The sequence below is a fragment of the Glycine max genome, chromosome 11, assembly GCF_000004515.6.
Source record: "Glycine max cultivar Williams 82 chromosome 11, Glycine_max_v4.0, whole genome shotgun sequence".
NCBI lineage: Eukaryota > Viridiplantae > Streptophyta > Magnoliopsida > Fabales > Fabaceae > Glycine > Glycine max.
The window spans coordinates 6,099,828-6,159,267 of NC_038247.2; the positions used below are offsets into that span (position 1 = coordinate 6,099,828).

Here is a 59,440-nt window from a genome sequence, read left to right on the forward strand (position 1 = left end):
AAGTTGTACCAGAATACAAAACTGAGACATGATATGTCAATAAGCCTAAAAAAACAGATACAAAACCAAACATGTAACAGCCTATAAATGCTTCCTGATATGCAGAAACCGTAGCAGCATATTCCTACTTGCCATCCTTCTGCATTTTATAGTTTTTAACTAATTCCAATAAATATTTTTTTTTATTAAAATACATATTACTGATACTCCTTAAATGTCATATGAAGAAGTTAAAGAAATATAATTTCAAAGAATAAACCATCAATTTAGTCCTTAAAATATCACCTTTTTTTCCCCTTCTAAATACTCCTTAAACCAATGAAATTAAATAATTAATCCCTAAAGTATTGAATATTCATCAATTTAGTCCTTAAAGTATCACCTTTTCTCCTAAATAATCCTTTAAACTAATGAAATAATTAGTCCCTAAAATATTGAATATTCATCAATTTAGTCCCCAGGTTGATATATTTTTACTAACATTAAGGGACTAATTTGAAGAGTTTTTCACTACTTGAGAGACAATATAGTATGATTTCAAATACATTAGAACTATTTATATAATTTCATTAGTTTAAAGACTTTAGGAGAGAGAGTAATACTTCATAGACTAAATTGATTGTTTATTCCGATTCAAATAAATATAGATGAGCTAAGTCAAGTTGAACTCGACTCAATTTAATAAGAATTTATTCAATTTATTTAAATCCTCACTTATGCATGTTGCTGATCCACCATTCCACCATAACTTTCATAATATTTAAAGAAGGAAAATTATCAAACAATACATTAGGAATTCAATTTACATTTTCAATGTAATTCTAAAGCTGTGAAGGTGTGAGTAGGTTGAGGGTAATTCCAATCATAATATGTCAAAAGCTGATTTCATGTCAGATGTGTTACACTTATCCCTCATATGTGCAGCTAAAGTATTCAATATAATCTGAATATTTTTAGGTCTGAGCTTTGCCGGATCATGCGACAGAAAATGTTGTATCTGATTTTGCACTTCAATCCAGCTGCAACCAGGTTGCTTTCCAGCTCTTTTGCCTCTCATTAGCATCCTTACTCTTTCAACCTCTTCCCATCTGCCAGCCTCAGCATGCATGTTTGACAAGGTAATGTAATTGGAGGCATTATGTGGTTCAAGTTCAAAAAGCCTCTCGGCAGCAAATCTTCCAAGTTCAAGGTTTTTGTGTACACGACAGGCCCCAAGCAGTGAACCCCATAATCCAGCATTTGCTTTCACCTTCATCCCCCTCACTGTATTGAAGGCTTCCTCTAGCCTACCGACGCGGCCAAGCAAATCAACAAGGCAGCTGTAGTGTTCTGCCAAGGGTTCAATAGCAAAATCTTCAATCATACATTTAAATATATCCAAACCCTGATTTGCTAAACCAGCATGACTGCATGCTGACAACATCCCAATGAAGGTAACCTCATCAGGAACCACTCTCTCTGATGACATCTGTTCAAAGGCCTTAAATGCCTTATTTGCATATCCATTCAAAGCATAACCCGAAATCAAGGAATTCCAGGAAATGAGATCAACGCATTCAATATCTCTGAACACTTGTTCAGCACTTTGTACCCTTCCACATTTTGCATACATGGCAATCAGGGCATTGCCAACAAATAAATCATTCATATAACCACTCTTCAGAATATATTCATGGAGTTGATTGCCTACTTGCAAAGCAGCAAGATTAGCACATGCACTTAAGGTACATGCAAAAGTTGATTGATCGGGTTTCTTTCCTTCCTTCCCCATCATAACCAAACTCTTAAGAGCATCCAAGTATAGATTATTTTGTAGGAAACCTGCAATAAGAGAATTCCAGGAAACTATATTCTTCTCCCTCATGGCCTGAAAGATCTCTGTTGCTCTATCCATTTGTCCAGCCTGAGCATATCCAGAAATCATAGTATTCCAAGAAACTGAGTTCTTAATGGGCATTTGTCTGAATAAATTGAGAGCTTCATCCATTCTTCCACTCCGTGAATAGCCTGCAATCATGCTGTTCCAACAAACAACATCGTGTGCACCAATTCGACTAAACATTTGATCAGCCTCATCTATCCTTCCATTCTGTATTAATCCAGACATCAATGCTGTTTGCGCTGTGATGTCTTTGCAAGGCATCTGATTGTAAACTTGCCGTGCTTCATCAAGCTTACCAACTCGAATGTACCCATTAATTATTGTAGTCCATGATACACTATCTTTATGTGGCATTTTCTTGAACAGCTTAACGGCTTCATCAACTTGTAAGTCTTGAACATAGGTTGCAATCATTGCATTCCAAGAAACCACATTCTTACTGGGCATCCTGTCAAAAAGTTCCCTGGCCTCTGCCATCTTTCCATATTTTGCCAACCCACACAACATTGTAACCCAAGAAACAGCATTAGGATTTGGAATCTTTTCAAACAATTGCCAAGCAGAACTCAGGTCACCACTCTTAACATATCCAGCCACCATCAAATTCCATGAAACCACATTCCTCTCAGTCATGCTCTCAAAAAACTGCAATGCTAAATGCATTTTCCCATTTTGTGTGTATCCAGCTAACATTGAGTTGTAAGAAACCAAATCCTTTGCCGGCATCTGCTCGAACACTTTCTTAGCATCATTGAACTGGCCCTTCTTTGCATAGCCGGCTATCATTGCATTCCAACATGCAGTGTCCAACTTATCAGGAACCAACTCAAGCAATTCTCTAGCCTTTTCAAGCTTCCCTTTACGCGTATAGCAAGTTATCATCAAAGCCCATGAAAAATTGTCTCTTTCTGGCATTACGTCGAACAGCTCACTGGCTTCTTCAACCATATTGTTGTGAAGATATCCGGCAATCATGGTGTTCCAAGAAACAAGGTTTCTAAGGGACATTTGATCAAACAGTTGTCGAGCATCTCTGATTCTAGCATTTTTGGCCAACACAGATATCATGGAATTGTATGTTACAAGGTTTTTGTGGGTCATGTTAAAGAAGATTCTGATGGCCTCTTCAACTTTTCCCAGTTTCCCAAGTTGAATAATCTGCCGATTATGGTTGAAGGCATGCTTTCCTGCTTCACCTATTGATCTAATCCCAAGCTTAAGTTTCATTGAAGCAGAGGTGCCTCACGACTCACGTGCGTATAAGAATATCAAAATAAACCATTTATTTTCATCAATGGTTACCAAACCCGCACTTCACGCTCCATGTCAGAGGATCTCTCTGAAGTTTAGTGTTTCAAAAGATCATAGAGGATTAGACGAAGCAGAAAAATATAAGCTTCCTTCATTTGTCAATTGCAATATACAACATTTTGGTATAAAGCCTTGACCATTTTTTTAGTGAGCTTAACACTATAATTTAATATTCTAGTTCACCCCTTCACTTGATCTTTGGGCTCTAAATGAAAATAGCAGGAGATGAGCATTTATGTGAATGTTCACCCAGCCTCCATCTGCAGTTCTGCCACTTAAATTACTTAAAAAGTCGTTAGCTTTTGCTTTCACTATGCTTATGATATGATAGCCTTGGCAATTGGCATATGAATTATTAATTAATACATATAATATGCCAATCTTTTAATGGGCTTGGCTGCTATACTTATATTCTGTGATCAAATAGTAAAAGAAAAATTGTTGCTGGAATCCCTCTTTTCCCAATTATACACTGTTCTAATTACAGTAAGGAAGAGACTTTTTATTAGATAATATCTTTTCATTCAATTTTGATAGTTGAGACTTTAGACTGAGGTCAGAGGATGGATTTTACCTAGTAGAATTTAGATTGTAGAAGATACTTTTCACATTTCATCGAATTGTAATTAACGGAATTATAACTATTATGATGTGAAGTGTGGACTTATTTCATATCTGCATTAATTATCTACACTCAGCTTCAAGATCTTTGTTCAAAAAAAAAAGTTCAAGATCTCATACTTCTTAATTCACCCAAAATAAAAATCTCATACCAGTTGCTTCCATTAAATTTCAAATTTCCTTCGTTACCAACTTAGCAAGATTGTCAAACTCCCTTGACTTTTCAAAATTGCCTTTAAATTAAGTAAAGAAATAAAAAAACGGTTTATATTTTTAGTTCTTAAACTTTTTAAACTTTTTTGTTTTTAGTACTTTAACTTTTTATAACTTTTTTGACTTTTTATATTATGTTGTATGTTATAGTTTAATGTTTTTGGGTCATGAAGAGTAATGAAATAATATAATGTTTATTTATACATGTAATTTTATTATTGTTATTAACACTATAATAACCAAACAAGAAAGGAAATTTTCCATTTTGCCGCTGAATCACGTGAAACATGATATAACGAACCCTTCCTAATATATATATATATATATATATATATATATATATATATATATATATATATATATTATTTAAGGAACTGTGATATTTATTTTCACAGGGTGATTCACTTTGACCTGGCAACTTTTTTTTTTAATTATTGTCTTATAAAAAAAAACAAAGGGAGGCTTATGGCCGTGGGGTAGGGATGCGGAATCTGGTTTTCGTATCTTTGCATCATCGCATGATGAAAGTTTCCTAGCTAGTTCCAACTCACCAAGATTCCATTGAATTATTTCCTAAGTTATTAAACATACTTTTCCCTTCCTTTATAATTACGTATAACCGCAATCTTAATTTACCAAATACTAAAACTTTGGTCATTACCAAATACTCTCTGTTTGGCTTCCTTTATTTCCATACACACCCAAAGAAAAAAAAAATGACAGTAGCGTATAAAAAATCAAAGGTTATAAATTGCAGAAACCAAACTAAGTCATAATTTATAGTTCATTGGTTGTATTTACCAGCGTAGATTTGTATTTAGTGAGTCCCACACTGAATGTTTCACAAATTCTATGAATTTAGTTGATGAATCAAATTTATGATTTTATCTGCATGGAGTAAGCCATGAAAAGGACCACCCATTTGCAACGGGTCACATCTTTTTATTGGCAAAATTATACAAATATTAAATTTATAATGCAACAAAATCATCTTAAAGGTCTCCTTAAAAACCGGTTTGTAAAGGGATGACCTACTAAATTATATAAGCACTCATTGTTAAACATCTAATGTAGGACTATTCTCAATAACAAAACAAAACGTGATCTTATTTGTTTATGTTTTTTTTTAGAATATGTGGTCTTGTTGCTAATTCTCTGTTTTTGACTCTATAAAAATTTAAGTAATATATATATATATATATATAATTTATCAGGATAATTTAAGTAGTAAACAATTTTAAGATCAAAATATTGAGAAAATTCTATTATATTAAAAAAATAAAGTTCATGAAAAAACACTAAAGAAAAGAACATATTTTTTTCTCTTTAATCCCATCTGAAAAATAAAGTTCATGAACAACTTTTTTACTCTTTAATCCCATCCAAAAAAAATACAAAAACTTTGTAAAAAGACAAACGGACGAAAGTAAGTATAGGTAAATGAATCATTACGATTTCCGCGAGGGACTTGATTAGCTCGAAATGGAATCCAAGCAATACCAAGCCCAAGATGGGGCCCACTTGGTAGTTGAATGTCGTCGATAAGGCCCACTGACACGCCACCACTACCTACACCCAAGCCCACAACACAACGAGGATGAGAACGATTTGATATACTTTCATGATCCCACGATCCATCAACAAAACATCGTGCAAAGATCTGATCAAGAATCAATAGTTGATTACATTAATTAATTACAATAATTACAATAACAACTGCGAGGAAAAAACATAGCAACAAACCAATAATTTAACAGCCATCACGTGGCGTTGGCGATTCCGTTCCGTGCAGGCCTGTACTCTCCAGTCCCAACGCCGTACTCCGTGCATTAATGTTATTGCATCAGTTCCTTTTTATATTAGTTTTGTAGAAATAAAAAAATATAATCCATTCTAATAAAATAATTGTATTATTTTTTATTTGATTCATTCCTTTTTTCACCTCACCGTAAATACATATTCTAAAAGAATAATTAATATGATCAAATTTTGCAAATATAAATAAATACGAACAAAGTTTCTAAAAAAAATATGTCAATTAAAAACAAACGGATGAAGTATTTTTTTTTTAGTAGAGTCCGTTACTGTTGTTGTTGCTACAGTACCAAATTGAAACCAATTTTTATTGACGTGAAAATGATATGGCATGTGGAATTCTTTGAAACCCGCCAGCACAGAAACACACTCTGTCCCCTCCGCGACACAACACAAATCCAAAACCAGAAGCTAACAAAAACCGCACTCTAATTCAAACCACCACATCCACGTGACTTCACTGCCTTCGTTTTACGCTATACCAAACCCTTCTACACTACAAAGCCCCCGTTTCGCTCCCGGGCGTAAATTCAAAACTATACACTCACTCCCTCCCATGGCGGATACTGGCGACGACAATGGCGTTACCTATCTTCACGGCGACCTCGATTTGAAAATCATCGAGGCGCGCCACTTGCCCAATATGGACATCTTCTCCGAGCGCCTCCGCCGCTGCGTCACCGCCTGCGACACTATCAAATTCCACTCCGACGCTCCCGCCGCCGCCGACGGCGACGGCGGCAGCCAGCGTACACGGACGCACCATCATCGGAGGATCATCACGAGCGACCCGTACGTCACCGTTTCGGTGCCGCAAGCCACGGTGGCGCGCACGCGCGTGCTGAAGAACGCGCAGAATCCTGTCTGGAAGGAACAGTTCCACATCCCGCTCGCGCATCCCGTGGTGGATTTGGAGTTTCGCGTCAAGGACGACGACGTTTTCGGCGCGCAGAGCATGGGAACGGTCAAAGTCCCGGCGCGGCGGATTGCCACCGGAGCGAAGATTTCCGAGTGGTTTCCGGTTCTGTTGCCGTCCGGGAAGCCGCCGAAGCCGGACACGGCGCTGCACGTGGAGATGCAATTCACTCCGGTGTCGGAAAATTTACTGTACCAGCGAGGCATTGCGGCGGATCCCGAGCACAACGGCGTGAGGCACACGTATTTTCCGGTGAGGAAGGGGAGTTCGGTGAGGCTGTACCAGGACGCACATTGTACGGAATCTGGTGAAGGGAAGATACCGGAGATTAAGCTTGAGAATGGAAATGTTTATAGGCACGGGAAGTGTTGGGAGGATATTTGTTATGCTATTTCTGAGGCTCATCACATGGTGTATTTGGTTGGTTGGTCTATTTATCACAAGGTGAGGCTCGTTAGAGAGCCTACTAGGCCGTTACCGCGAGGTGGCGATTTGACGCTTGGTGAGTTGCTTAAGTATAAGTCTGAAGAAGGGGTGAGAGTGTTGTTGCTGGTTTGGGATGATAAAACTTCGCACGATAAGGTTTTCCTCAAGACGGTGAGGGTTTTGCTCTAGTTGGCATTTTGCATTGTTTTGTTTTTGTTATCAATAGTTGGTTATCTTTTATTTGTTGCTGATTGATGATGTTTTAAGTGCAGGCTGGTGTGATGGGGACTCATGATGAGGAAACCAGGAAGTTTTTTAAGCATTCTTCTGTTATGTGTGTTCTGTCGCCTCGGTATGCCAGCAGCAAGATGAGCTTCTTGAAGCAACAGGCAAGTGTTGGGGTCATTCGGGGTTTGGTTCCCTTTTCACTTAAAAGCAATCCCACACTACTTGGTGATCAATTTCTCATCTAAAATCTATTAAGTTTTGAAAATTGTTTCCAAAATATGTTTTTTAAAAACTGAAAACAGAAACAGATGAGATATTTTTTTCATGCTCTTCTGTTTTCTTCAAGTGCTTAGGAGACGAACTTTTAGAAAATGGAATGTACTAGTAACAAACACGCCCGAATGTACTAAGGGACAAATGTTAGAAGCTGTTTTTGAAAACTGGAAATGAACTAGGCCTAAGTTTTGAGTTTGGCTACCCGTGGATGTTCACTTGATGGTGGCTGCGTGTTAGATTTAGATAATAATAACAACGTAGCCAATTCTTATTGCCTTGTGTTTTTTCTTTTACTCTCGTTATTTGTATTATGTTGTTCCATAGACTTGATATGTCCCTCCTGTATGTTGTCAGGAGATAGGATTCTTTGTGAGCTAGTTTTCAGTGGAGTCAAATGTGAAATGCCCTGTATTTTGTGGCCTAAGCTCTAAACAGTGGGTATGTATTTTGTAGAAGCAAAATTTAGTATGGGAATTATACCTTCTGTTAATTTATCTGTTTGAAGTTAACAAATACGTTTCTGTTTATTCATTTTTTCCTTTCCTTTATACTTGTAAAACTATTGATTGTTAAATTGTTTCCTGTCTTTTGAGACAAACAGTGTCATGGAGTTGTTTTTGGTACAGGTTGTTGGAACAGTCTTCACACACCACCAAAAATGTGTGATTGTGGACACACAGGCTGCCGGCAATAACCGGAAGATAACTGCTTTTATAGGAGGTCTTGATCTTTGTGATGGTCGCTATGACACACCCGAGCATCGTCTGTTTCGTAATCTTGACGATGTATTTGATGGCGATTTCCACAATCCTACATTTCCTGTAAGTTTCAGCCCAATTGGGAATAATTTGTTAAGCGTTTCACTTATTCTTTCATTTTGTTAGAAAACAGGAAAGTCTTATTTTAACTATTTTCAATAGAATCTTCGTTGGTTATATCCTTAATGCCATCATTGAACCCTTGGTCGGAATAAAAACTAAAGTGTACACCCTCTAATCTATTATCCATGATTTGTCTGCCAATTACATAGTAGCTTCTGAATGAAATTTATATTATGTAATATCATTGATAATGTCTTGGTGAAACCCCAAAGTGGTTTGGAGAGATACACCAGTAGATTGTATGAAAAGCTCCCTTGAGAGACACTGATGTTGTTTGTTAGGTCACCCAGTATATTTATGTTTCTCCATAGAATTTGTATTTTGTAATTTGCGCATAAGCACCAAGAGTGTGGGATTGGAAGAGCTACACCATTCCTATAGTTGGGGTTTGTTACCGCAATGGCGCAACTTAAGATCCCTTTCCAAATCCCCACCCGCCACAACCATTGATTGAAAATTTCCACTATCCAGGAATGGAAAAAATATTTTGGGACAAAGATAGTCTCTGTCATGTGGGATGTTGAGGGGTGCCTCATGTTAGTCCACCAGAGCTGAGTCTTGGTTCTTGAGTCAGCTTATAGGTTGTCTTTATGCCATTATTACAAGTATTTGCTCTCCTTTCTTAAGTGACCAATTCTCAGTTGGAACCTCGTTTAGACTTGAGAGTAACCCAATTGTGTTATTTGCTTCCAAATAACGTTCTAGAACTATCTTAGATATCAAATTTATTGGATTCAGTTTGATAAATGAATGCTAAGGAACTAATTGTAATTGTCAGCTCTAAACATCTTGTTATGTTGTCCCTTGTAACCTTGTTAGTATGACCTAGTTAAGGACCTAGTTAAAGATAGGTAATAAGTAATAACTATAAGATTTTTATTGTCTTGCATCATTATTGTAGGTTGCAGATCTAAGGATTATTTATTGTGAAAGCCAATTATGTTTTGCTATTTTTATGTTGTAGGAAGTATTGTTTTATTGCAATGTTGTAACACTTTTTCTTTTTCTCTCTTCTGTTTTTTCCAACAAAAAAATTGACACATCATCTGATTTATGTTACTTCTCAGTTCTCAACACTCTACATATTTTGTTTGTGGTAGGCTGGAACAAGAGTTCCCAGACAACCTTGGCATGATTTGCACTGTAGAATAGATGGACCTGCTGCATATGATGTTCTTATTAATTTTGAGCAGCGATGGAGAAAAGCAACTAAGTGGAAAGAGTTTGCAATCCTTTTCAAAAAAACCTCTCAATGGCATGATGATGCTTTAATAAGAATAGAACGCATCTCATGGATATTAAGTCCTTCTGGTGCTGCTACCTTAAAGGATAAATCGGATTATTATACTGTTCCAGAGGATGACCCTTTAGTGTGGGTTTCTAGTGAAGACGATCCTGAAAACTGGCATGTTCAGGTTGGACAATGCAAGCTTAGTTTTGAGTAAATGTTACTTGCCTGCTATTTTTTCTTGATTTTGGATATAATTCCTTTCATTACATTGTTTCCCTACTCTTACAGATCTTCCGATCCATTGACTCAGGATCCCTGAAAGGATTTCCCAAACGTGTTGATATTGCTCTGTCCCAGGTTCATTAACTAGCGTTTTACTTGTTTGTTCATCCTATTTCATCAGTACAGAAACTCAAAATATGTTGAGTGGACTCTGTACTAGTTTGCAAACCCAACCTATATATATTGAGTTTAGAATCTTATATATTGAATTGATTAGAATCTTATCCTGCACCCTCTAATTAACATAATTTTGGATGCAGAATCTTATCTGTGCTAAAAATTTGGTTATAGACAAAAGCATTCAAACAGCATACATTCAAGCGATCAGATCTGCTCAACATTTTATTTATATTGAAAACCAATACTTCATTGGATCATCGTATGCATGGCCAGCTTATAAAGATGCAGGTTAGGCTTAAATTCATGGTTTTGAAAACCAAGACAGTTGTCTATAATTTGGCGAGGTTTTTCTCTGTTCTGCAGAAAAAGGACATTCTATAAAAATTGATTACATTGATCTTACTGAAAAGAAAAAAAAGTTGAATGTGTATATTTTGGAAATATATATTCAGGTAGAGGAAACAATTGTTGATATGGTGTGAATTAGGTTCAAATCTGATTAAATGATGATAATTATGTTATTATATTTAGTTTAATTTAGTCCGGAAGAACTCGTATCCTCCCAACTCTTTCTAATCTTCTTCTCTTTGTCCTTAAAACTTCTTTTATGAAAAAATAAATAATTAATGGTATTATTTTATTTGCTTTTGTTGCTTCCTTTTTCATAAGATATACTTTCAAATTCCTTTGTTTGTACATCTTTTCTCTATAAAAGAAAAAGAAAAAGAAATAAAAGAGAATTAGATGTCTCATTTGTCTTCTGTGGTCAGGGGCTGATAATCTCATCCCAATGGAATTGGCACTGAAAATTGCTAGTAAAATCAGAGCTAAGGAGAGATTTGCTGTCTATATTATTTTACCAATGTGGCCAGAAGGTGATCCTAAAACTGGGGCCATGCAAGAAATCCTCTTTTGGCAGGTATCTGATTGTCTATTGTTTTGACTGTCCAATGATGGAAATTTACAATTATGAATGTGAAGTCTAAGGTTATGCCTCTAAAGTGCACTTTATTAGAGTACGGTGTAAGTAATTGTTGAAGAGCAAATCAAGGGTTTGAGTTCTCATAAATATGATAGAAACTTAGGAATATGATAAAACTAAAGTATATTAATATTGAATTAAAACTATATCAGGTATAAACCTCTGTTACAATGCTGCAATCCCAGAAAATATAAAAATAAAACTAGGATAATGGCTAGAGACTAGCTCCTTACAAGATGAACAATTGAAAACAAACTTTAACAGAAATTAGAGAACCCCTTTCCTGAGTAAGGACTAGCTTCTTCACTCAGCCTAGTCAATATTGATACCAATTTCCTCACCTCCTATTCGGTTATGACACCCCTATATAATCCTTCTCTCTCTCCCTCTTCACCATGTGTCAATTCTGTTATCTCTTTCTCTCCTCACTCCCACCAATTCCCCTTGTGGAATATGTTCCCTCCTCTCATACACTTGTGAGCCTACATCCTTTGTCTCATTTTCTATTCCCTGCACCTACTTTCTTTTCCTACTATAAACCTCATTAACGGGCCTATAGCCTATTGAATACCGGTCTGTTTGTCCATTGGCTGTATCTTATCAAAATCAACCATTTATTTTCATTTTCATCTATGGTTACCAAACTTGCACTTAATTATTCTCGAAAGTGCACCCTCCATGTTAGTGGATATTTGTAATGTTATGTGCTTCAAAAGATCATAAGTGTAACAGAAAAGATAATATTTGTTCTCAATTATATGTTTTCTGTATACAGGGCCAGACGATGCAAATGATGTATGATGTTGTTGCTAGAGAATTGAAATCAATGCAACTTACTGATGTGCACCCGCAAGAGTACCTCAATTTCTATTGCCTTGGTAATCGAGAACACTTTAATGAAGATAGTTCAAGCACAAATGGTGCACAGGTGATTTTCTAAACTAATATTATAGCCATCTTGTTTATACCTTAAGTATAATTCTTTTTTTTTAAGCTTCTTTAAAGTGAAGTTTATCAGTATATCAGACAATATGTGGTTGCTTTATATCATAGTTATCTTCTACTGTAGATGATGAAATTTTCTTCATATTGACAACAATAATAGTAATCTCTTGCCTGTAATATTACTCACTCACTCACAAACAAAATGATGTATTCTAAAATGTTTTTTTGTTTGCCCTAAGCTTTGTAATATATATACTGTCCAAAACATTGATTGCTTTATTTCATACATGAGGATTGAGGATAGATTTTACCTTGTTAGCATTCAAATTGTAGAAGATATTTTCACATTTCATTTTTTTTTTTGGGGGGGGGGGGGGGTACATCTCAGAAAAAGGTTTTATATATATCCAAATTTTATCCCAACTTTTGAGCTTTAAAATACTTCTGTAATCAAGAATGGGTTATGAATATATGAGTATATTTTCCTTGTCAGGTCTCAACGGCATATAAATATCGCCGTTTTATGATTTATGTGCATGCTAAAGGGATGATCGTTGATGATGAGTATGTTATAATTGGATCTGCTAATATAAACCAAAGATCTATGGCTGGTACTAAAGATACTGAGATAGCTATGGGTGCATATCAACCCCATTACACGTGGTCAGCAAAGAAAAGACATCCACATGGCCAGGTTTGCATTTCTACCTAAGATTCTGATTCTTATAGCGAATTTTCGAATGAGTTGCAAATGACATGTGACACCCTGAGAGCACTCTAATGAGTTGGAAATCACATGTCTTGTAATAGATTACATAGTGATTCTAGGCATAAGTAGACCTGGAAATCACCCTTATCGTCTACTGAATGTGAATGACTTCCTCCCAAATTATTGAATTACTTAATGGTCTCGTGGATAAGTAACGAAATAAAAATCATTGCTAGTTTAACTTTCCACCTATACGTATCACTTGTATGGTTGTACCTAAATGTACTATGTCTCGGGAGAAAATTGATTGATGCCTTAATGGTGTGATGAACCTCTTAGCTCTTGTGTGCCAATATACCATGTGATATTATATATTTATCACATTCGATGGTTTTTGTTCCTGCAGATTTATGGTTACAGAATGTCACTTTGGGGAGAGCATCTTGGCATGTTAGATGAAACTTTTGAAGAACCAGGGAGATTGGAGTGTGTGGAAAAAGTGAATGAGATTGCCGAAAACAATTGGAAATTATTCGCTTCTGAAGATTTTTCACTTTTGCAGGGACATCTTCTCAAGTATCCTGTACAGGTAGATTCCGATGGGAAGATTAGATCCCTACCAGACTGTGAAAATTTCCCGGATGCTGGGGGTAAGATATTGGGAGCTCACTCGACAACAATTCCCGATATCCTAACAACTTAAACTCCTGAATTCATGTTGTTGAAGATTTATAAAGATTGTGTGATGTGTTGCCTGCCCCTTCCTGAGAAAGAGGACAAAAAGAAGTTGGGGTGAAGTTATGTAGCTTTCTGTACTTAAAAATGATTGTTCGGATCACTTGTAAATCTTTCACACGGTATTGATTCATATTTTGAAAGGATCACCAGTTTATAGATTGTATCCATTACCCTATCCTTTATTTGGTTAGTTTTTTCGCAATCTAATATGCTTTCATAGATTGCACGTTTTTTTTCCATACACTTTTTTAAGTAGCAAAATCTCCTTATGGGTATTAGGGAGTACATAGATACGCGCATATATCAGTATACTAGGTAGTAGGTAAGAACACGATTATTATAAAAATGAACACTTCTGGATAAAAATTAATGAATTAGATTAGTTTTTAATTAAAATAATCTCGAAACTCTCTCATATACTAAAATTACCCCCAACACCTGATTGCTTTCGTTCTGGTTATGGCATCATCTTCCCTTATTTTTGTGAGACCATTGTACTTTCACTAGAGTGAACCTTGAACAGTTACAATATATCATTACTATGCAATATAATTATAACCTAGTAAAATCATTTTATGCCAATCAGCAACAAAGACAAATAAAAAGAACACTGTCTATATATCTTGCATATCACCACAAAAAATGAGTACCAAAACAACGTAGTTTGCAGAGCTTGTACTAGTTAATCTTTATGAAATCTAAGAAGTAATTTTATTCTTAGTAGTACGAGATTTGAACTTACAACCTTCACCGGAACTCCTTGGTGTGCCACAGTTACTCATTCGAGTTTCATTTTCATCCTTATCATGGTCTTGTAACGAGATTGCTGGTCTAAGGTGGGGATGAGTTTTAGGGGTAGCTTGGTCTTTTCAAAAAAACAAAAAGATAAGTTTAGGTGTGAATATAGTTAAAAGGGTTGTGAGAATAAAAATCCCTTTAATTGGTCCATTGTCGACCCAAAAAAAAGTTAACAGGCATAGTCCAGCTTAATGACCCGACCCTCATGACACGTCGCTAGGGGTGGGTAAGTGGGCCGGCTCGTCCCGCGTATGGCCCGTCCGCATAAGTCCGCATTGGCAGCAGACCGGGCCAGTTCGCCCCGCTTCTTACACGGACCAAATAAATTGGTCCGTCCCCGCCCCGCGGATCCCGCGGGTCAAACGGGCCGGTCCGCGAGCCTAGTTTTAAAAGAATTTTAATTTTAATAAAAAATACAATATAATCAAATTAAGTTCAATATAGATGTAAATAAAATCTCAATAATTAGTCAATTACATCAATAAAATAAATAATGTCTTAACAAAAGAAAATCAAGCAATAAATCTAAAATATGAAATTTAAACATCTCCAACAACAAATGATTCCATATTTGAAGTAACTTGAGCCTTCTCCATGTGAGTTGCATTATGTTTTTCTTGTAAGGAAAAAAGTCGTATGACTTATGCATGTGCGTGCGTGACTACGTGGTGGAGAAAAACCGTGAGGAAAAAAATATTCTTAGTCTACTACAATGATAACTGCTAAATATGATGTGAGCTATTTTTTATAATAAAAATATATTGAAATATCTTTAAAAATATTTATTTAATAATTATTTTTAGCTTAAATGATAAGAATTGATATTTTTATTATTTACAGCTTACAGATATGAAAATGAAGATTTTTAGCATGTTATCACTTATCTTTTTTTATCTTAAAATCTTATCTTTTTTATGTTTATCATTTTTTACTTTTATCTTTAAATCTTTATTTTATTTAATATATTTCTTTATCTGTTATTTTAAAAGAAAAGTTTAAAGTGAAAAAGAGAAAATCAAACCTAATATAATTAGGTCAGGGTCACACAAATCAAATCTAATGCGGGCAACCCGCGGACCCCACGAGTCAAACCCGCAAAGTCCGTGGGTTAAGCGGGGCGGACCCAAAAATATGACATAATCATGGATCATTTAAAAAAATTGGTCCGTAACCCGCGTGGACCGCGGGCCCCGCGGGCCAGTCTATGATCCTGGGTCCTTTTACCCACCCCTACACGTCGCTGTATGAATCGAAGGTATTTCGTTGCTGCATTTCGACAAAACCCTTACCCTTCGTCGTCTTGTACCTAATTCTTCTTCTTCGTTCGAAGGTCAACACTTGAAGATCTTAGCTCGTGGCAATGGCAAGTTCTCTATCTCAATTCATTCCCCTCACTCAGATTATTCTCTTCGACTTGACCTTCTCTGTTTTCTAATGTTTTTTCTTCTTCTTCTCTGTTTTAATATTTTTCCCAATTATTTTGCAGGCCGATTCTCAACCGAGAAGGTAAACCCCATAATTCTCTTAGATTATGGAAATCATGATAATAAACTATTTCTGATGCACGATCATTTTGTCGCATTTGACATGATCCTCATCTGTGTTTATGTTTTATTACGCACAATGAAATGAAACATGAAAAATGATTTGGTAATGAATTTGTTTTGGTCAAATTTTAGCCTCGTAGGTAGGTCCCGAAGATAGGCCATGGCTGAAGCATTTAGTTGTGTTGTGCTCGGTGTTTACCCTAGCCCCCTCGGTTTTTAACCTTGTGGTAGTATTGCCCTAGGACGCTGATTTGGGATTTGATCTCCTCAATTTTGGCAAGAACCCCAAGATGATCATCGGAGGGCGGAGATCTACTGAGGATCCCAGAATTCCGGCTGAGTTATGGGTGTTATCGGACCGAGATTAAACGTCCACGGCCCTCCCAGTCTCGAGCCATTGGCGAAAGGACCGTGGAGAAATCCTTGTTGTTACATTAAGTTGACTACAAGTTTCGCCTTTGTCCGGAAGGGTCTACAAGTTTCGTGCAATAATTTATTTGTAAATGAGATGAGTTTGGTGTTTTAATATATATGTGAGATTCTCAATCCAAACTTACGATTAAAGGAATGTGGAGGAGACTCTAAGATTATTTGATTAATGAAGCCATTTGTCCCTTTGGTGATGGTTGAATATTTCAAGAATGCAAGGTCCCCTTCCCCATGGAGGGCTCGGTCAAGGTCTAGATCTAGGCCTAGGTCCCGATCAAGATCTTTTGAAAAACAAAGGCCAAGATCCCAGTCGAGAAGTCGTGGAAGGTTAGTGCCAAACATGATATCATTCAAGAGTTATGGCTGTTGACGGTGCCACCCTTTTTTCCATTATATCCTTTCTAATATGTGTAATACTTCCTCCTTTTGTGCACTCTGTCCTACATTGTGGATTGAACGATGTTGTCTTGTTCAGATCAAGATCAAGATGTAACGAAAGGTTAGTCCCTTTTCATTTTACTTGTATCCTATGAAGCACATACTTTGACACTGACACCGCGACACAGCTAAATTCTAAAACATAAGACACGGGGACACGGTATATGTATATGTGTGTGTGTGTATAATAAGAACTGTCTCTTTAAAAATAATCTAAAAATAAACTTGCTAATATATTTAATAAAGAGTCTCACCTAAAAAAGTACCAAGATAAATCATCATAATTGAAAAGATAAATAAAAAACTGTTAATCCTAATCTATCTAAGTTCTTCCTCTTCCTTTTTGATTATCATCATTGAAACATACAACTTCAAGAATTTCATTCTCATCAATTGATCCAAACTCATCTCTTGCAATGTCCCACATTTTAGTTTTTTCTTGATGATATTGTGGGAAATTTCTTGAAAGAAGACAAAAATTACTACGAACAAATACTAGATCCTCTGCCCGATAAGGTGCCATCTTATTTCCTTTGATTGAATGAATGAAAGAGTAAGTACTCCAATTTCTTTACAGCATGATGATGAACAAGGTAGCCCTAGTAACTTAAGAGTAATCTTTTGAAGTGTTGGTGCATGAGCTCTATGAACTAGCCATCAAGACTTTGCTTCCATTATATCTCTATCCCTTAAAGAGTCAATATCATCAAAGTCTTCTCTTCCACCAGAAAAGTTTGCAAATTCTACATTCACTTGCCTTCTTTCATTATGATCATCAAAATACCTTTTGAAGCATTTCAATCTTTCACGAGTAAGTTCTCCATCTTGGTGTGGAGGAATTTTATTTGAATCTCACTTCATGACTATAATATCTATAATAAAAAAATTATTATAAATTAATATAGCATATAGAAACGTATGGAAAAAATATACTTTATAAATGAAAGAATATAATGTATCACCTTGCGTTTAAAGAATAAGCTAAACAATGAAAGATGTACTCTTAGTCCAACAGTCAATTAATATTTCATGTACTACCTTATAAAAGGTAGATTCTTCACCTTCACCCTTTCTTTCATGTCAATATATGACCTTCTTCACATTTTCAATCATTGAGTCCCACATTTCATACACCAAATGAAGACAAGCTGCATCTGTATCTGTTTTTGTAAGAACATCATAGATAGGAGTAGTGAAAGAAAGTATATAATCTACCTTGTCCCATCAAATGTCATCCAACAATGTCTCTTTCACAGATTTTGTCTTGTTAATATCATTTGCCTTATAAGAAGGCCATTGCTCACTAGTAACCATCCCTTGAAGTCATTTTTTCAAATGTTTAAACCTCTTTAGCATCACTATGGTGGAAGCAAATCTTGTGGGAGCAAGAGCTAGCAACTTCAATGTGTTGAATGAATTGAACATTGTGGTTGTGGTGGTGGCAATTAGTTATGACTATGACAACGATGGTGATGCTGGTGGTGGTGTCAATGACAGAGGTGGTATTAGTGTTGGTGTCGGAGACAATGGTGGTGATAGTGATGGTGTTAGTGATAGTGACAACGAAAAGTGTCATAGTTAAATATAAAAATGTGTTTTTTTAACTAGAAATCAAATTCACAAGATTTCTTTTCTTGGTTTTGAAAATGGGTGTAAAAGTGTTTAAAATATGAGTTAAACACCATTTCAGCTCTATTTTTTTTGCCAAATATGTTTTATTTTGAAAATTGCATTTGAAATCCAAAAACTCAAAACATTTGAAAATTGCATTTGATGGATAATTTCTACTAAAAAGTCATTCAAAATCTATGGAAATCCATTATAAATCAAAATTTATATGCTTTTGAATAGTAAAAAACTTTTTATGAGTGGTAAAAGATCTTAATTGAATACTAACAAATTTTATTATATTCTTAAAAAAATTGTGATAATCTTGATTGAATACACAAGACTTATTTTTACAATTTAAAAGTCTTGATTGAATAATATGAAATCGTAATTGAATACACCTCCCTTAATTATTTGATTATTTAATTTTTAAAAGTTCAATTTGATCCTCTTATTATCAAAAGGTTTAATTAGGTCCTTTAATTTTTAAAAATATTTCTATTAGATTCTTTTATTTTTAGAAGTTTTTATTAGATCCCTTATTTTTTTACAATAAGTTCAATTTGATATCATTTGAACCCAAATTAAATCTTATTTTATTAAAATTTTGGAGCAAATAGAAAAAAATGAAATCAAATTAAACTTATTTTAGAAAAACAAAAGACTTAATTGAAATTTCCAAAAGTAAAAAGAATAACCATTTTTAATAATAAAATAAGATGACCAAATTCATTAAAAAAATAAATTAAAAGACTCAAATAATAATTAAGCTTTAAGTTTATGAGCAAGAAATAAATAAATTAAAGACGAAAAGAATAATTTCTTGGACTTACCCTCTCTCTGCCAATGAGCAATCTTCAACCCAGACAGGCCGCGCGGGAGTGAGTCATCCACCATCATAGACACGTTGTTCGTTTCCTTTCCTTTCTGCAATTTCTACCCTAACACGCCTTCATTTCTGGGCACATTTTTTTACACGTTTCAAATGCGTTAGGACACACATCTTGTTTGCTTGCTTTCAGACAACGCTTATGGATTCAACCAAGGGCTTTGCTCTCTCTCCCTCTCCCTAATCCTAGTTTCTCTCATGACCCAACATTCCAGCGACTGATTTCTCACTCTCCAGCAACTAGGCATGTTAGAGATTTCTGCCGTTCACTGAATTTTTATTATTGTTTATTATGAATTTTGAGTAATTTTATCATTTTTGAAGATTATATGTATATATGTTAAAAAAACTAAAAATTCAGAATAGTGGCTATCCCATAGCGTTTTTGGGACTAGCCACTATCCGGGATTTAAAACAATGCCTAAAACTTGCATCAAGATCCTTAGAGCATCTTTAATGGAGGACCACTTTTTGTGGATCACATAGGATGCAAGAACTTTGGTTATTTTTTGCTCTAATGTTAGAACCCAATTTGAGTTCTTGAATTTTACTTGCACAGAAAAATAAAATAGAATCTCTCTTTTCTCTCAATTGGCATTAAAAAAACAATATTTTTGGGAAAAAATAGGGTTATTCGGAGTTCTTTCCCTAGAATCCAACATTCCAACATGGAGAACTCTTAAGCAAGAATAATAGTAGATCTAGTGGATAGGAGTTCTTGAGCTCAAATCCTTGGCTCAAGAACCCTCCTTAAAGATGCTCTTATACCCTTAGTAGCATTAAGTTTCTCCAATCAAATGATGATATGTGCTCATTTAATATTAAATCACCTCCACTACATATGTGTTATAGAATTAATGAAATAAAATTCATGTCATGTGTCTGTTATTTGACCAGAGAACCTGATATGAGAAGCTTGATCTAAGTTTTGCCATTTTAGATATTATTTTTGTATTAGGTAAACTTTTATGAGTCGCCTTGTGAGTTTGAATGTACATATTTGAGTTTGACAACCTTGGTTCTAATCTCTCTTGCTCTTCCCATGAGAGTTATAGTTTTGCTCCATGGTTATGCATATAGGGTTTGGAAGTTTGGGATTTTCCTTCTTGAAGTGGATTTTAGGATCTCTCATGGATGATTTACCTGATTGTACAGTCTGATATTGCTATTGCTCAGTAATGCCTAAAACTTGTTCTTGAAACTTGTGGTTGGTAGTGTCCCCTTTTGGTTTCAATCCATGGGTTTTGAGAAGCTCACATGCTGTTGCTGGTGTCTCCTTTATGTCAATTTCTGCTGTTTGTTTTATAAGTTGAGCTAAACCATGTGCTGTTTGTATCCTTGGAAAGAAAGCACATAGGTTTGTAGTTGTAGGTGAAATTTTTTCAGATTTGAATTGTTTCTTCTGATTGGTTCAATTTCTCTTGCAAACTGGAGTCCAATTCTGCATATCATCACTATTTGGAAGCAAGTGATGTTTGATCCATAGCACATGCTAGAGAATGGAGCATATGAAATTACATGCTTCTTTTGTTGGAAATCTAACAAGATTATAATAGATAAAGTTTTCGTCTCCTTACATTCCCCAATGAACACAGATTTTGTTCAAACAAATGTCATTTTTCTGTGTTTTTTATGATTTGTTAATTCTACATTAGCTCACAAGCTCTGAAGAAATTGATATTTATGATATCTGGTGTGATCTTTGTATATGCCAAAATATTATGTTTTGCATTTTGGAGAAATTATATTGTTTTGTGCCCAATCAAAATGGTGAATTAATTTAATTAAGAGAAATGCTAGGAGCACACACTCTTTTATAGGTTGAAATTTGTTGAAAATGACAAAATTATGTGGATCCCACACTATATTTAATGATTTTCTCTCTTCATTTTGTAGTTTTCAATAATTTTAACCATTTAGAAAGAATGTGTTAGATAGTGTGTTCCTAACACTTCTCTTTAACTAATTATCTGTTGAACATATTTGAGCCCTCCCGCTTTGAAGTAACTTGCATTGGTAAGGGTTTGATTATGGGATGAAAAGGAAATCATTCTGGTGTCTGGGTGCGAAGATGTTGTTCTTTACCATTTCATATTTACGTCATGTGTTCTATAGAAATTATATGCCTATTTAGTTATCTTAAGTTTGAAGTTTGGTGTTTGTAGGTTTGATTCACTTTATTGCATGGAGTCATCAGCAGAAAAGTATGCTGCATTTAAACAGAAAGTTAGTAGGACAGTGTACTTGGACAACATGTCACCACAAGTCACTGAATCTGTGATAAGAACTGCTCTTGACCAGTTTGCAACTGTGAAAAATGTCAAGTTTATTCCCAACTACATCGGTCCAAGCAATCAGCCACAGTGTGCATTAGTAGAATTAGATTCTGCCAAAAAGGCCAAGGAAATTTTATCAATGATAGCGGGTTATCCTTTCATGATGTCTGGGCAGCCACGGCCTGTGAGGGCTCGGCCTGCTGTGATGGAAATGTTTGATGATCAACCAATAAAGCCTAACAGAAAGATCAAGATCCGTTGGTTGGAGCCTAGTGATCCTGATTTTGAGCTGGCAAAGGAAGTAAAGAATCTTACTCGCAAACATGCTGCAGAAGTAGAATTCCTTGACAAAGTAAGTTCATTCCTGGAAATCAATCTATTTTCTATAGGGGTCTTATTTCTATTACTATTCCAATTCTCCAATTTTCTGAGTATGCTTCTAGGAGTTGATGTTAACAATATCTATTTTCCAATGAATTTTTATTTGCAACATTCATGTAAGTTTCTGGTGTCTTTTTACATGCATGCTTGTGTCAAACGGTCAAATATTGCACTTAAATAAAAATATTTTGATTCAACATTTACATTAACTGAAGAGCAGTTAGCAGTAGTGTTAAGCATTTTTGTAGTGAGTGTGTGATAATTACTAGTATCTTTATGGGAACTGGCTGGTGGAAATGGTGCTGTAACAAGTTATTTTTAATTTCTTAAGTTCTGTCAGCACACAACCTTAATAAATTGTGAAGAGGTAAGTGAAGTTATGCTGAAATTGAAATAACAGAGTAATATCTGGTTTAAAATTAGAAATTGGGGAAACTTAGGGATGGAAAGATAATCTATCCATATTAAACATACCAGAAACTATGGATTTTGTTTTCTTTGATGATCTAGGATAAGAAAACACTGTTTGAAATACTGGTTGATTTGTTATGTTATGTTTTCTGTCTTAAGTCTTAACTAGTTGCTTTGATCTTTCAGTTTGTGATTGACAGAATTTATTAGCTTTATTTTCAAAGAAAGAATATATCACCACTCTGTGTAATGTAAGCATGTCTTTGAAGTCAGCTTGTTTCTATCTACTTTTAAATTTTTAGTAAATTGAGATTGAGGGTGAGGGCTGACACAACATCAAGATTTTTATTTTTAAACATCTATCCTTCCTACACTCCATTTTGGTAGGAGCTTCGTGCAGAGTTGCCCATATAACCATATTATAATCTTCTCTTGTTCTTTAAATCAAAGGTGGATACCCCTTTACTCATACACCTTATAGACAAGTCCACTTTATAGAAGCATTGTCTTGTCGGAAAATTGGATGCCGTCTTTAAGTAGTTAAGTATAAAGAAAATATGCGTTTTATTCATTTATTTTCAATGATAGCATTCTGGTTTGAACTTATGGCCTCTTGCTAACTATCCAAACTCTTCAGCACTGGTTCACTCCCTATTGGCTTAGAAGACTCTTTTATTAGAATGGAAGGCAATCTTGCTAAATAAACTTAGTCCCCTTTTCTGCAATCAAAATAAAACCCGAAACTGTGGCTTGCTAATCATCATAAATATGTTTGATGTCTACTGTGAGAGATAGTAGTATTATCATATTATGAAGTGTGTTTTGGGTATGCTTGTGCTGCTTCAATTTCAGCTGCTACTAGAAGACGAAGAGAAGCTAGCAAAGCAGCAGGAAGAGACACTTAAGGTGCATTACAAAAAGTTTAAGATGATAGAGGGCATTATGGCTGACAAAACTGCTCATCGTTTGGCACGAAAGTATAATCTACATGTTGCAGATGATTGGGCTCGTTTGGATTAACAACTTATGTAAATAGCTTTTTAGTTTTCCTTGCTAGGATTTAAGGTTTGTTGCTTCTTTCTACTCCCACTACTACTACTAAAGAAGCTCAGATCATACATGTTATATGATATGCTCTTTGATCCATGCCCAAGATCACCTTTTGTTTCGTTTTCTTTTGATTCAGAGTAGGGTGTTGGTGGTAATATAAATTTAACTTCGCCAGATTTATTTTTCCCTTAAATTGATTATGGTAATCCATATTTTCCTTTTAGAGCATTATTTTTTATCCCTAGAAATTGAATACAGTACTAGAGGGTTTATAATACTCACATACTCTCTTCAAGAAGTTAGACCTCCATTGTTTTTCTTTGAAAGTATACCACTATTCTGAGATTACTCCCTTGAGACTAGCCCTTTGAATTTGGTGATTTAGAGCAAGTGAAATGAGAGAAATTATGTGTCTTGTGTTTGGTTGGAGTGGGAATGACATGCAGAAATTGCAAAAATTTATGCATCCTACCATAATGCAAGTCTTGCTTTGAATATCGTTAAAGTGAGAAGATTTGTAATATTTTGTTTGTTTTAATTTCTTAAACAAATAAAAATAATTTTTTAATTTAATATAATTTAAATAAATAATTTTATGCTAAGAAAAATAATTGAGTAATAATTATTTATTGGTTTTTTAATCTAAATAAATTGAGTTGTAATGTTAAAGTAGACTCATTATATTTTCTTCAAAATGTTTTTTACTTTAAAAATATCTTTTTGACCATATGCTCTGTCCTAGTCTCCTAGATGTATATTGGTCATTTCACACAAATTGTCTCAGTAAATTCTCTGTAAATTTTAAAATCATGAATTATTTGGAGTATATTTAACTATTTATGACTCATTTTAATCTTTTAGATATTTTTACTATTTTCTCCTAGTATGACTTTTTAGGGATGTATTGGTCATTTTACCATTTTTTGGCGCCGGTCCGGATGCAATATTAAAAATCTAAACTAGATAAATCTTACTGGTGTGAATGCATGAGCTTTTGAAATATAAGATTCCCATCTGGTCTTCCAGTTCCAGAATAAAATATAGAATTAAGAAGACAATATAGTAAACTAAAAGTATGGGCATTACAAAAAATGACTTATGATTTCCTAACAAAAATCTTCTAAACATAGTAAAAAGGAATTTTGAAAGTTGGTAAGATTTGGTTGTTTTTATTTTGGGTTAATTTATCAGTCCTGTAATGATCAAAGGGAAACTGTATTTTGTGTTGACTTTTAATTTTAAAGGGTATTTTTTTTGGTAAATTCTATGATGTTTCTAGCTCTGCTTCAATATCAAACCTCATAAAATGAACATTTTAGTAATATTTTATACAAAGTCTCAAAATTACTTCTGAATTTCGAAATAATCTTGATGAATTACCATTAATCACACTTAAATCATCCAATGGACGGGGTTGTCTATCTACAGGAGTTAGTATAAATCTACACTGTTTGTTAGCAATATAATCTAGTTTTCGGTTGAATTAACAACTTCAACCATAAATTAATAATCAATTCATTAGATTAAGTCTTATAATTTCTTATTGTTTTCACTTAATTAATGATGCAAACGAGTTATTTAATAAAAACGGTATAACTTAATATGCCACTATTAGTCAAATCAAGAAAAAAAAATCCATTTATAATTAGTAGTGGGTCTTAGCTTGTTTAATTTATGTAAAAAATTAAAAGGAATCCTATTTATTTCTTTAAAATTTTGGTTTTCTATATTTTGGACATAAACAATGACTTTATGTCCAATTTTCTTATTTTTGTTAGGGATCAAGGATCTTTAATAAGTTAGCAATTTTCTAAATTTTGTTAAGGGTTAACTAAACAATTTATTAAAGTGTGACAAAGGTTAAATTTATGGTAATAATGAGTTGTATATTTTTTTAATCAAGTGGTTCAGGATTCAAATTCTAGTTGATCATTAGGTATGGAATAAATTATGTTAAGAGATAAATATTTATCTTGTGTGTAAATTCTAGTTGATACGTAATTACAAAATAAATTGTGTTGAGAAAGAAATATTCACCTTCTATGCGTTTATATTTCTAGACAAAGATTAATCATTCCTTTTGGTCAGAAATTATTTTGTACTAATATCATGATAAAAATAAATTGTAATTATTATAAACATTGAAAGAATTAAACTGCAATTTCTTTAAAATGATTTAACATTATTGATAAAAAATTTACATGAATTTCCCAATAAAATTCTGCAGGCTACACACATAAACCTTTATTTCTTCTAACTAGTGATTGCTGCATACAACAGCTGATTCCATGTATCTGGCAGCCCTGCTACACACCAATGAGTGCAGTCCATGCCTCTGAATCCATTGTAAGAACTAGGATGTGCATCTTTTCTCAACTGGGACAGAGTTGTAATGTTAAGCAGGTGAACAGGTTTGGTTATGTTCTTCAGCACATCTTCCAATACAAATAATGCTGCTGGCAATCCATTAGGGTAAGTTGATCCACTTATTGGCTGCGTCTCCTTGGAACAGTTTCGCACTCCTGGCTCATTCCACCCCGTGCCACTGATTTATATACAAAAGTTGGGGGAAAATTGAATATTAAAATCAGAATGTTAATGACACTTTTTAAAAGGTCTTTGCTTATTAAGAGTATTTCTCTCGGGCTTAATAATAAATTTTATCACCAAAATTTTATTTTTATGTATTTTACCACTCAATTTTCATAATTTTTGTGGATTTTACTACTCAAGTTTTTATCCACAAATTTTACTATTTAAATTTTTTATTTTTGTGTATTTTACCATTAAGATGATAACAAAATAATATAAAAAATTATTTTTTAAAAAAAAATTGTTACAATCAGTTATAGTTATAACATATGTAAAAAGTTACTTTTCAATCTCGGTTATAATTGAAAATCATTCATATTTTGTTAGTGATAGTAAAATACATCAAAAAAGAAAATTTTAAATGGTAAAATTTGAAAAATAAAATTTTAATGGTAAAATTTACAAAATAATAAATGTTAGAAGGGTAAAATTTACAATTACATCTTAAAAGACATTAGAGGATAACTATTTTGAAGCTTTGAATTTACTAATGAGAAGAAAATGTGTCAAACTTACTTGTAATGGGAAGGAGAAATTCCTTGGAAAAGAACTTTGGTTTTGTTTGTATCTACCTCTGCATTGACCCAATTAGCCCATGTTGTCAAACCAAGTTTAAAAGCTTCCATGCGATCCATGTCTTTGAGTATCTTGTCACCAATTTGAACATAATCCCATCTGCATCACAAAATGGTCAAGTTAATTACTTATTAGCTATTGTCACAATCAAAACTTTTGGTGCACTAATTAACGTTCCGTTTGAATAAATATTCATAAACACTTATAGAAAAAAAAAGTTAATTCAACCTATGCATAAATTACTTTTAATTCATAGAAAAAGTTTATTTCATTTTTTATTTCTTTTTTGATTTATTTAAACATGGCCTAAATGATTTTGAGGAAATCATACGGTTGCTTAGGCCCTCTGCGGTACCACCAAAGCCAAGTGTTGAAAACCATAATGTCCATTTCTTTCCATATGCTTCCACTCTGAAGGGAATCAAGCTTCAATACTCGACCAATTTTTTCCTCTTCAATGTCAACCAAATATGTAGAATGAAAAATAATCACCGAAACTCCATAGTCCTACAGAAGCATTGTAGTTGTTATTGCTTGAAACTTTTGGTAAAAATATAAAAAAAAAAAATTGTTACCACAATTCTGAAAGAGAGATTATAGTTCACTAACCTGGAATGTGTAGTTAGATACGTTCACATCGCCCTGCTCTAATATTTCAGTTTGAGGCACAGAAGAACGAAGCAAGCATATAAGTGATTGCCATTGGTTGAGACTGACTGAATCTCCTATAAACATGATCTGCTTCCCCTTAAGTTTTGTCAAGAAATCTTTCCCATCAAATCTGCAAAAGGGTATTTTGGTTAGATCAATGTTATTAAATTGTTTCAAAATTTGGCTGAACCATGGATAGAACTCCTCTCCGGTATTGGATTTTTCCAGGTTTGGATCTCAGATACCTATTGTGTCTTTCCCTCTCCTAATAGAAGAATCCAATGACCGGAGACAATCCAAACCCCTTAACCATTAAGTTTGGTGGGATGGGGAGAATTAAATGAAGATGCTGAAAAATTAATACTAACGAGAAGACATCATATGTAATAGTATATACAGTTATATCACTTTTTATCTTATTTATTTTTTCTTGCAAAATTGACAAAATTTATTTCGTTTTAAAAATGGATGATTTTCGTTCATATAAAATTGGCATCATAAGTAATATATTATAGGTTAAAATATATTTTTTATTATTGTAAAATTAATAAAATTGTTTTCATTCCTATAAGATTTTTTGTAAGTGAATGAATTGACTTTACAAGTAAGTAAAACATATTTTAGCTTATATTATATACATTTATCTCAATGTTCCAGTTATGTTTTTTCACATACACCTATTTAAAAAATACACTAAAAAAACAAAGTAAAACTTTTTGTTCTCCCAATTTTGTGTTCAAAGGACATTTCTCTTCTACTCCCTCTCTTTACTCGGTAATCATTTAATTTCATGCTTGACATTGTGCATAATTTTAGTAAATACACATTTTGTTCAATGAAAATGTTAAAAAAAGGGGGTGGTGGGGTTGGTGAATAAAGACAAAGGCTCGTGTTCATGCCTAATTTGACTAATACAGAACTTTAATTATTTGAAATCTCCATGAAGTATCAGGACGATGAAGCCAAATCAAATACATTTAAGCTCACGGGTTAACAGCCTATACTGTAAAAGCTCTCTAGTCTTTTTTCATTGACCAAGAATGTTGTAACTTATCACATGCCATATTAATTTACAAACCCCCTATTCCCAAAAAACAAAACAAGTTTTCTATCACATGCAGTTTGTGCCAACTACTAGCATACACATGAATTATGTATCAATAATTACTTGCAAAATATAGATAGTGAAAAAGGATTCCGGAATTTTTTTAGCGTATGTTTGAAAATGAAAAAAGAAAAAATAAGAAAAGAAAACAGAGATGGTGAAAAAAAATAACATAAATATGTTTTTGATTCCGGTGAGTTAACACTCATTTTGGTTCCTATAAATTTGTGTCTTTATCTCTGTAAGATATTTTATTTACTTTTAATTACTGTACATTTGTGTTTTTCCGGAACTAAAATTAAAAAAAAAATATAAACGTACCAGAATCAAAATTGAAAAAAATATCTTACAAAATAAAAAATACTAATTTTCAGGAACTAAAATTTTAAAAATAAACTAACAGATACAAAATACAAAAATAAAAAACGTGCTAACTTACATGAAGAAAAAACATATTTAAGAAAAAAAATGTTGGTTTGTAGAAACGGAGTTATTCTTTCTTTTTCTTTTCACTTTTCCTTCATTTCAAATGTTAAGATTTTCTCTACTTCTTTACTTTCTCTTCACCATACCAAATTGACAGTTAAAATATAGAAAATATTTTTCATGATAAAATAAGAGAGAAACTTCTCTTTTAGCTTAATTTGAATACATTTTTAAGGTTCTTCTTGCATACGGGAAAAATAACAGAAATTAAAAAAATTTATATACAATATGACGTAAAATATTAATTTTTTTAATATTCAAATAATGTACTGTAAAATCACTAGATCCTTAAACCAAAAAAACAAGTCTGTACCATAAAAACCAATAACTGTACATTAAAAGAGTGAAACAATACTTATGAGATAGTAATAAATTGTTGAACAAAAAAATAAAGATAGTAATAAATATATCATCTCTCCATGTCTGTGTCCTTATCCTCGTATGAACTGTGTTTTCAAGAATGTCGATGTCGTATCACATACGACAACACTACTCTTACAAGGAAAATTGAAGAAAATAAGATTAAGAAGTGAATTCGTACCTTGGTAAGTCGCATTCGTTGGGTTGCCATCTGTATTTGAGGTATTGTTGATCAGGACGACCATATTTCAAGCAATCAAATTCCTTACGAATGTGAGGGCAGGTTGAAGAGTCATAGAGAGGGTAAGAATCATCCAACTCCCACCTTCCTTCGTACATGTTGCAACTCAATTCATGTTTTTCTTCTGATCTCTGCCATTTGAAATTGGACTCAACATGCCCTCCTCCACCAGTAGTCACCACACAGAGCAATTGGCAGAGGCAAATGACCCCAAAAATCCAAGGATGCATCCTCATTGCAACACTCCTTTGTGTAATTGTGTGAAGGTGTGTGTTTTGTATATATATATAATTCAAGATAATTGGTTGGAACTGGACAAAATTTTAGTTTGTCTCTCTGCAGAGAATGTGTTGAAAAGGGTGCCTGAACCAAGCCAGGGCATTTCTCATATTATTCGGTTGTCAAATGTATATTTGTATATATACTTGTTTTGGTTGGCAAAAAAGATTTTTAAAGTCACGTGATATGATTAATAAATAATTTTTTTTATTAAATATATAATTGTAAATTTGATTTTTATCTATAAAAAATTATATGTCTCCTGTTCAAAAATATATACTGAACATGTACTAATAGTATATCTTTCTATCTTCTTAATTCTTATATGCCTCCCTCCCTTCACTGTTTTCTTTCCTGATTCCCAGCCCCATTTCCAACTTCCCTACCATTAAGTTTCTATAAGTTTTATCTATTAAAACTCAATACATAAAATAATAAATTGCATTTATGCTTAGCATACGTTACAACTTAAATTGCTCATTTACTTTTTATAGATATACGTTTTTTATTATTATTACTTTTGGTTACTTACCTTTTTAATTTCGATTGCTTATTTGCTTTTCAATTGCTTTTTCTTTATAATATACTTTATAGTTTAATTAGACAATGATTACAAGGGTCTAATTCAATTAGTTGGATAAGCTGTGAGTATTGTATACCTCTTGTTATCCTATTTAATTTCCATGAATAAAGAAAAGTAACACTAATTTCTTTTATTAAAAGAGTTTAGACAATGATTTTGTTTCAAATTGCTATTATTTCACCGGTATTTCCATTTATTGTTAACTAAAGTTTTTTAATATTTGGAATTTGGTAGATAAATTAATTTTTGTAATGTAGTTGAAATATGATATCTTAAAGCTCTGTTTTCATTCTTTAAGAGAAAAAAGTTAATAATATTGATCTATTTTAGCTTACTCTTGTACAAAAAAAATTATTATACAAACTTATAAACTTGATAAATAACCATTTAAAAAGAAAGAATCAACAATTTTTGTTTTTTTATAAGATATATAATATTTTATTTTTTTATTAAACTAATTATTGATCATTATTAATAAAAAAAAATGAGTCATTTTTTATTTTGGCTATCAGGTGCTTATTTTTCTCCCCCTTAATAGCTTTCTGTGGTTAAGTGTCTGAGAAATCAATTCTTTAAATAAATATCACTATTTTAATGGAATGTGGGTTGTCTCTCTTTGTATAATACTAATTTTGTTCGACATAAGTTTGAAATAGTATTTATTTATTTATAAGATTCAATCTATAATATTTTTTGTATTAATTATTTTAGACTAAAAATTCATTTATTAAGAGAGAGAATATTAATGTTAAGGGTAGTTTTGAAAAAAATTCTAAATTTAAGACAAATTTATTATTATTAATTAAATTAATCACTTTCCTTAATTTTTATGAATTAGTTAATTGAGTTTTATATATAGGAACAAATGAATTATGAGATATCAAATGAAAATATTTTCCGAATTTTTTTTTAAATGGGCCATAATGATGAATATCAAGTGAAAATCTTTTTTATTGTTAAGTATGTAAAAACTTTAAATCTAGTGATCAAAATTACTTAAGAGATGTCATGTGTATTTCTTTTAATTTCTTTTACCATTTTATATGTAAAATTAATTAGAATAATTTTGGCCGTTCGCGTATAATTGTATGGTAAAAACTTATTCTTGTAATTTTTCTTCAATATATAAGAAACTTATTTAAATGAGATGAAAGTATGAAAAAGTGAATCTCAACTAATTTAAACAAATAGTTAAAATTAAAGATAATTAAAACAATCTTCATAGTCAACATCAATTCGTCTAATCTCTTACTATATATGTCGTATATATGAAAAGGATTGTCAATTAATATTGAAATACTATTTTTTATTTGTAGTCTAAAAATTCTGATACATTGCATCATGGAAGAAAAAGTAAAGTTATTTATTGACTTGAAGAGGAATGGTTGGTAATTAACGCAAGTGCTAACTGGATTATTGGACTTTTTCTCTCAGTAGTGATGAACATCTATCTGTAGTACTTTTACAGCCGTTAATGTAATTTCACATGCAAAACATGACACCTCATTCAAAGAACAATTATCTATCAAATAAGTTATTGTTTCGAATGATTTTGAATTTGATTTCTTTAAATGAAATATCATATTTAAGCTTTATGAATGAATAAAATATAATTGGAAGAAATTTTTTTATTAAAAATAATCAGTTAAATTTTTTGGAGATTAATTAATCATTATTACAACTAGTGCATACTTCATAACATTATCATGCTATAAAAGAAACAACCGTGTTATTTTTATTTGCCTCACTGTCTCATGTATGTGGTTCGCTTTCTTAATTCTTATTATTCTTTTTTTAATATATATAGACACAACGAAGATGGATCGAGCAAGCCATCATAGCTGTCATATTAATTTGGTTGATATCCAGAAAACTATTTAGGAATTTAGCATATAGAACGTGGCATTATATTAATAGAATCGGTCAAATTTGGAAGCAAATTATGGAAAGGACAAGAATTTAAACAAATTATTTTTATATCAGTAATCAAACAGACAAACAATTATATTAATCATCAGAATCAAGCAAATTAATTCGACATAATGTAAAGCAAATAATCAATAATATTAATCATTAATTGTCATTATTTATTATCAAATTGTGTATTAATTGATATAAAAAAAAAGTTTTGTATGAAAAGTCACTTATCAAAATCAATCTTGGCTAGAATCCTTTAATTTGTTAAATTCTCGTGTTGGAGTCTTATTTATTGGGAAAATCATGATTAGGATTGAAGACCATGCTAAAGATGATGTAGTTAGATTTTTTTAGCAAAGATTAATTTTTTATCGATAGATATTAATTATTCATTTTTGTTAGAATGTTAGTGGAAATAGTTTCAGCAAATATTAGTATAAGATATTTCTCTATTATAACATGATAATATAAAAAAAGTAAATTTTATCACATAGGCACATATCACATGCCAACGCTATATTTATTTCTTTTATGTCAAAATATTATTGATTTTATTTTTATTTCTTAATTCATAAAATTAGAGTAGTATAGGTAATCATAATGATCATTGAGTGCATGGATGACGAAAATATGATTATTTTAACTTAATTAGTGATCTTGTATTTAAATCTTAAATATACAATTACGTTAAATATAAAGAGTGAAAATTTTATCGTTCATAATAATTTTATCTGGTTTAAAACCTCCAATAGAGAATATTTATGGTGCATAAAAAAGATAATTATAAGGATTATATATTATGTTTAATAAATCATTAAATCTTATATGAATTTTAATTTAATGATAAAAATAAATATGAACTTTGATTTTATATACCATGAAAATCAATTTATTATATATAATAAAAGGATTTTTATAAGTATAGTAATCAATTACTATCCAAATATTGAAATAAATGCTTTATTTAATTAATTATGATATATTTAAGATATTGAAATTTCGCTATTTATTACAAAGTTAAAATGTTAAAAATATGTGCTTGTTACATATAACATCAGAATATTTTGTTTTACAGAACATCAGAATAAAATTAATCATGGTTATCTTTATTTTTTCTATATTGATGATACCTCTTATTCATTATTTTTTATAATATATATTTATTGAAGTTGCATCATTTTCAAATTGAATTTAATTATTTTATAAAACTAGACATGTCTATTAAAAATTCAATAATATTAATATAAAAAAAGGTTTTGTTACAGAGGCAGATGTGAAAACCTACACCACATTTATTCTTTTCTCTCTTAAATGTCACTGACTTCTTTATTTTATCTTTTAATAAATAAATTATATTATTAAAGGTAATTATAACGAGTATATATTATAATTAAATCAATCAATTAAATTATTCAATCTTATAAGAATTTTAATTAAGTAAACTCTCATTTTATTCCTTGACATTGTGAGACGCTAGTAATTCCTAAAATTAAAAAATGCTAAATAAATCCCTAAAATTGAAATTTGTTAGTTATATTAGTCTTTGTTTTTAGTTTTGTTAAGAACTATAATGACAGTACCTAAGTTAAACTTCATCCAAACTTAAATATAAGTAAAATTAATTATTTTATGTATCAATTAATTTAAAAATTTAGTTACTATCATTTAATTCTAAAAATCACGGTTAAAAATAATGTTTTTTTAAATCATTATTCATTGAAACCAGTTATCAATAAAAAAATAATCTTTAGAAATAAAATCTTAATTAATTGAGTTTGTTTTTTGGAATGATATACTAAATAGTGTGAAAGTAATTAAAATTTGGTTATATTTAGGTTCACAACTTTTTTTTTAATATAATTAGTTAGATTTTAAGGATTATATTGATAGTATATGTTGTACATTCCAGGGACTAAATTGAAGTTTTATGGATTTATTTGATTTTTTTTTTAATTTCAAAGACTATTATGACACTGTCTCACAAAGTGTTCAATTATGTTTCAGGTCTGAGGCTAAAAATGCTGGGACTGCACTTTATGTGACTGGCCTGTCTTCAAGGGTCACTGGGAGAGAGCTAGAGGAGCATTTCTCTAAGGAAGGAAAGATGAGAATCATATTTGATTTTCTCTCCATTTTTATTTGTCAGTTTTCCTCATTATGAGCCCCATATCTTGAAATGAATATCAATAGATGTTTTCTTTGTTAGGTTGCTTCGTGTTTTCTTGTGGTGGAGTCTCGGACGTGGTTTTGCTTTTATTACAAAAGATACGGTTGAGGATGCCAACCGTTGCATCAAATATCTCAATCAATCAGTTTTGGAGGGTGGCGATATCACTGTTGAGTGGGTAACTTGTTCTTCTGTTCTCTAGCTAGTAGTTGCTAAAAACAATCATGCTTTTCTTTCTTCTTAACTTGAAGGTTTTGTGGTCATATTCAGAATACAGCTATTTTGTCAGCAATCAAAGATGATCAGTTCATCCATGTCAACTTTAGTGATATAGCTTCATCAATGGAGCTAATCAAATGCTTCTTATCAACTTAATATAGCAACCATATTGTCTAACAACTTCATAACCTCAGCATTCACTTTCAACTCCACTAATCCATGGACATTATCGACAACTTTCTAACCAGGCTTTTATGGTATCTCATGCCTAGCATTAATCGTGTGTGGATATGATACACCTTTTTTCCTTCTCATAAGCTAGGTTTTTTATGTCGATAAAACTTTCTTTTAAAGGACACCCTTAAATATAATATCAGTGTTAATACAATTTACTAAGGCAAGAAGGATGTAATGAGATTCAATCTGTTTTGCTTCCAGTGGTACTTGAATGATGATTTATGCTGTTTGTTTTTGTCAAATAAATTCCCCATGGATTGTGAGCTTCTAGGCCAAGAACTCCTACACCTGGACACTATTTTGGCCTGAAAAGTACTAGAGACAGTGTCTTTTGAATTGTGAATCTAGTCTTTACTCTTTAGTGTTTGTTTAATCAAAACTTTTACTGAACTCCACATGTTTGTCTCAAGAGCATCGAGGTGGTAGAGATTATTCACTGACCTTATGGTGGAAGATCTAGGAGGTATATATGCTCTTGGATCCAGGTGATGTCTTTTGTCAGCTTCTTTCCATCTTTTAAGTTTGAAGATGGTAAGGAAAAAATTGTCTATTATGGTATCGTGACTTCAGTTTGTATCCATCTTTTGGAAATAGTCTGCCCTACTTGTGCTTTATTTTGTCCTTGTATTTGTTCGATATTTAACTACTTTGTACAATTCATAATTTAATGGTCAAATGGTAGAGCTCCACTTTGTCTCTGATCTTTGTTTTAGTTCTTTTCTTCGTACTAATAAATAAAAAGTCGCAGCAAATTACAATTCATTTCCTTCAATTCTATAGGTTTTCAACTAATCGCAAGGGGGGTGAGTAGGCATGGCTAGGGGTGTAAATTAGATGATTAAGCTTGACTCGTGTAAACAAAAAAGATTGACTAAGTTTGAATCGTTTATTAAATAAGTTTAAGTTTGATTTTGTTTAAAATTTCAAAGCTTGTGGTCTACTTTAAATTATTGGAACTTTTTAAATATAAATGTGTTAATTAATCTATCATTTAATAGAGATTTTCGATCATGTGAAATCATGAAAAATATATAATTTTGTACTTGTAAAGATAACTTAATAGAGATTAAAACATTAATAAAAATGGTGGGGTTTTTTTTAAAGAAAAATTATGGTCACCAATTATTTTTGAAAATTGACATTGGGTGAATAGGACATATATCAGTAGTTGATAGTAGTATATTAAAGTAGTCGATTTATTTCTCTCTCTGCTCTAATCGGAACTAAATAGGTTGAAAGTACTTTGTGACGACGACTATGACATTTTTTTGTAAGAAAATTTAAAATCTGAGTTAACAATATAAATAATAAATTATTTAGTAAGTGTATACTTTTTATAGCTATTGCTATCAAGTTCAATTCCACATTATTTTTCACAATTAAAATATAGAGTAACTTAGTGTTTAGTGTTTAGAAAAAGAGAAAGATATTTTAATCTTAATCTTATCTTTTCTAAAGTGTGTAAATAAATGAAATATCCTACCCATAGTCAAGATCAGGGACCCATCCTCTTTATGAATATTTTGAACTTGGAATTTCATACAAATTACTCAAATTTCTTACCACTACTAAGTCAATTCTATTGAATAGTACAAAAAAAAAAAAAACAAATCAAACAAGTAAAAAGCACAAAAATTACAATTGGCAACTTTTATTGTAGTGTAGAAAATCACGATGTTGATGCATAATTAAAGATGTTGTTGGTCATACAAAATACAAAATAGAATCCACGCAGATAATCTTATCATCTTATCGGAGTTGAATTTGAATCTATGCATATTGCATACAGAAAAAAATGTTCATTTTAAAAGTTTAGTGCCTCGAGATAAGCAATGTTTTCTTTATTTATGCTAGCAGCAGCAACCGCGAAGCGCAAGCCACCACCATGTTCCATGTTTCCACCATTGCGCTCAATCCTCAACCTCACAATTTCCTCTTTCCACTCCCCGTTTCTACTTCCCGCAACCTCCCACTTTCACAAACCCTCCATTTCCCCAGAAACTGGAATCTCCGCTCTCTCTCTCCATCGCTGCACCTAACATACGACGATTCCGACGACCACGTCATCGGCGACTGCGTCGTGTTCGAGGACGGCGTTTTCGACGAACCCGTTTTCCACAACCACCACCTCAATTCCGACAATCTCGCCGTCGATAAGCCCAAGCCCAAGCCCGGGCGCAGTTGGAGGAAAAAAGTGGAGGAGACATTGGGCGAGAATTTGGTCCCGGACAAGTGGCGAGAGGTACAGGCGGAGATAAACATAACGAAGAGGGAGATGCGGAAGATAGCGCGGGAAGTGGAGTTCAACAGCAAGGTTGAAAAGAAGAGAAGAGGTTTGATTCCTCTTAGGGATATGAACTTAGATGACTACAAGGCTTACAAGGAGGCCAAATTGGCTCAGATGAAGCTTCTCGATTACGCCTCTTGTTCTCCGGTGGGCCAAAATGTCCCTGAGGCTGAACCTGAATTCAATCGCGGTGGTGAAGAGGTGGCTGAGGCTGAACCTGAATTGAACGCCGGTGAACGTGTAGAGCCTAAGAACCCTAGATGGGCTGTTTATGGGAGGGGTTTGGAAGATGTCACTGAGTTTTTCAATAGTGACAACTATGACCCTACTGCTAAAACTCTTGGAGGTATATCCATTTTTTAATGCTCTTTTGGAGTTTTTCTTTGAATCATGAGCTAATCCACTGGAAACTAACTGCTTAGGTTACTATTAGTTCTTCATACTATGGTGGCTAATGGATGGCAATTTGGGCTGAGGAATTACATTTTGAAGAAATTAATGATTTCATTCAATGATTGTTGCGTTCGACTTGTTTGTTGCGTGTATATGAATTTTTTAAGTGTTGGGATAGTTGTTCTAATTCTTTCGTGTCTGCGTGAATAGGTCGGCGGAAGTTGTTTAATAAGGAGGAGAAGGTTTTGTTGAATAAGAGAATACCAGACTTGGCAGCTGCTACTTCAGTAAGTTTTATGTGTTAGAGGAACAATGACTCATATTTTACCATTGTTATATTCTTATTGTTATTGGAAAAGAAAAACTCCCTAGCTCGCCTTCATGGTTAAGTTGGTGTGATTTTTGGCTCGACCAATGCTGTTGTTGTTGAGTAATCCCATATTCCCAGTGAATGCTGATGTTGTCAGTCTTCCTGGAATGATTAATTAGGCCATAGAAACCTTGCTGCATTTTTTTTTGGTGTGTGTGAGAGAGAGAGAGAGAGAGAGAGAATGATGATAAAGGTATAGGGAGGGAAAAAGGTTCTGATTCACTTAGTCTTTGGTGAATACTTTCAATGCTTTTTTTAATGGTCAATACTACTATTATTTTCAGGATAAATGGCTTCCTCTGCACACTCTTGCTGCATGTGGAGAATTTTACCTTTTAGATTCTCTGTTGAAGCACAATGTTGATATCAATGCTGTGGATAGGGTATTTCAATTCTAACTTTTCATTAGGGAGATTGAAATGCAGGAGTCTTCTATGTACTTTACTGATTTACTTTGTTTCCAGGATGGTTTGACTGCCCTTCACAGAGCAATAATTGGAAAAAAGCAGGCCATAACCAATTATCTCCTGAGAAACTCAGCTAATCCCTTTGTACAGGATAATGTGAGTAAAAAACGACTTAATTAATGGTTGGGCTGTCCTGATGTAGTTGTGTATGTGAGCCTTTACTTACTGATTTTTAAGCTCTTCCTGCCCCCATTGAAAAGTCGTTACTGTTGTCATTCCATCTTAATCTAACAGCATATTGTTATCATAAGCCTTAGTTTCCTGTTGCTGAAATGTTTATGCATCTATTTTGTTGTTTATGCTCTGGAAACAGGAGGGAGCCACATTGATGCACTATGCTGTACTAACAGCTTCTACCCAGACAGTTAAAATACTCTTATTGTATAATGTGGATATAAATCTCCCGGACAATGTATGATTAATTTTTCTCTTGGTTAGTTTATCTACCTTTTATTCTTTTATGGTGATCTGTTTGAGAACATAATTCATTTGCTCTGTCTTAGTATGGCTGGACACCATTGCATCTTGCTGTTCAAGCTCAGAGGACAGATTTAGTGAGGCTTTTGCTGATTAAAGGTGCTGATAAGACATTAAAAAACGAGGTAATTTTCTATGGATTTTCTTCTTTAATCTATCAATGTGAAGGAACCTCAGTGTCTTGCATAATTTAGCTGAACGTAGATGCTTAAAATGTGGATCATTGGTTCGATTATCAGCTATGATTGGGATTTAGAAGGTCTGCCTCTGCCATATGTAGTTACTAGTTAGGCAATTTGAATGAAAGGCAATTGTGATATCCAAACCTTGATTCTCAATTTTGAAATTGAGATATTTACGTGAGATTTTCCCTTCAATCAGAGAAACCTTTCCTGAGTCATTATTTGTTGAGAAGTTTTTAAAACTTAAAAGTGATTGACGAATAAGAAATGCATGCTAGTAACATACTCTCTAGCACACTCTTTTAAACACGTCTTATTAGCTGCTTAATGCTTGGCATTTCTTTTAGGTTGATTTTTAAATTGAAATTTCTCTGTTGTTTATCTCAGGATGGTTTAACTCCTCTTGACCTTTGCCTTTACAATGGTCAATGTGCCAGAACATATGAACTAATCAAGTTGTTTAAGCAGCCTCAAAGACGTCTTAGACATGTATCAGTGTGACAGATGGGGCTAAGATACAACTTCTGAAAGATTTGGACCAACAAATGAATATTAGTCGTTGCCAAGTTTTGCATGACAATTAGCATCCCTTAGTCACATGGAAATTTTGGTACAACTACAGTATTGTACTGTATTAAAATGTATATTTTAAATAGGATAGGGAAGGAAAATAGGAATGTTTTCATGAAAAGAAAGAAAAATGGTCTGCTATTTTTAAATTGCGTCTTTCTTAAACTCCGGGCATGGCTTTTTTTCTCTATCAAGTGTCAACTATTTTCTCATGAAATCGCTTTTACTGGGTTTTGCTAAGAATATGGCTTGGGCAAATCAACAAAATTGCCAATGGTTAAAAAACATGGACTGGATTGACCAGTTGGTGAAGTAACCAGCCATATGAAAAAGTAACAAAAATGACTCGCCATTTAAAAAAAAATAAAATTGAAATCAAGCATGTAACCTGTTATGGCTGACCTAGTGGTGGGTTGAGGTAGATGCATGAAGTAGTTTTACATTTTTGTATCCACTACTACATTAATGATGCAAGTTAAAGACAAATATCAATATTTTAAAGAAAAAAAAAAACACACTTTTTTCAAGGATACCAATTCATACGGTATATGGCTAGTAAAGAAATAACTTGGATTATGTCATGGGACTATGATTAAGTGGCGCTTACCAATGAAATAGATCTTCATTATTTGGCTAGATCTATACATGTTAAATGGTGGGCAAAATTGTTTGTCCAAAAAAAAAATTGTGGGCAAATTTGGATGTCTCCCTTTCATAAAAAAAAAAGAAAAAAAAAGTTGTTGAATGAGTAAAAGTGTCCTAATAAACTTAGTTTATTTCAACATTTTGAGTTATGTTAGGAGATTAGTCAATTTTGTTGCTCAATCTTTAGCTCAAGCGGTGAAATTTTAGGCTAATTCTACCGTCTTTGATTACATACTTGTATGTATGACACATTGTTAATGAAATGAAGTGAGTTCCTTGTGTAAAAAAATGTCCTAATAAAATTAGTAGCTACATACCAAAATAATAAAGAACTATCATTCTTAGAAGAAAAACAAAAAATAATAACAACCTCTAGCCTCCACCACTTCAGAAGAAGAATAACAAGAGAAAAAAAATGAAAGTCTCCAATTCAACAAGTCTTGAGAAATTGAAGAGAAATTTCAGTAAGTTTCAACAAAATTATCTATAAGACAACAAAAACAATTGTTTTGGAATAATATTCTGAATGATCGCAAAGGAGTATCTCAATGATTTATCAGAATTTTAAACTCCCCTGAAGAATTCGTTGACACTTATAAGTGAATTGTTTTTTCTCCCAACAATAATTTTTCCATTAGTTAAGATCCAAATTTCTAACCACATGCTTAAGTAATTCAAGTCTCAGTCACTTAAATTAACAATTGTTGATAAAAGTATAGTTACTTTAATATCACCTAAGTATCTCTAGGAACTTTGTATATATTTTTTATACAAAAATTCTTTTATGTAAAATTACATTTTCCGGTGCATTTATTTTAAACCAATATTCTCAAGTAACTTTATCGTGTCAAATTTATTTTCTGGAATTCAAGTCAAAGCCACTATTTTAATTTAAACTCTTAATTTGACACTGTAGGTTCAAAATTTCATTAATAATAATAATAACAATAAGGATTAAATTATAATTGAATACTTTAGTATGAACTAACTCATGATGTTATATATAAACAGTTAGTGGGTATGGCGAAAAAAATCAATTCTTTTTATAATAAAGGCAAAACATAAATTTTTCTTCTTGATAGTATTACTATTATTTGTAGGATAGGAATTGTGTTACCCAGACAGATTCTATTATAACTTTAGGCTGGGCTTTGTCTTAGCAGGGAAATGGAAGCCACTACTATGTTCCGTTTTTTCTCTGCCGTTATGGTCAATCCTAAACCTCACAAACTCTTCTCTTCCCTCTCTATCTTCCCTTCCGCCACCGCTCCCCGCCACTTTCAATCCCTCAAATTCCCCACTAAACAGAACGCTCACTCTGAAAACCGCGATATTGGCGACCGCGTCGTCTTCGATGACGGCATCTTCGAAAGCGGCGCCGTTTTCCAAAACGACAGCAATCTCACCACTAACACACCCAAACGCAGACCCAGCCCAAGGACAAAAGTGACGCGGATAACGCGTGAGAATTTGGTTCCGGACAAGTGGAGAGAAGTTCAGTCAGAGACCAAAATCACCATTAACGAGAGGCGCAAGAAGAAGAAGAACATAAGAGGGTTGGTTCCTCTAAGGGATGCAAACAAAATCGAGGTTGAGAAGAAGTTGAGTCGCTACAAGGATGTAAATTGGGACGAGTACAAGTCTTCTAAGAAGGCTAAATTGAGACAGATCAGTCCTCTGGTTCTCAAGAACCCTTCTACATTTCCCGTCAAAGAGAACCTTCCAGAACCTCACTTCAATGGCGAGCGTGTTGAGCCTAAGAATCCCAGAGGTGTCCTTCACGGGAAGGGTTTGGAGGATGTCATTCAGTTTTTCAATAGTGGAAGCTATAACCCTAGTTATAACACCTCTCTTGAAGGTCAATGTCTATTTTCACGCCTTTCTTTTTCTTTTCTTTTCTATTGAGTAAATGATTTTGCTCTATAAGAGGAAAAAATGAAACAAGCTTCTCTCGCAAGTTAAAATTAGTTTATTAGCTTATGTATGTATAAGTTAAAATGAGTTTTCTGGAGAAGCTAAAATCACTTATTACTATTGCATTTGCTCATTGCATGTATATAGTTTTTTGGAGTGGTGAGATTGTCGTATTAAAATTTTCACCCCTGCATGAATAGGTCGTCGGAAGTTGTTTGCTATTACTAAGGAGGAGGTGTTGTTGTTGAACAAGCGAATGCCCGACTTGGCAATTGCTACTTCAGTGAGTTTTCTGTGTCTTATGAACAAATTACAATGACTTGTATTTAGTCTTCATTATGCTTGTTATTGTTGAAAATAAAAGTTCTCTTGTTCTCCTTCATTGTGAATTTGTGATGGCTTAGTGATCATTTGTTCCACCAATGTTGTTGTTGAGCAATCTCAGTAGTTGATTATGTTGTGTTATAACTTGTTAGTCTTCTTTGGATTGGGTAATTGGGACTACAAAGTGTTGTTGGATGTTGCAATTTTCTTTCTGTCAAAACATGGTAAAGGTGTAGGGAGGGGAAAGGGTTCTGATTCACTTTCTTATACCCTTGGGTGAATAATGTAATTTTGGAATGCTAATACTGATTATTTTCAGGGTAAATGGCTTCCTCTGCACACTCTTGCTGCGGGCGGAGAACTTTACCTTTTAGATTCTTTGTTGAAGCATAATGTTGATATCAATGCTGTGGATAAGGTATATAAATTCTAACTTCTCATATGGGAGAGTAAATTGCATGGAGTCATTGTTTTAAACTATGGTGATTTACTGTGTTTCCAGGATGGTTTGACTGCCCTTCACAAAGCAATTGGCAAAAAGCGGGTCATAACCAATTATCTCCTAAAAAACTCAGCTAATCCCTTTGTCCGGGACAAAGTGAGTAAAAAGTTACTTGATTACCATATTTGCATGTGAGCCTTTACTTGCTAATTTTCTTAAGTGATTTTTTGTGCTCTTCCTGCCCCCATTGAGAAATTGTCACGGTTATCATTCCATCTTAATATAACAGCATATTATTATCATAGGCTTAATTACTTGTTGCTGATATTTTTATGCATCTACTTTGTTGTTTATGTCTGAAAACAGGAGGGGGCCACCTTGATGCACTATGCCGTACAAACAGCTTCTATTGAGACAATTGAATTACTATTATTGTATAATGTGGATATAAATCTTCAAGACAATGTATGATTAATTGTTCCCATATTTAGCATATTTACCTTGGTAATCTTTTGTGGTGCCTTTTGAGAACATATATTCATTCTCTCTGTTTCAGGATGGTTGGACACCATTACATCTTGCTGTTCAAACTCAGAGACCAAATTTAGTGAGGCTTCTGCTGCTTAAAGGTGCTGATAAGACATTAAGAAACAAGGTAATTATCTGTTGATTTCCTATGCTAATATATAAATGTGAAAGAACCTTGATGTTGTGCATACCTGAATATAGATGCTATAACTGGATCATTCATAGAATATCTGCTGTCATTGTTATTTAGACCGTTTGACTCTCTGCCATATGAACTAGTTAGGTGATTTGGATGAAAGTCCATTGTGACTGAGTCTAATTCCTTTGTCTATCTGGTTAATGCTGGCCATTTCTATTATGTTGATTTTTAAATTGCAATATCTCTATTGTTTGTGTCAGGATGGTTTAACTCCGCTTGATTTTTGTCTTTACTCTGGTCAAAGTTTCCAAACATATGTGCTAATCAAGTTGTTAAAGCAGCCTCAAGGGAGTCTTTGACATGTATGACAAATGGTGTTGTCTCTAGTACCCAGACATTTGGGAGTATAGCTGTATCCTTCCTTGTTGTACCAAGAGCAGAACATGGTGGTTTCTTAATCCATGTCAGATGTGATTTGGCATCCTTCTCATTTCAAATATATTTATTTTTAACCCCTCATGGTGGAATAATGGTTAAACCTATATGCCTTCTCATGCTCATCAAGTAAGAAGGATTTTAATCAATGGTGTCCCCATTATTGCCTTCTATCATTGATTCTTGAGGTGTGGGAAACTGAATGGGTAAATCAGTTGCTGAATATTATTAACCCTTCCAGTTGAAGTGTTGTGACTTCAGAAGACAGTTACATTATGCGAGAGGTGAAGAGATTTGTTGTCCATTCACAATCTTCAAAATTTCAACTGACACCAACAGCTGTAAGTATTTAGTTTTCATATGTTTTTTTAATGTTTTTAGTTGGTGCATTGAATCGTTTTTGTGATACATTATGTGGGTTTTATTGTAGCTCAAATTGTCGACAAATTCCATGGCCAGGGAATTCGACATGCACTTTTGGAAACCCTAATGAGTAATGGCAGTGTAAATCGACCAAGTATGAATTTGATAGGTACTTTGTAGTATGGCCTTTATACTTGTGTCACTGTCTATCATAAGGAGAAGAAAGTAGAAGAAAAAATGATATACATACTGTATAATGAGGTCGATAGTTTAAAGATGCTTCGTACAAAATATTATCCTGAGCACTGGTTTTGTTCGTGATTGGGTAAGGATCATCAGTTCCACAAAAGGAGTAGGTCATATTCATATTTGTTCTGTATGATGTTTAAATTTAATTTCATGTTTATGAAATCATGTAACAGGAACTAAATGTAACAGAAACTTGTACCTCTGTCATTGACATTTTTTTTATGAATTTAATTTAAGTACACTAACTATAATTAAAGGATTTTTATACACTCATCCATTCATATCTCGTAATGGCGATGAAAATCTTTACATTGATAGTGTTTGAAAATTAAACCTATTTTTTATTTGTTTACTCACCCTGCTGGCTTTCTTTGTTTAACATTAGAGTTGTTGATGCGTTGGTTAGTTGGGTTTAATTGTTTTAGGAAGCTTTCGGTCATGTTCTCTGCCTCTGCAATCGTCCTATAATGGTTTTTGCCAGAACATCAACGATTGGTTTTGTGGATTGTGATATTCCGTATTCTATTAATGAGTTAGACTTCGTGTACTTATGCTAATAATGAAGCATTGTGTTTCTTTAAACAGTTTTCTAATTTCTGAATTGGTTGTTATTGTTGACACGTTGTGAAACATAATTTGCTTTGTTCACTTGCTTATATAAAAACAATTGATTATGCCCCTGGTGAGACTCTTATTTGAGGGCTAGTTCTAAGTTTTTAGATGTAAAATTGTAGTGAGTAAAGGTTATTTTGAACACTATGATGAAGCTAATGCAATATTTATTTGGAACCGATACTTATATTATAACAAATTAGAACACTGCACAACCCGTGCAATAAAAAGTCTAAAAAAGTCCCCCAAATAAATTGTCATTGGTTTTGCAGTAAAACTACAGCAATGTCATTTAATTTTTTGAACGGGAAAAAAGCTCCAATAATATTTAGGGGTATTACTATTTCATGACTAGTTACGAGTGACTACTTGATAATTTATACGTGGAACTAACAAAGACAAAGGTTGAAGAGATTAAAAGAATCTCTACATTCTTCACTTAAGGCTGATTTGTCGTTTAATTGTGGTAGCATTGTTTTAGCCATGAAAGCAATACTCTGACATGGTTGAAATTCTGACGTGGCAGTATGTTATATGGAGACTCCTTTCATAATAGGAAGTCTTACAAGACTGAATTTTAACCGAGATGACAATGACAAAGTGGGTCAACATACACTAATCTGTCTCGCTCTGCTAATATCCTGCTAAAAAGATTTGGATCACTTTACCATATTTTTAAAACGAGTTTAAAATATAAAATATTAATCCAACCTGTTTTGAGCTGATTTGATAGGTTCATTTGAGAAAGAATTAAAACATATGTATGAGTTTAAAAAACAAAAAAACATAGTCAAAAAGTAATATATTACCTGAATAAATTATCAATCTAATTGATATTAAAATTTAAATTTTTTAATTAAATTTGTGCATGTAAAGGATTAAGAGATGAAGAAAGAAAATCTTGGCAATTTTTTAAGATTTTATTTATTATTAAACTTTAAAATCCAATTGGATCAAATAGGTTCCATATAAAAATGATTAGGATTTAAATGAAATGTAAAAATGCCTATAAAAACGAAGTGTAAAAATGAACATGGGATAATATTTATCCATTAATTATTGCGTTGTGGGCGTGAAAGCTGTCTAAAAAAAGTTTTGAAAAGATATAAACCAAAGTTATTGGGTGGGAATAATGGATATTCCTCTATAAGATTTTTATATAAAAAGAAAGAAAAATGACATGTCCCCCCTTTTTTGTTAAAAGTTATTTAAAATCTGAATGCCAGCTACGATACCTCGACCATAGCCAGTTAAATTGAAATCGTATCTATTCTTCGAACTCTAAACATGTTTTTTCTTATATCAAGTATCAATTTTGTTCCCACGAAATTACCTGGTTTGGCGAAGAGAATAGCTTGGCAAATTAAATATATCCATAATATGCACTGTGGCATATTCTTGCCATTAAAGATGGACCCGTACTAATTAAAGTGGTATTTAATATAATTTTTTTTCTAAGAATAAATTCAAGTGTTATATATAGGAAAATGTTTGATCTAACATCCAAAAACTTATTCAACACCTAAAGAGAAAAATAAAAAAATGATAAAATTGATTATATAATAAAAATATATAAATAAAAAAAAATAAGAAATAGTAGTGAGATATTTAAAATAAATATTATTACTCTTATATAAAATATGAGTCTGTGGCATATTCTTGACATTAAAAATAAATCCGGACTAAACTAAAGGTTTAATATAAGTCGTAGTATTATAGTATATAATATTTTCAGTACTTTATATGATTCTTTTTAAATATTTAAGATTTGTTATTCAAAATAATAACTAACAAAGAAGTGTAATTATTTTCCTTATTTCTCAATTCACATTTAATTTAATTGGACAAAAAAAAAACAAGATATTTCGTTCTCCAAACTATTCGCTAACTTGTGGAAAGAAGCTGAAAAATATCAGCATCAGCACAGTCAAAAAATCTTTGTTGGCAAAAAGACACTTGTACGATGAGATCCAATTTTATAACACCTAAATTTTAATTTAGATTTCAAAAAAGAAACCAGATAAAAGAAAATCAAAATTTTAATGTTACTAAGAGAGAATATAAGTGGCAGTGTCATAAGTTATAACATAGTACTCCTACTTCTACTTATCTACATCAACAACGAGGACTATAGAATAATTTTTTTTATTAAATTACTTTTTTATATTAGTTTTATGTCTTTTTAGTCCTTATAGTTTGAAAGTAATTTTTTAGTTTTTATAATTTAGATTTTAATTCTTTTTTAATCCTGTAATTTAAAAGTGTTATTTTTAATTCTTAAAATTTACATTTTAATTCTCAATTGAAAAATTATAAAACAAAAAAAGTAAGAATCATGAAACTATAGAAATTAAAAATATCACTTTCAAAACTATAAGAATTAAAAAAAAATTAAAATATAAATTATAAGAATTAAAAAATATTTTGAAAGATAGGAACTAAAAAAAATAATTATGAAACTATAACAATAAAAATAATAATTTAACTTTTTTTATTTCTTTTCTTTATTACTAAAGCCTAAAATAGACAATGTTGGTGCATGAATAAGTGTGATAAAAGCAAAGCATATTTAGCAACGCCACGATAAGAATCTCATCTCAATTCATTAGATCCATCATCAACAGCATAAAGCACCCGCAATTAAAATGAGGTTTTTTTTCCTACAAAATTAAAATGAGGTTTAGTTTTATTTATACATGGGAATTGAAAACAATTTCACAGTATTTATTACACGTATCTTATTCAATTAAATAAGTTAAATTTTTTTCTTACAAAAATAAGATTTAATTTGATTAAATTAAAATAAAAAACTATTAAAAACACATTTTTTAGCACACTTATTTATAAACATTCTCTCTAATTAATTAAAAATTTTAAAAATAAAATAAAGAGTTATTAAATATAATGTAAGATTTAAAAAAATATATAACGTGAAACCATGAAATTTATTTATTTTTCATTTTCAAATTTCAATACATTTAAACGAATGGAAGATGTGTGTTTGAAGAAATGTGAGAGTATTTTGAATTATTTTTTAAAAAATAATTAGGCAATTACAATAATACCACCGACTCCACTCCCACAAACCTGTCCTGTCCCCTCTCCTCATCGCATTCCTTTTCAACTACCTTCTCCGCTCTCCTCTCTCTCTCTCTCTCCTTCCCAGCATTCTACGTCGTCGTTTCGATACAAAATGCTGGGTTCACGTTTCTGCGTCCGCACGTTATCCGGCGTGGGCTCTGCCGCAGCGGATCACACGAATGTCGCCACCACCGCCCGCTCCGTTCCGTGCTCCGTCGCCGTCGACTTCTCGCCGCTCCACCTCTCACCGCTCCGGTCCCGCCGCCGCTTCCGCTGCCGCAGATCTATCCTCATTTCCTGCAATTCCTCTCGCCGCAGATCCAGCTCCGACAACTCTCACGACAACAACAACAAAAACGATTATCTCGAAGCTTCTCTCCTTCTCTCAGGTTACTCACTCTCACGTCACGTGTTGATCGCGTTTATACAAGATACATACAATGTTTCTTCGTGTTTTTCCTTTTCCTCAAAAGAAAAAAAAAAGTTAGTTATGACTTATGAGTTATAACAGATGAATTGTATTACAGTAGTAGTGTGTTGTTGTAACTCTGGTTGTTTTGATCGTTTAGGTCTATCCATGTGTATGATCCATGCCTGAAATTTTAATTACTTAAACTAGCGCAGAAACATTCTCCCACTATCATATGTGGAAGCATAGATTTCAACCGGAGTTTCAATGGAAATCGTCTACACCGTCAATTCCTTTGTCCAGAACGGATAGTAGTTTATTGAGACATGGCTTCTTACAGCGTTTCAAAAATCCTACGATTTTTCTCAGGATTTCTTGCGATGGAGACTATATTCTGCCCATTGTTGTAGGTATGTGCCAGTGTTATAATTTTTTCTTCTAGTTTGAATTTTTCGAAAAATCTATGTTTTATTAACTTTGTTTCTTTGTTAGAGCAGGGCAGATTGCTATTGAGAAACTTATGGATGCGGAATCTGAACAAGAAAGTGTGGTAATTTTTCAACCTGTATCCGAATGGTAGTTCATTTTGTTTTTTTGGTTGTGATCGATACTTAGAAAATGGTGGTGTTGCAGGAATGTCCTGACCAGTACCAGTTTGTGGAAAACCTAGTTGGAAGACTAGACCATGAAGTATGAAGCTAAGCATTTCCTGCTTTACATTTGATGCCTGTGGATTTTCTATCAATTGATGCTTCTTTTCTTTTAATTTTTGTTTATTCTGATGTTTGCATCATAGGTTTAGTGAGTAATATTATGCAAATGGCAGCTACAAATAGTATTCTACATCTCTAACCAAATTATAGAATGCCACAGAGGATATTCTGCAGCTAAATGTCCTTTCTTTTTAGTCTAATTGCATCTTTTATCCCTTACCACGGATTATTGGATTCAATCATGTCTTTATTTGGATGAAGTTATTTGAGACCTCTTAAGAGCAAATTTTCAGTTAGCAATCTCTTTGATTAGTCTTTATATTCCTTGTGCAAAAGTTCTAAAACAATAGCAATGTAGCATTATCATTCTATCATGCCTGGTCTAATTCCTTCAAATTGAATATCATAAGTATTTCTTTCATTTTACCCTTTCAGGTGATAATGGTGAGAATTACAGAGAGAGTAGTCAGCACTTACTTTGCCAGATTATACCTTAGCCAGGTTTTGAAAACTTTTCAATTCATAAATGATAAAAACACCTCTATATTAAGCGCTTTCATTCATAAAAGTTCTCATAAAAGTTAATTATTCCTACAGCCAGGGAAAACTGATCTTATCAGTGTGGATGCACGTCCCTCAGATGCCATTAATGTTGCAAATAGATGCAAGGTATGAATACTATGGTGACACTTCCAATATTTGCTATAAAAATTTATGTTTTAAACAAGAATCAACAAAAACTATAGCACATCTATTCTTATGAAAAACTCCTACTCTCCTAGTTAGATGCATTTTGTACAATGATATTAGACAAATCCACTTGTATGATTTTAAAGTTGATTTGTGCAGGCTCCAATATATGTAAGTAAAGAAATTGTTTTCACAGATGCTATCAGAATCGGTTATGGAATGGGCGGAGCGCATAATAAAAAGGCTATTTATGATGTATTGCTCGACAGGTATTTTCATAGTTAGTTATTATGTAAAATGTGGCATCTTTGCCATCATAGATTCTGCGTACGAGTTACTGCAAGATCGAACCCCTTCCTTTACATTCTTATTTATCATATGAGTCTAAACTTTATATGTTTTCTACAGTGCTATAGATGGTCCAGATTTGGTAGCTCAAGAACTAAGTATGATGCATAATATGCATTCAGCTATCAAACAGGAAAGATTTAAAGATGCAGGTAAAATATCTTTTGATTGTATATATATGTTGGTTGTGTTATTGAATGCCTAAAGCTGGGTAGTGTTGTGGAATCATCCAAGTTTGTTGGTTGCCTTTTGCAGCTATATGGCGAGACAAACTTGCAAATCTTCGTAAATCAACCCATGAGCTCTAAATAGCTTGTTAGGTATATCCGACCATTTCAGCATTGAGAATTTGATGTTTTTAAAAAAAATTAAAAAATCATGTCTCTATAGTAGTTTGACTGTAATTGTACGTTGAAAATTTTCATGTGATGACAGGGTCAGTTCTGAAGAATATGGGGTATTATGCGTATCTTATTCCTGATAATTTTTCATCAGGTATATATTGGGGTATAAGTTACAGAAATGAAGGAAACTAGCAAAATTAACTGTTGTACAGCTGTTTATTATAGTCGTCGACCCCGCGTTGTGTACACCAAATGTATTTGAAAGTCCTAAAACATGTAGAAGATTGTCGTGCTTCTACCAATACTCAAACGACGACGATGATCTTGTATGTATGCAATCCCGGAAATGATCATCTATGAGAATTAGCTCTTGTTCGTTTTAAAGTCACATAATATAAATACGCACAAATTAATTTAATTATACGACTCAATTATATTTAACAGGTCAAAATCAATAGTCAATACTATCAACCTTTAAATCAAATGGATACTTCTAATGGATGAATATAACGTATTTTAAGCACTAAGCGGACCTTGGAATGTGAATGAGTTGCCATGTAAATTCTAATAATAGAATATGTTCACGTTTGGATCCTAGGACCCCCAAAGTGAGAGGCTCTAGAGTTGTTAAAGAATCCTAGAGTATGCCTGAATCTAAGATGACAAGAGAGAATCACCTTTGTTTATGGGCCGAAAGTTTGAGGTCTAATATTAGAAGTTCAACTGTTTTCCTATGTTTCCTGAAAGAGTAAGTCTTTCCAAGATAATCATTTTGGATGGTGTAGAATATAATGACAGAAAGATTATTTATGTAAACTTGGCAGTGCTAAGTTAAATATTGCTATCGGTTACTGGCCATTTGATTAATTTGGCGTTTTCTATGTCAATTTATAAAAAGACCATCGTGTTAAATGACAAAAAACATCGCCAACAGCTTCATGAGTTCTAAAATTGCCAGTTTTTTTATTCAGATATCACTTTCTATGATCACCTGTTTTCCAAACAACTAATTTGATTGACATCTTATTAAATTATACATTTTTTAATCTCTCTGAGTAGGAGCTTTCAATATCACAGCATAAGTGAAATTATTGGATAGACAGTTAGACACCAATTGGACTTGCTTAAATCTTCCAATCCGCTTGTTAGTTGTTACTGTCATGAGACTGCAAAATCCAAAAACCGAGAATTTGCAAGGTTCAATACAATATTAGAATAATGCATTCTGACTAGAGAATTCAAACAAATAAGCTCACAGCTATTAATAATTTATTTTATAAAAATATTAAAATTCAATTTAGGAATGAAGATAGATATGACTCTTTCAACATAACCATTTTGTGTACATTCTAGCAAACAGAGAAATAAGAATATTAAAATTCAATTTAATAATGCATTCTAGCACAACCATTTTTTTTTTATCTCTTTCAACATTAAAATACCATTATCCCTTTCAAAAAGGTTAAATGGAGCCATAGATGTATATCACTCGAATTCCCCCTCTATCAAAAAAAGACTCAAATCTTTTGTTCATTCTCTTCAAAGCTCTAATCCGATGCAGGTACTAAAATATTGTTAGCTGAAAAGAATAATAGAATACACATGAAATTAAATTGGACCTCTCTCAATAATTTTATAAGGGAAAGTGTTTTGTTGCCAGCAAATGGAACAATAAAAGTTGTTCCGATTTTGTCATTTTGTGGCGTGTTTCTTAGACGCGTATGTAATAAAAAGATTAAAAAAACTAGAAAGAAAAAGAAATGATTATAGATAATAAAAAGTAAGCAAGAGATAGAAAACTCTTTTCTCAAGCGTTTGACCCGATTGATTATTTTAAAAAATAAAACTATTTTATAATAAGTGGTAGACTAAACATATGTTTTGTAATTAAAAAAAAATTAAACATATGTTTGGACACACGCCTGAAAGGTATAAAAAATCACATCTTATGTGTAAAAAGTTTGATAGTTTCTAGAAAGACGCATGTATTTTGTAATTAAACGTAGGAAACTAGGAATAAACACGTTTTTTTTATGGAAAGGAATAAAAAAGTTGTAAATGGTGGACATCTGACAACTTTTTAATTAAAAGTTATGTTTGATTTTTTTTTGTCACGAAATACAAGTGTTAGCATATGAATCTTGTTAGTATGATATGGTCATACTTGACAAATTTCAACTTCCTGAATTACAAGTGTTGTCAAAAAGGGTTTTTAGCCAAAAATAAAAACAGAAAAAAGGAAAGAAAAAAAAAAAACAGATTGAAGGATTACGTACACAAACTGCATCGCATAATACCAAGTCCTCTTCAATTTCTTTGATTTAAGGCCTTAGTATTTGAAAGCAATTTTGAACTTTTTGATATTATTCTAATTCGAGTGAAATGGACTCATTGAAAAGAATAAAACTCTTTTGATGTCTCAAATTCGAGACCTTCTTCCTTCTTTTTTAGGCAACCTTAGAAGAACAAAGCTAATTAATTGTCAGCTCCTCTCTAATTACTCACTAATTTTGTATTTGTGCCAACAAATTAGCATCAGTATACATCTTCTGACAATATACAATCTGGATTTGTGCTCCTTTATGATGGCAAAGCGCCCTTGCCGTTTTGAATGAACAGGGCATCCACCACCGCTAAACTCTCCTCTATTATGTGTTGTACGTGATGCGCTTTGACCCATCAAACCTATCCTTTCTTTCTTTCTTTTTTTCTCTTCTCAATCCTTCGGGAAACACGATCGAAATGTTAAATGAGGATGCCTCTTCTGCCAAGACTCGAACCTTTGGACACCAAATGAAGCCTATGAAGGTAAATCCTATCGCTTTGATCTTATGAGATTCTCTCTTTTTATGCATATCAAAATTGAGACTATGATGCTATTGTACGTCCTTTATCTTCAGCAGCCAACACTGGCAATTAAGTTATTTATATGCGTGTGAATTGAAATTGCACTTGCTAGCTGTGTTTGGAGGTCAAAACAAACCTTAATTTTATCTTCATGATTAAGGGTTCTAAGCGTATTAATGGATAAATAGACACGCTGTTGCACTCCGCGTCTTCTCGATCTATCATTTGGTTGGCATTGGAAGATTCTTGGACGTTACAATTTTCGAAAAGGTTGGGTTGGTACTTGGTACTTTGATGCTAATCAAACGCTGTATTCGTCGTGATCACGAGAAAATTTTGAATACGCGCAGCATCTATTCCCTTATAATTAAGTAACATTCTAAATATGGTAACTTAATTTCTCTTATTAAACCAGTACTAGTATATAAAAATAAAAATAAAAAGCATACGAGGTCTCTATGCTATTTTGTGTCACCAATCAGTGCAAAAAAAGCATACGAAGTCACATACATTGATAATTGATTTACGCAAATACATGTCTATTTTTCTTAACTAAAGTTATTTTGGGTCACTTATGCTATTAGTGTAAAATATTTACTGAATTCAATTTTCTAGTAAGGCTTCTCATCCTACCTGCTTATGTAATACACAAATTTTTTTTTGTAGTTGTTTTTATTGTTTACTTTTTCAGTATTTATTTTCAGAGTGATGCGATTTTGTGATATCAAGATTTAGTCAGAGGGTTAATCACCTTTCATATTTGATATCACGATTTTATATCACTGTTGTGGTTTTTGTTTTTTTGGAGAAAAAGAATATTTGGTTTCATAGACAATTGTGTAAATGTACGTAGTATATAATTAAATTATTATAAAAAAAATATTATTTGAGTATGGAAATTTCTTCTTTGTAATACTATGTTTATAGATTTCTGTTGTAATTAAAGGAAATATATGAGAATACTAATTTTGAAAGTTATTACTATTGTACATTTTTTCTTTCATATGTTTTCTCTTTATTTTATTTCGTATTTTTCATCAAATTTCATCACATAAGTTATCATATTTATTCATTTATCTCTTTTTTCATTTTTCTTTTCTTTTAACTCATACATCTAATATATATATATATATATAAAATTTGTTTTGGTGTACGATAATCATATTAAAATTAAAACTTATAGTCTCATGTATACTATTCAAACATATCATTATTAGGCTAATCCTACTGGATCACATGGACTATATGTTTATATTATCAATTATTTTAAAATTTTGAGTGTCACACATCTTATCAACATATTTACATTTTCCATAATATATTGACATATGTTTCACTATTATGAAAATATTTTCGATAAATATGCAGGATTTCATGCTGTAAAAAGACAGTTCATTTCATTCAAAATCTGTTGAGCTGATTTTTATAAAATTAAATATTGATATAAAAAATTATATTATAAAAATAAATAATCTTTATATTAATTAACCATAAAATAAAATAAAAAATATTATAATTCATGGTTCACGTGATTTGACAAAATTGTAATTGGAATGAAATTCTCTCCTTTTGAAGTAGGGAAATGGGGACATGATTTTTATTTTCTTAATGGAATGGGGCAGCCATGAATCAATGATATTGTATAATTTATATTAATATTAATTAATGCTTGCAATTAATTATAGTGTGAAATCTTCCCACAATTGTAATAGTGTGTCACGGATTCTATCCGTTCATATTTGGTAGTTGTAACTAATTAATCATCTTCACATACAAAAACTAATTAAGAATCCAAGTTGTTTAATTATTCTTCGAGCATTGCTAAATGGTACGAGAGAACTTGTTACGAATAAGCACAAAATGCAAGTTCTTAAATTTTATTGGTTAACAAATAAATTGAAGATAAAAAGTGAGAAGCATTTCATAAATATTTGATCAGTGTACTTTATTTTAAGCGTACAAGATTCCTCTTTAATACGCATAAGAAAATTCTAGTAAGTTTCGGACGCTTGTACCTTGCTCTCGCTTATATTTTATTTTCATTTTTGTATTGTTATTCTATAAATTGCTCTCCAATTACAACATGGGTGATTCTATATATTGCATTATTGATGATGTCCTTGTCAAAATAATCCATCTTTATATTATATTTCAAGTTACATACTAACAATGCAAACATTCCGTTTTCTTTATACATGTGGTTTTTGTTTAATTTTTCTTGATGAATATATCAAACGTAGACATCCTAAAGTTCCTAAACTCTACTATTTCCATCTTTCGTTATAATTTTTCATTGTTACGTTCTTAAGTTAGTTGAATTTATTTTTTTCTTTTACGGGGAGAGTAAGAATCTATTCTTCGATTAAGAGCACTTGTATCTATACGTTCACTATATATATGTTGAAAAAACTTGAAAGAACGACCTGTTTATTCCATAAGGACTTTGGTGTTGTTGAAAATATTTGTGGAATTTACCGAACAATTAGACATAATTATAAGTTGAACTTTTGAGTATAATACCACACTCAATCTATCAATGAAAAGAATCTACTATCTACAAACCCATTTTCTTTTGTGTCTTTATATAGTTTATATTGTTAGTAGCTGGTGATCATAATGTTTTTTGTTTTTGTTTTTTTTAGTTAAAAAGTTATACTATTTCAGTTTCTGATTGAAATGCTTTATGCATGTGCATTACTTTAATAATTTTTTCTTTTTTGTAATTTCCTGGGTGTTATGGGAATGGTGACTGCGGTTGGAAGTAATTAAAGAAGGGGGAAATTGCTGAATGATATCGAATTGGATATGGATCATGAAATATATTATCCATGCATGTCTATTCCTTACAGTGTAATGAGTGTATATATATATTTATTTCCGAATTGCATGTTTCTTGATGTGTTGCCTTTTATAGTTTTATTAATTATCTCTTATAATTTGAGTTTAGATTTAATTCACTTTATCTGGATGTTGCCTGGATATATCAGTTGAATGCATCTTTGGCAATTGGTGACATTATTATTTATGAATGTCGTAGCGTGATTCAATTTGAAGAAAAACAAAATATATTAATTGTCTTAAAAGTTGAAAATATTTAATATTTATTTTAAAAATTAAAAATATTAAGCGACATTTATTTCACGGAATAAATTATATTCTTGGAAATGTTGTTTTCATCAACATATTTGATAACCAGTTAACATTTCCCTGAAATATTTTAAAATTTATTTTCATTAAAAATAAAATATTAAAATAATAAAATAAAGTGAACTTGAGAAGTTATTTTAGAAAATTCCTATGAAAATATTGGATTTTTACCCTTATATGTAAATAGATAGAGAGAAAAATGTATAATATATATTTTGGAAATTAACATGATTTTTATAAATAATAGTGACTTTTATTCTTTAATCAAGTGATTTATAAAGTATGAGATAAATCGTGTTAAAATGTCACACAATAATTTTTTTTATAACTTATGCCGAACATAAAAGTAATATATTCTCAACTCATTTTCTAGAAAAAATTTGTCAGACTTGAAAGAAACGCCTCCTTAGTGTATGTATTAAATACTCACTATAGTAGTATATACTCAAAGAGTAAAATATAATGAAATCATTAATAAGAATTTTATTGAGATATAAAATTAATTGTGTAGTTAAGAAGGAGCCAAAAGAGGTAAAGGTCATAATTTTGATCTCACATATTAACAAAATGTAACAATCTAATAATTATATTTGTCAATAAAAAAATTAATAACAATTTTAATTTAATTATTGAGGTTAAATTATCATTTGCCTGAAAATTTATCTTTTCTTTTTAGTTTTGGAACATTTTGGACAGAAGATACTACCATAAACAGACATGCACTAATGTAATAGCGTGGTGGTCTCATAAATTTCGCAGCAAATTGAGACGTTGAGTGTCTGCAGCGAGATTCCATCTGAGAAATTAAAAGGTCGTGGATATTATGAGTATTAATTGTTGTCATAAATACATAATGAACCTACCCAGAAACACTGTAGAAAATGGCCTACATAAAACAAGATTCCCAGTTGTAACAGAGACAATGTTTTGCCATATCGAGCAAACATCAAAAGGGTTTCATAAATAAGCCGCGAAATTGATTTTCCTCCACTGCAAGTCAACCCCCTCCCTAGGATACTCTACTCTTCACTTTAATTTCATCCAATGATATTCGTACTAGTAATTTAAGGCAAATGCTAATCTATTGATTAAGAAATTAGAGGAATTTTTTCTTATCAGAAAGTATAAAATTATATTATTTATGACTTATTTTTATGTTTTTAATTATTTTCATAATAAATATTTTTTTAAAAGGAAATTTAACCAATGTGATAAGGCCTTTAATTATTCTTAATTGAAAGTCTTGGGAGAATTAAGGGAAGAGGATCCTTATCCTCAAAAGAAAAAGAAACTGGAGGGAGCCAAATGGTTGTAACAGTTTTGAGGCAGTCTGATGAGTACTACCTTGCCTATTAATGTTGCGGCCTGTCCATCAATCAGACGGAGATTCCCTCATTTAATGTTTCTGGTTTCTGCAACACACCCACCCAGTATCACCATCATGCCCAACCCCCATTCCTTAATTTCCTTTCTCCTCTCCCTCTGCTTACTGCACCTCAAGTAAAGAGAAATACAAAAATTTAACATACATTCCATTTTTTTTTAAAAAAAAGAAAAAAATACTCCCTCCCTTACAAAATAAATATTCTTTAACTTTTTACCCATATAAAAAAACTAATAAATAAATAAATAAAAAGTAATATTTTACAAAACTAAGCTTAATATTAATGTTATATTGAAAATTTTAAGTAACACTTGTTAGAGATATTAGTAGGAAAAAATATTTTTTAAAAATTAATAACAAAATAATTGACATGCCTCGTGTATATAAAATATAAGTTTAAATATATTTTTTGTCCTTAAAAAGATTATTTTAATCCTTGTAAGATTTGATTGTTTTGTTTTTCATCCTTATGTTTTAGATAACACTTATTTTATTGCTTTCTAGAATATTTTAAGGACGAAAAATAAAATAAATATATTTTATAAAGATTAAAACAAAAAAATTACATGAACAAAAATGAAATAAACGATAAATCATTAGAACAGAAATATATTTAAGCCTAAAATATATAAACCAAAGTCATTGTACAAAATATGAATAGACATTAGGAATAACTCCAACAATCTCTCACGGGCACTAGTGCCAATTATGTATAAACCTAATATCCATGGATTTAAATTATGTTTGGTAAGATATTTCAACTATTTTTTAATTTTTTTTATTAGCTAATAAACTCATTTTTTATTTAATAAATAAGCTTTTTTTAATATATTATAATGTTTTTTGAAACATTAATTGGAATAATATTTTTTAAAAAGCTAGTTTCTAGTTTTTAGTTTTTTATATTTTATTTCTTTTTTATTTATCAATTTTTTTCCTTACCCTTGTTAAATAAACAGGGCTTTATTGTTATTTAATACAAAATAATAGGTCATAGGTTTACTCTGGTTTACTTTATTTGTTATATTATGTTTTAGATATTTTTATATTACATTTTTAATTTAATAATAATATTATTTATTTTATTGATTTAGCATTATAAATCAAGAAATTGATAATGATGCATGATAGGTTTTTTTAATTATATTTTACATTTTTTATGCTATATTATTTATTTTAACCATTGTACCACTTATAATATTTTATTTATTATCTAAGCACTATATTTTGTCTATTATTTTTTGGGGCGACCTGCCCCTGACGA

At 32.1% G+C, this 59,440-nt stretch overlaps 7 protein-coding genes across 11 annotated transcripts; 5 read left to right on the plus strand and 2 right to left on the minus strand.

Annotated features, from left to right (window-relative positions):
• Positions 1 to 672: 672 nt before the first annotated feature.
• Positions 673 to 3,566, minus strand: LOC100814497 (pentatricopeptide repeat-containing protein At4g02750). Its single transcript, XM_003538846.5, has one exon. It carries the CDS (start codon positions 3,107 to 3,109, stop codon positions 863 to 865), a length of 2,247 nt encoding a protein of 748 aa, XP_003538894.1. The 5' UTR covers positions 3,110 to 3,566; the 3' UTR covers positions 673 to 862.
• A 2,603-nt stretch (positions 3,567 to 6,169) lies between these two features.
• On the plus strand, positions 6,170 to 13,732 carry LOC100814486 (phospholipase D delta). Its single transcript, XM_006590675.4, has 10 exons — positions 6,170 to 7,355; positions 7,457 to 7,573; positions 8,315 to 8,509; positions 9,670 to 9,984; positions 10,089 to 10,157; positions 10,343 to 10,490; positions 10,973 to 11,121; positions 11,960 to 12,112; positions 12,623 to 12,823; positions 13,245 to 13,732. Exons 1-10 carry the CDS (start codon positions 6,399 to 6,401, stop codon positions 13,539 to 13,541), a joined length of 2,601 nt encoding a protein of 866 aa, XP_006590738.1. The 5' UTR covers positions 6,170 to 6,398; the 3' UTR covers positions 13,542 to 13,732.
• Positions 13,733 to 19,208: 5,476 nt separating this feature from the next.
• On the plus strand, positions 19,209 to 23,626 carry LOC100815710 (uncharacterized). Of its 4 annotated transcripts, none has more exons than XM_006590283.3 (4): positions 19,209 to 19,305; positions 19,419 to 19,529; positions 21,451 to 21,913; positions 23,206 to 23,626. In XM_006590283.3, the coding sequence occupies exons 3-4, from the start codon at positions 21,470 to 21,472 to the stop codon at positions 23,371 to 23,373; spliced, it is 612 nt and encodes a 203-aa protein (XP_006590346.1). In that variant the 5' UTR covers positions 19,209 to 19,305; positions 19,419 to 19,529; positions 21,451 to 21,469; the 3' UTR covers positions 23,374 to 23,626.
• Positions 23,627 to 25,564: 1,938 nt separating this feature from the next.
• On the minus strand, positions 25,565 to 29,807 carry LOC100816246 (protein trichome birefringence-like 41). The gene is made up of 5 exons (XM_003537616.5): positions 29,355 to 29,807; positions 27,181 to 27,352; positions 26,903 to 27,078; positions 26,512 to 26,670; positions 25,565 to 25,948 (listed from the first exon to the last, which is right to left on the minus strand). The coding sequence occupies exons 1-5, from the start codon at positions 29,648 to 29,650 to the stop codon at positions 25,657 to 25,659; spliced, it is 1,095 nt and encodes a 364-aa protein (XP_003537664.1). The 5' UTR covers positions 29,651 to 29,807; the 3' UTR covers positions 25,565 to 25,656.
• A 6,697-nt stretch (positions 29,808 to 36,504) lies between these two features.
• Positions 36,505 to 39,711, plus strand: LOC100815562 (ankyrin repeat domain-containing protein, chloroplastic). The gene is made up of 7 exons (XM_003538848.5): positions 36,505 to 37,449; positions 37,707 to 37,783; positions 38,151 to 38,249; positions 38,331 to 38,429; positions 38,647 to 38,745; positions 38,837 to 38,935; positions 39,380 to 39,711. Exons 1-7 carry the CDS (start codon positions 36,702 to 36,704, stop codon positions 39,491 to 39,493), a joined length of 1,335 nt encoding a protein of 444 aa, XP_003538896.1. The 5' UTR covers positions 36,505 to 36,701; the 3' UTR covers positions 39,494 to 39,711.
• Positions 39,712 to 41,345: 1,634 nt separating this feature from the next.
• Positions 41,346 to 44,750, plus strand: LOC100500323 (ankyrin repeat domain-containing protein). The gene is made up of 8 exons (NM_001249425.2): positions 41,346 to 42,065; positions 42,322 to 42,404; positions 42,765 to 42,863; positions 42,948 to 43,043; positions 43,254 to 43,352; positions 43,444 to 43,542; positions 43,815 to 44,330; positions 44,420 to 44,750. The coding sequence occupies exons 1-7, from the start codon at positions 41,375 to 41,377 to the stop codon at positions 43,911 to 43,913; spliced, it is 1,266 nt and encodes a 421-aa protein (NP_001236354.2). The 5' UTR covers positions 41,346 to 41,374; the 3' UTR covers positions 43,914 to 44,330; positions 44,420 to 44,750.
• A 3,535-nt stretch (positions 44,751 to 48,285) lies between these two features.
• Positions 48,286 to 51,182, plus strand: LOC100816098 (bifunctional nuclease 2). Of its 2 annotated transcripts, XM_014763897.3 has the most exons (10): positions 48,286 to 48,683; positions 48,919 to 49,113; positions 49,201 to 49,253; positions 49,337 to 49,393; positions 49,852 to 49,917; positions 50,014 to 50,085; positions 50,266 to 50,375; positions 50,515 to 50,606; positions 50,710 to 50,774; positions 50,890 to 51,182. In XM_014763897.3, exons 1-9 carry the CDS (start codon positions 48,407 to 48,409, stop codon positions 50,760 to 50,762), a joined length of 975 nt encoding a protein of 324 aa, XP_014619383.1. In that variant the 5' UTR covers positions 48,286 to 48,406; the 3' UTR covers positions 50,763 to 50,774; positions 50,890 to 51,182. The 2 variants fall into 2 exon arrangements, with proteins under 2 accessions (XP_014619383.1, XP_040862581.1); XM_041006647.1 differs by having other exon boundaries at positions 48,305 to 48,683; positions 50,710 to 51,182.
• The last annotated feature ends 8,258 nt before the right edge of the window (positions 51,183 to 59,440 follow it).

What these genes read in the sequence shown, in the direction of transcription:
- LOC100816098 (XM_014763897.3), top strand. Translation starts at nt 48,407, where the DNA reads ATGCTGGGTTCACGTTTCTGCGTCCGCACGTTATCCGGCGTGGGCTCT. An exon ending in AGCTTCTCTCCTTCTCTCAG is followed by an intron (nt 48,684 to 48,918) that starts GTTACTCACTCT and finishes AAACTAGCGCAG; the next exon opens with AAACATTCTCCCACTATCAT. An exon ending in ATGTTGCAAATAGATGCAAG is followed by an intron (nt 50,086 to 50,265) that starts GTATGAATACTA and finishes TGATTTGTGCAG; the next exon opens with GCTCCAATATATGTAAGTAA.
- LOC100815562 (XM_003538848.5), top strand. Translation starts at nt 36,702, where the DNA reads ATGTTCCATGTTTCCACCATTGCGCTCAATCCTCAACCTCACAATTTC. An exon ending in ATATCAATGCTGTGGATAGG is followed by an intron (nt 38,250 to 38,330) that starts GTATTTCAATTC and finishes CTTTGTTTCCAG; the next exon opens with GATGGTTTGACTGCCCTTCA. An exon ending in ATAAGACATTAAAAAACGAG is followed by an intron (nt 38,936 to 39,379) that starts GTAATTTTCTAT and finishes TGTTTATCTCAG; the next exon opens with GATGGTTTAACTCCTCTTGA.
- LOC100814486 (XM_006590675.4), top strand. Translation starts at nt 6,399, where the DNA reads ATGGCGGATACTGGCGACGACAATGGCGTTACCTATCTTCACGGCGAC. An exon ending in CTGAAAACTGGCATGTTCAG is followed by an intron (nt 9,985 to 10,088) that starts GTTGGACAATGC and finishes CTACTCTTACAG; the next exon opens with ATCTTCCGATCCATTGACTC. An exon ending in AAGAAATCCTCTTTTGGCAG is followed by an intron (nt 11,122 to 11,959) that starts GTATCTGATTGT and finishes TTCTGTATACAG; the next exon opens with GGCCAGACGATGCAAATGAT.
- LOC100815710 (XM_006590282.4), top strand. Translation starts at nt 19,243, where the DNA reads ATGAGCAATCTTCAACCCAGACAGGCCGCGCGGGA. An exon ending in TCTCACTCTCCAGCAACTAG is followed by an intron (nt 19,530 to 21,450) that starts GCATGTTAGAGA and finishes TGGTGTTTGTAG; the next exon opens with GTTTGATTCACTTTATTGCA. An exon ending in AAGTAGAATTCCTTGACAAA is followed by an intron (nt 21,914 to 23,205) that starts GTAAGTTCATTC and finishes CTTCAATTTCAG; the next exon opens with CTGCTACTAGAAGACGAAGA.
- LOC100500323 (NM_001249425.2), top strand. Translation starts at nt 41,375, where the DNA reads ATGGAAGCCACTACTATGTTCCGTTTTTTCTCTGCCGTTATGGTCAAT. An exon ending in ATCCCTTTGTCCGGGACAAA is followed by an intron (nt 43,044 to 43,253) that starts GTGAGTAAAAAG and finishes GTCTGAAAACAG; the next exon opens with GAGGGGGCCACCTTGATGCA. An exon ending in ATAAGACATTAAGAAACAAG is followed by an intron (nt 43,543 to 43,814) that starts GTAATTATCTGT and finishes TGTTTGTGTCAG; the next exon opens with GATGGTTTAACTCCGCTTGA.
- LOC100814497 (XM_003538846.5), bottom strand. Translation starts at nt 3,109, where the DNA reads ATGAAACTTAAGCTTGGGATTAGATCAATAGGTGAAGCAGGAAAGCAT.
- LOC100816246 (XM_003537616.5), bottom strand. Translation starts at nt 29,650, where the DNA reads ATGAGGATGCATCCTTGGATTTTTGGGGTCATTTGCCTCTGCCAATTG. An exon ending in AACGAATGCGACTTACCAAG is followed by an intron (nt 27,353 to 29,354) that starts GTACGAATTCAC and finishes ACCCTTTTGCAG; the next exon opens with ATTTGATGGGAAAGATTTCT. An exon ending in CGCAGAGGGCCTAAGCAACC is followed by an intron (nt 26,671 to 26,902) that starts GTATGATTTCCT and finishes TTTGTGATGCAG; the next exon opens with ATGGGATTATGTTCAAATTG.